At 43.3% G+C, this 72,089-nt stretch overlaps 2 protein-coding genes across 2 annotated transcripts; one reads left to right on the top strand and one right to left on the bottom strand.

Annotated features, from left to right (window-relative positions):
* The first annotated feature begins 24,342 nt into the window (after positions 1 to 24,342).
* Positions 24,343 to 40,803, top strand: lzts2a (leucine zipper, putative tumor suppressor 2a). The gene is made up of 8 exons (XM_034203765.1): positions 24,343 to 24,620; positions 34,100 to 34,753; positions 35,391 to 36,041; positions 36,162 to 36,284; positions 36,545 to 36,691; positions 36,918 to 37,433; positions 37,541 to 37,645; positions 37,777 to 40,803. The coding sequence occupies exons 2-8, from the start codon at positions 34,133 to 34,135 to the stop codon at positions 37,957 to 37,959; spliced, it is 2,346 nt and encodes a 781-aa protein (XP_034059656.1). The 5' UTR covers positions 24,343 to 24,620; positions 34,100 to 34,132; the 3' UTR covers positions 37,960 to 40,803.
* pdzd7a (PDZ domain containing 7a) lies at positions 40,768 to 71,149 on the bottom strand. The gene is made up of 15 exons (XM_034203766.1): positions 70,957 to 71,149; positions 70,135 to 70,272; positions 69,788 to 69,962; positions 54,060 to 54,236; positions 53,125 to 53,272; positions 51,592 to 51,652; positions 50,519 to 51,046; positions 49,013 to 49,168; positions 48,418 to 48,590; positions 47,586 to 47,677; positions 47,418 to 47,509; positions 47,202 to 47,270; positions 45,321 to 45,977; positions 44,615 to 44,715; positions 40,768 to 42,008 (listed from the first exon to the last, which is right to left on the bottom strand). Exons 1-15 carry the CDS (start codon positions 71,147 to 71,149, stop codon positions 41,841 to 41,843), a joined length of 2,928 nt encoding a protein of 975 aa, XP_034059657.1. The 3' UTR covers positions 40,768 to 41,840.
* Between the last annotated feature and the right edge of the window lie 940 nt (positions 71,150 to 72,089).

Below are 72,089 nucleotides of genomic sequence, written 5' to 3'. Positions count from 1 at the left end.
AACCCCATTGAGATCAATGATCTCTTTTTCAAGGGAGACCTGCAAAAACGATATCAACTATACTACAGCTTTTAGAGTATATGAGCTGCATTTAGTTTTTTAATAATGTATTTTTTGTATGTATTTGAGAGCATTTGGAGTAGATGTTTCCTGTTTGTGTGTGAGTGTTGATTATAAATCCTGTTCTGAATTTGAATAGGGTGAAAGATTAATTCTACTCAACCTACGTCTTACGTCACAAAAATAAATTAAACCCTTAAAACCTAAAAGACTTATCATGCACTCAAATATGTATGTGGCAGTTCCTCTAGTTGCTATGACATTTACTCACAGTTTTTTCCCATATCAATAATGTAGGATTATAATTGCTCCCCTTTGAAGTGGCTGTTTAAATAATCCAGGGAGGATTGCTCTTGGCATCCCATTTTCGGCTCAGCGAGGGAAATGAGCCGCTGCAACAACAAAAAGAATCCTGAATCTGGAGATTGAGGTTGAGGCTGAGAAACGCTTTTGGTAGTTAGCTTTAATCTGCCGGCCCGGAAATCTGCTCTGCTGTGTTTGGTGCTTTCACTGTATTCACATCACAAGGAGGGACAGAATATGTGATGATTCTCAGTATAGTGGAATATGTTTTATTTCAACATTGATGTCAGTATAGAAGGACATTCTGTGTGTTTTCATTCTGACCCAAAGAACTGACAAGAATACATTCATGCTTTCAGACTGTCATATTTTTACTGCGATTAGACCACATTGTACTGTCGCTGCACTTTAAATGTCAACATTAGGTCACGTCATTTATGTTTGGCCAACCAGAAAAATACACCAACAAACCCACAAAACAAGAATGAAAGGCAGACTCCATCAGGGAGATTGCTCTTCTTTGGAAAAGAAAGATACCTTTGTCTAATGGTTTCAAGTTGAGTTTATAACGCCACTTTTTAAACGTTCTAAAAGACATGCTTGCATAATAGTTTGTAACAAAATCCAATAATTCATTTAGACAAAAAAGATTGCTTTTGTAATAAAATAGTTGTTGGTATGTAACTAAGCTAAGCTAAAATACAATACAAGAATGTGTTGTCTTTGCCCCAGTACATAAACGTGTTTTGTTTGAGGGCCACAGATGGATAAAAAGCCATCCATACATTCATGTATTGATGGATTAGCAGGTTACATAATCCTTTTTCTGATAAGTGAAGCAAACTCTATTTGACCCTGATGAGGAGAAAAAGTTAAATGTCCATGCTCACTCCTAAAGGATGTTACATTTTAAATGTGAAATATGACCTGTATGCAAGGGTTGTGGGTAGGTCAGAGTTCAGCTGCAGTACCAGCTTCGTAGGGTATGGAAGGTCATATGGGACAGTAATTAAAATGTATGAAAGTGCATCAGGATGTGCAATAAAAGGAAGATCAAAGCGGTGGCTGGCGACTCAATAAATTATCTATGTGGTTATTTTTGTTGTACAGACATACTCCTAATGAGCCTGTGCAGAACAGCGGTATTAAATAATCATCTTCAGTGCGTGGTGTGAGTGAGTTTGCGCTGCCTCAGCCTTGACTGCAGCAGCAGAGTATTTCATAGAATCAGACATAAACTGAGAAACCGAGCTGTCGGATAACGTTACAAGCATCAAACAGACAGCAGTATCAGAAACAGAGATGAGTTCCACACTGCTTCTGCTTATAGACAAATAATCCAACATTGGCTCAGCTCGCAGTCTCAAACCAGAGCTGGAATTTCAGAGAATAACGTGTTTCATGCTACACTGCACTCTCCTCATTTGACCATTATATAAATATGTAAATATTTCTGCAGCTCTGGAATTGGGAAGCTCTAATTGGGAACATGACAGAAATGTCAGAGTTCTTGATGCATTTTTAAAAGACCAAAACAAAGAACATTTTATTCAGAATCGCTCAGTGTTGCTTTGTTTGGCAGATTCATCCTGAATGGTCTTTGAGCTTTATTGTTTATTGAGCAATTATTATACTTGACAAACAAAGGCATCAACATTTCAAGTCATTGAACAAAAACTTGGAAGCGTTAAGGGGGCTTTATGTAAACAGAAGCGAACAATAATGCACTAGAGAGGAAGGTTGTCATTTCTTTTGAATAATTTTAGATGCCCAGCCAGAAGCACTTTGATATTGGTGAATCATGCTGAGGCTGAGGGTCGGGCGCTGGTCAGGTATCTGGCGGAGGATGAAGACCCTGAGGGGACAGGGCATGTGTGAGTCATATGATCTGGGCTTTGGGCCTTCACACAGACAGCCACAGACAGACCAAAGCGGATTGGAAACAAAGGCTTGCAGTGTATTATTTCTGCTGAGGCATGAGCGTGAGGAAGTCTCCATTAATCTGTTTCATCTTGTTTTTTGAAGCTGTTACACCAAACACGGGGTGAGATGTGTTCGTGGTGTTGTTTCTCAGAGTCCCCCCTCTAGGAGCCCCGTGCCTGTTCTCATGGTATCTGAGCTGCAGCGGAGGATTACGCCTGTGTCTGCTTGACTAACACAGCATGTGTATCTACAGAGGAGCATAATGTACTGTACATTACAGCAGGCGAGCAAGAGAAAAAGAACAACAGGATATAAACGCTTGACTCCACCAAATGCCCTTGGCCATATCAGTCATACATTATTTTGATTAATAAAGTTATTGTAATTATCTGGGGGAAATTAATTTGTGAAGCAAATTTCATGGCAATCCTTGTTATAGTATATTTCACCCAAAGCCACAAATATGACCAGCTAATCGTGCTGGAAGTAAAATTGGTCAGATCCCAAGTTATCAGGGTTCAACCTCTGAGGACCATGAGTATGTAAAATGGCATGTCTTGACACAGGACTGTATCTCATGCTTTGCATATGCAGCATCCTCCTCTCAGTGATTATGTAATAAACAGTCTTGTCTTGTGCAAACCTCCCACGATGCCGAGGGCAAGAACCTTTTTTAGAATACACACTTGAGCAGATCTACACACACACAGCTGCAATAACACACATACTTTACATATTGTGTAAGAAGACAACAAACAAACTGGGCTTTTGTGATGTTGGAAACATAAATGATTCTCTACCCTCAAACATGAAGCCCAGAAAGTGTTCAACTTTAATCTTCTGCAGCCTCGTCATGACTAATGAAGTAGACTCCAATGGGAGCCCACTGGGGAAAAGGAGAGGCTGTAGCACATTTGCACGTTTGATTTCAGCTGGAAATCATATTAGCGTTGTGTGCTGGCGAAGCCTGAAGTTGAAATGAACCATGGAGACGATTTAAACGAGAAAGGGAGTGGGAAAAAAGAAGGGTGGGGAATTGGGAGGGCGGAGGCTGAATGTGGCAGAAAGGGGAAGAGATGGAGGTCAAATGTAGTAAAGTGCAGGAAGGGTTGACCGAGTGAGATTAGAATAAGGAAAGGTTTAGAGGTGGTCGACAATCTGGAAGGAGAGATGAGCAGGAGGAGAAACGGGGGGACGAGGAGAGGTGGGGTACCGTACTTGGCATTGGTGCAAGATATAAATTGGTACGTTGTCCGAGGAGGAGGAGAGGTCAGCCATGGAGTTCAGAAGAGACAGGCCTCCTGAAAATCCTTCTCTTCAGGCTGGCCTCTCATAAAGGACACAAGGTGATGCTGCGGAGGCTACGAGATAATACATAAAAACTGCACTTTTGTCAATAAATGTTTCTACCTCCATGTTTGAGGGGTTTACAATATGATAGTCAAGAGGACTGACTAGATCACAAATCTGATACATTCGTAATGCTGCTGCAGAACCATCCACCTTAATGAGCTCTTCATTTTCATACAGAGTCAAAGAGTTTTTTCTTATAAGAAGCAAAGAATATTAAACCGAATCAAATGAAAGAAAAAATGACTTATACATTCAAAACGTGATGTACATTATTATCTGTTAAGGCTGCACACTTTCTGGTATCTCTTCCTGTTATTGGCCTCACTGATGAGTAATAAACACATTGCCAGAGAGATCAAATACATGAAACCGTTTTTGTTTTTTTTCATGACCACCCAGTCTATCACACTTGCTGAAAGTCTGGAGGCTCAGATAACTGGATTAACATTTATGCTGCAGCTGCTGATTTTGACTGACAGGGATTCTGCACCTTATTCTTGCACCTTAAGACCTTGAGGAAATCAAATCCATACTCCCCTCTAACAAATTAGGTCATTCAGGCATTCACACAGCTCCTTTTTCAGGGTTGAATCCGGCAGGTGGCCGTCTATTGTGGTTAAAAGAGAAGACCCCATATTGTGTTTCCAGTGGTTTTGAGTGGACAGAAGGCAGTGGGCGGGAATCTTTCAACCTGAGAGTTCAAAGCGGAGTAGAGCCAACAAGCAGCTCACCTGTAACCATCTGGCTCCCCTTTCCTGGGTGTTCAAAAGCAAATTAGCCTCATCAAAGAAAAATGGTGGATAATTTATTATTTATTTCAACATTATCACTTGAACTTTATATTTTAAAGTATTCAGATCAACAGATGTTCAGTTGTTTCAGTACTTTTCAGTATTGATTTCGATTTAGTCAGTCCACAAAGTTCACTGCAAAAAAATATAATATCTACTATGTAAGCATAGAAGACAGTGGGTCTGAACCCCACTAGAGCTCCCAAGATAAAACTGGGAATGGCAAAAGAATAAACTAGTATAAGAAAGAAAAATATGCTTTGATTTGATGTCAAATTAATTTGGTTCTTCTTTACGTCTCTCTTAAATGTTTCATGTGAAACCCCTTTGTAGTGAAAAGCACTCCTTATGTGCACAAGAAAGTTGCATTGAGACAAGAGGTCACAAGTAGATATTGATTTGTTTTGTTTGGTCACATGGAAAACAATTATGGAAACCTCACTTTTTTTTAATATACTTTATTGATCAAGAGTCACGCTAACCTTTAAGACATTTGTTTTCAGTCAATACCATTGAATGGTGCAAATACAGTATTGATAAAATAAAAAGTTGAAATCTTACAAACTGAGTGTTGCCAGTTTTGTATCAGATTTGTATTTATTTTTTCATGAAAGCCTTCTTCAAACAGTCCTCTTAAAATCTAAGCTATACACATGCCTACAAATTTTAAAAAAATATCTAGATTTACTGTAAAACAATACAATGTAGGCCTACTATCAAAAGGACCTATTCCTAAACGATATGCACATTAAAGGCTATTGGGCATATGCCTCAGCAGTTTACTGTATTTAAATCTAAACAAATGGTAAAACTGAAAACCAACTTTGTTTGCAAACGTTGTTCTTCTGATTGAAATATATAAACAGTGTAAAAACAGTACTGGCAGTGATTTACTCAAACATTTCTACAAAGCTTCAAATAGTAGCTATATGCTATGTTAAATAAATACATAATTCAGAATAAAAAATAACTTAATCGGCAAAAATGGCAGAAAGTAAAACCATCATTGAAGAATAAAGTATTAAACATACAAATCCGCTGGAAAAATGTCTTAATCGGTGGTCACAGCCCCCCCTTGCGGATCCCCCTGCCCTTCCTTCCCCAGTCCTAAACCTCTCTGTTGTGGATCAGCTGCAGTCGCTTCTAGAGCAGAGAGTCGTCCCGCCCCGCAGAGCAGCAGCCGGGCTCCTACGGTGACGGTACCAAACGCTCTCAGCCCGGACAGCAGAGGATCTACCGAGCTGCGGACCGGACGGGTTTGTGGGGAAAGGAGCACAGAAAGAACTACAGACATAGAGGAGTGGATTCATCTGGCTGCTGATTCAGAAAAGTTGTGCCCGCACAGAAAAGGTGACTTGATAAAACATTACTGTGGAGGAAATATTGCTGCGCTATGGAGAACATATTATTGTAAAGGTGAGTGCATACCGCAGCGTGTAATAGTGATTTAGTGGGACAGTCTGTGTTGTTTTCTTTAACAGGAGGGTTAAGTTGAGGTGTTGTTTGTGTTTTAAAGCTTAGTTCGTTTTAAACATTTAGTTATGAATGAGATTTAGTTTTTTTTCAACATGTTTTAATGGCGTTTGTTGATCCAAAAACAAGCGCTGTAAGTGGATCATTTATGTCAAAATGGAGGTTGATGGTATAGTACTAAGTTATTGGGTTGGCAGTGCTGCGTTAGAGTGAACATGGCTTAGTCTGAACATGGTTAATTGGTTATCGATAGTTGGACTTGAGTCCAAAAGTGCTTGAATATAATTTGTAGTAATTAATTAATTGCATTACATTTCCCTCCAGTTTCTTGCAGTGAATTCAGCTGTTATTCCTTATATTTTGTGTGTGTGTGTGCACGAGTGCGTGCGTGTGAGAGAGAGAGAGAGAGAGAGAGAGAGAGAGAGAATAAGCATTGCACTGTTATCCTCATCCAGCTGTTTCAGATTCTGCTGTTCCCTTGCAACTGATACACACACACACACACACACACACACACAGACACAACACACACACACACACACACACACACACACACACACACACACACACACACACACACACACACACACACACACACACACACACACACACACACACACACACACTGCTGCTCTGGCATATCACTCATCTTGTTTGTCAGTTCTCCTAATCTGCAGCTGGTTTTGTTTGTATGTTGCACAGAAAGAAGGGAGAGAGGATCAAGTGGATGTAATAAAATGCAAAGTTCACACCATACCTCTATATATAGTACAGAGAGGGAGACCTTAGCACCATTTGTTTTATGCTCTCTAGGCCCACTTTAATATATGGATTAGGTAGTAGTTGAACTGGAAACGCCCAGGGTTTTATTGGATCATAAATAATCCCACAGGAGCAGATACAAATGCTGAAGCATGCGTGAGTTGCTCTCCATCTTTTTCTCATCTGTGGTGAACCTCCTGCCCGCAGCTGATTGATGGCTTGATGACGTCAAGACTTTAAACTGAATGAGAATATTTTAAGACAATCAACACAAATATGCAAGCATGCTGCAAACATCCATGCCTGTGGTTCTGCATGCTCTTTCCTCTCATGCACGGATGCTAACTTAGTGTTCTGGCAATACACCACCTCACTGGGAGACCTTATCATCCTGCACTGTCACCACGGCACAGGCAGGACACATGCAGAGAGGGAGGGGGGGAGAGGGGGACACGGTGGGAGGTGATAACCAAGCTGTCTGGAGAGGCGGTCGGGGAGAAGGTGGAGGAGGAGGGATCATCATATCACATGGCTCCTTCACAGGACTCGATGCAGCCGAGCGAGTCATGACCAAAGTTATGGTCATGACGATGTGTTTTTGATAGCTTGTAGTACTGAAACAGTTTATTATTTCATGTCTTTTCTGCTTCTGTGGAATAAACCGACCTCCCATCATCTCAAGTCATGTCTACTATTGACTTGACAAATATGTGCGAGTTGAAACTAGAGCACAGCCGTATCATAGCTGATGCACATCTGCACAGGACTTGAAGACAGTGAAACATAACTGCTCAAAATACAACATGCAGCTATTAGCTTCATTTGCTCATTAGATAATCTCATCTGGAAATAGCAAGTAAATGTGCACGCAGGGGGAACATCTGTGCACCCGGGAGCACTCTTACATAACACGTAAAAGAAAATCCCACATTAAAGTAGTGTATGGAGAGAGCAATCCGATCCACACCTGTGAGGCTCAATTAGCAAAATGCGTCTCCAGCCAATGATGACTTCCATTTCATTCTGCTGCAGCAGTGATGATCCTGGTGTGTGGTGGATGTGATTAAAAGCATGCAGCATGTCAGCATTAATTCATACTCATCCATCACAACAGAGACTCGTCATACTGCTCCCATCAAACACCACTGTAGGTGCGTTTGAGATGAACCAGGAAGTATATTTCGCTTCCTAATGTAATACTGAGCTTTTATCTGAAAAGTCTTGTCTTGTAGAAGCACCACAGGAGCCAGACTCCACTGAGTGAATCGATCACTCAAAAGAGCTCAACAGATTTTGTCTTTTTACATACATTTCTTTGGCGTAAAGTTGTTTTTGAGACCCAGTTTTGCTTGTGATTCCCCTCAGCTGTGATGTGTCTAACAGCAGGAGCATCAGTGAGATTTCCGTCAGAGTTTCTCACTGTCAGCCCTTTAAAACAGGACAAGAGCGAGAGCACAGCAGGGGAGAGAATAGCTGTCAGTCAGCCAAACACACACACACACACACACATACACACACACACACACACACACACACACACACACACACACACACACACACACACACACACACACACACACACACACACACACACACACACACACACACACACAAAGACTCCCCTTGTACTGTATGTGAAAGTGTAATTAGTAGCTGCCCGGGTTTGCAGTGACCTTTATTTTCGTACTTAAAGGACAGTGTTGCAACACATCACTGATAACTTTGCTTTGATGTTTTTTTGTTAATGCAATTTTTTTTCAAAGTCATTGACTGAGTTATTATACAACAGATTAATTATCTGCGTCTTCTATAATATGAACAGCTTTGTGAAGCTGTTACTTTTTAATAGCAGAAATGAGAAGAAGGCTCTCCTCCTTCACTCTACATGTCCATGTTTCTTCGTTTATATCTGACCACAGTAACATCTCTGGAATGCTAGTCGAGGACATGTAACAAACGATCTACAAATCAAATATGTGTGCTTCATTTGAATTAACACTAATTTAACTGCCAACTTTAGGAGTTTGTTGTGCGTATTGTGCGATCACGCATGACAGTTTAATCTGCTGGTTTGTCTTAAAATGTAAAAAGTATTTTCAAGGATAAATCATCATTCAATGCTTTAAGAGTTTAGCTTTTAGAAGTTCTCCATTGTGTCAATGCTGTTCGAGCAAGCTATTACCACAAACATATTTACAATGTATTTAGGTTTGTTTGAGCTTTCTAGAGACGTTTTCATGTGTACATCCAACTAGCTTCGAAACAGCAGGAAGTCATAAAAGACTTTCCTTGTTCATGTGTGGCATGCTTGCCTTCACACACTCGTTTTGCATTCTGGTTTTATCCCCATTGGAGTTTATTGAAACTGAATGGAACTTGATTACTGTTCAGTTGATGTTTAATAACCAAACATCCTAGCTACTTAAAAACATCAAGATGAACAGATATCCAGAGAGAGTTTATGGAGTGCTCCAACGCAATGCATCTTTTTTGTGAACTAGTTAGATACGTGTTAGCATGCTGATGTTAACGTTTGGCTCAAAGCACTGCTGGGTCTCAGAGCAACTAGCGTGGCTTCGCTAACTATTCAAGAGGAATATGGAGCTACTCCACATCTGCCCTGCCTACTCATCAGCCCCAAGGTGTGGCTGTGCAGATGCTGGTGGACCACTCCTATCCTCATCAAGCTGTCCCCAATCTCAGCCTGTCATTACACCCTTTTACAGACCTAAAAACACCCAAACGCAGCATTTAGTTGCTTCATGACCTTGCACGTTGTCTATCTATCAACATGCTTGTGCACAGACCTTTTTAACATGGAACTCAAGGAGAGCTTTTTTGCGATCCCCCCTAGATTGCAGGTCAATTAAATTGTGTTGGAATCTGATAGCTGAGATGGCAGGCGGAGATGGGCTCTGAAAGCCTTTACAGTCCGTAAGAAGAGACAGAATCAATGCAGAGCAGAGTAATTCTGTGTATAATGGACATTAGTGGGCACAGCTCTGGCACACATCACATTAGAAGCCGGAGTACTGAAGTCTGCCAACTACCCCAAACATCCATTAGTCAATCAAGCTGTGTTTGCTCAACACTTGTGTATTTGTTCCTTTTTGCCCCAAAGACTGTATAGAAACTTCTAGTTCACGCTAAAATAACAGTTTTAGGTTCTCATTACGATACTTAAAGTAAAAAAAGAACAATGATTATGCAGTGTGCAAAGTATGAGTACCAGCACTGCACATAGAAACAGTTTTCATCCATTTGAGCACTGCCATGCCTTTCCCCCTCCTCTCTTTCTGAGGGGAAGGTAAAGTGGCCTCATATGTCACAAAGCGTCACTTCACTGCTGTCAGGAGGTTGATGTATGAGGGCCGAAATGGCCAGTGCTGAAACAGCAGACCACACACACTTACACACACAGATACACACTAACACAAGATTGATGGATGACACCAGTATTAGGTTCAGAATGGAGGCACTTTGCCCGGGAGCAGATGAACGGTCGGGAGACGACCTGCAGCTGCAACAATCTGATGTTTTTATTGTTGCAATCTTATCTCTTTGAGTGACGTTTTTCTTCTTCCAGCACAAATCCGAGAATAAATGATCTGTTAGAGTCGCAACCTACAATGTCCCGAGGGAGAAAGCCATTAATGAAGCTGTTTGTTGATTTGCTTCTATTGGAAACCTGATTTGTGCCAGCAAGGGAAGCAAAGCATGAATCATCGATTCCAGTTTAAAAGCTCATCGGGCCATGATGGTGCGCTGTAGCTGGAATCTTCCATACATGATTTTTATCTTTCACAACATTTTTGCATAAGCCCTGTCTAAAAACAACTACCTCAGAATAATTGAATCATTGAGCTTTTCACCCTGGCAGCTCTGAGCTAATAACATAAGCAAAGATCTGTTGACACCCAGTTGTTTGGACATGTGTCTGATTTATAGATTACATTTCCTCCACCCTCTTGGCCAGCCTCTTCCCCTGTGTGTGTGTTTTGCTCTGCGGAGTGAAGCCAGCTCCGAGGATGCGTCTGCCAGATGACCCCTCAGCAGAAAGTGTACCACACGACCCCCCCCCCTTCCTGCATCAGCTGACTGGCTTGGGAAAACGTTGGTCGGCTTGTCTCGGTGGAGCGTGGAGGAGAGGGAGGGGCTGGGAAGTTTTAACCATGAGAGAGTGTTTACATCATGACCCAGGCGCATCTCTGCACGCTGTACTCTCACTGGTGGAACTATGTGATTGATTTCTTCCATATAATTGCTGACAGATGTCTCCCCCCTCATCGTCCTTGAATCCATCTCTTCCTCTCTCATGCACACATGGCCCTGATGTACCCAGAATTCTTCCGGGAACTTCTGGGATCCCGTCCCAGACGTGGTAACAAAACTCCCCCCACCCTCTCATCCCAGCCAGCCCTCAGAGGTCCCGTCACAAGTGGATTTTCCAGGACTGAGCTGGCCTGGAAGATGTCCTGCGACTGTAAAACGTTTGGCAGATTTTAAACATAGTTGCAGTTTCTGAAGTGTTGCTGTCACTGGTTTCTGCTCAGTTTCAGTGGGACTTACACTGACAGAGCTGAATCATGGAGGTGTTGTCTGCCTTTGTGTCGCAGCGTCTTTGTGCTCTGCATTATCCTGCAGAGAATTGGTTATGGGGGATTGTGTCCATCTGCTGAGTGAGATTTCTTGGAAACAAGAGACACAGAACGGATAAAAAAGATGAAGGCCTGGGTTTTGTCTTGTGGCTGATCAGCAGAAAAGTGAAATCAAGTCCTCAGCATGATACATATAGTGTGTGTGTGTGTGTGTGTGTGTGTGTGTGTGTGTGTGTGTGTGTGTGTGTGTGTGTGTGTGTGTGTGTGTGTGTGTGTGTGTGTGTGTCTGTGTGTGTGTGTGTGTGTGTGTGTGTGCACCCAGCTGCATTTTAGATGTACTAAACAATGAGTCCAGTGTGATTCACATACACGCGTCCTCAAGCCTCCCTCAGCTTCCCTCTGCGATTTGACATTCTAAAGATGTATTGTCCAAAACTGCCTTTGATATTCATATTATTATTATAACCGGGGGGGATCAGCGTGAAGCTCGCTGTGTTTTGGATCTTGACGTTGCCCCCCCGACCCACCCCTCAGCCCAGACTAAGGGCAGACAGAAGTAGGTCAAAGTTTAGAGGAGCGTCCTGTCTGAGCAGGAGGATTTGAGAGGTGGAGGGGGGGTTAACAAACAATTTCATAAAGCCGGAGTAGCTTTGAGAGTTCGACCGTCTGCCTTCTAGGAAAATGTTATTGCTAGTCATCTTGACCACTTACCATTTATGAGTGTTTTAACGATAACTGGATTGATGGCAGTTTATAAAGTATACTCATTAAAACCAATTAGTAAAGATAATTGAACTTGGCTGGTGGCCAAGTGATTTTAAATAATCACAGCTATTTTGGAAGTATGTATCCAATGAATGAGAATAAACTGCAGCACTCAAAAACCAAATATATGGAGCATATTGAAAAAGTATAACGAATTTCAACCCTGCTTGTAAATACTAATGTATGCATCTTTCTGGTGTCTACGTTGTGTGTTTATGTTATAACTTAACACACCCTGAAGATTTTTGCTGACCTCCAGTGGTTGGACTTACTTTGCTGCAGTGTTGCAGAAGTATACTCCTGGGTGGGTGCCTGCACAGGAACATCACTGTTGCCCGTGGATACAGGTAAATAACTGCACCAATCAGGGAACAACTATTTGTAAGCATGTCATTCCCTTTAACACAAAGTACACAATAGGTCACTTTAAACTGAAACCATCCACTTGCTAAATGTTTCCTAGTGACATGTTTCAATAATAAGTTATGGGCAGCATTACCTGATTGGCAGCCCGGTGTTATGAGACCACCCTGCTGACCTTGTTGACCCTTATTGAGCGTACCTCTACAGATTAGGATGTCTGGGTGAGTGAGGGAGAGGTCAGACTGTCGGCTTAGAGTTACAAGAGAAAGACTGGAAGGGTGAGGGTCATGTGGTCAGAGCAATAGGCCTTCGTTTTTTGAGTTCCCAAAAGTATTGTATCATTGAGTGTGAAGCCATGTTGATGTTGTAACTCCACTTTTAGAAATCAAGCGTCTGCTGATAGAAAAGATCTGCAATATTTACAGTTATTTGTAGTTGTGAGCTGAGATTATTGAACATGTTCCTTTCTGACATGAGAGAGCTTTTAAAAGATGTATTATTTATTATTGTTGATTTGAGGATGATATAAAGAGTGAGCAGACCAGGATTTGTTGGTGTGTGTGGTTTAAAACGTCAAAGATCAAATGGAAGATTAAGTTGGAGACGGGGTTGTTCGGAGTAGCGGCGGAGAATTCAGATATGAACAGATGAAATGAGGCCAGTGTCATCCCGTCTCATTATGCAGGGTTGGGAGGGGATTAGCCCTGCTTACATAACTCAGTCTCCCCCCTTCTCTCCCCCTTCTCTCCCCCTTCTCTCCCCCTTAACTAGCCCATCTCCCCCTATTCCCCATCCCACACACTCCTCCGAGATCACAAGTATGGTGTTGGCCTATTTGTCATTCCAGTTTATCTGTCTTTTTTATCTATTCTTCGAGAATAAAAGTCCTGAGCGACAAAAGACAGAAGGAGAACGAAAATGGTGGTTTTTGGGAGATGATTGAGTAAGGCAAAAAAAATTAAAAGGAAAGGGCAAGTGTATGCAGGGAAGTGAGTAAAGGAAATAGAAAGCAAAGCGAATGAGATAAAAGGTCTGCAGATGCAGCAAAAGAGGAAACAGGAGTAAAAAAGAGGGATGTGGGGGAGTGTTGGGGGGAATGAGATAGTCTATTTATAGTTTAGCCCTGCTGTTGGGTGAGACCGCCTGGCCCAGCGCAGTTCAGCTCAGCATCCTTGTCAGTCCTCGTGTCAGTGTCCATTAGCTCCATATACACACACACAAACACACACATATACCCTGAGGCGCTCACACAAACGTGTGTGCGCCGACCTTTGCCACTGAGCAAAATAAAATCACACACTGTCAGATTTGACCGGAGCGTGAAAAGCGGAGATCAGAGCGTGAAAAGGTGGTCTTTTGAAGCAAATGGCCGCCTTTAGAGTAAAATTCAGAGGAGTAAACAAACCAAAAATTGCATCTTCTCCATGGTTTTAATTCGCAGCAGAAAATTCGAAATATCAAGGACATGTATGTTGCAAATCTTATTGTCTTGTCTGCTAAATACCATAGAAACCCAACCTTAACGTCTTCATGTCCTATATAAAATTGCTGTACACTAAGTCAGACTTCATGGCATGACCTTCATTTTCTATATTCTTGGGAATTAATTAACTGTGCTCCCTCTCTGTTCTTAGATCACATTTGCATATCGTTTTATTTCTGCCCTCTTATTTACATAAATCTCACAACACAACACGTGCACTGCACATGCAGGTGAATGCATGGGTTTTAGGGAGACGAATTGTTCCCTCATCTAAACTGAACTGTGAGCTTCCCTTCTGGCTGACTTCTATGACATCAGTGCGCTCGATTATTGTGCCCGCTGCAGGCAAATGTACACATTCACCACATGATATACTTACAGGCAGAAAATAAAGCTCCTGTTTTAAACTAAACTAAGGACTTGTTAAGTGTATATTCAAGTGTGTTGTTTTTTTTTGCAGCAGTGCTGGCTCAGGGTCATTTAAGTTTCAGTTTCATCCTTGATCGTTCCCAGATGTTGCTCTACTAAAGACAAATGCTCTAATGTCCTAACGTTAAGTCAATAACACAAAGTCTTATCACTATACATTTAGGTTTATTTGTGTTTTTTAGAAGGAATAAAACCAAATGGATTTTTATCTTTTATCAGTGTACTTTAGGAAATGTTTCATGGGAAGTTATTAACGGTGAGCTGAGGATGGCGAGGACTGGCCAGCTACTGTACAAGTTCCTGCATGATTCATGACAGTCTGGAGGTTGCACAGGACCTCGTTTGTTTCTGCTGTTTCCACCCCCATCTCACCCTGCTCCAATAACACACTGACTGTGGCCGGTACAGAACACACATATAGACACACATTCACGAGTACACACAGACGCAAGCATTCACAATGCAGATGGACGGTGAATATATATATATATATATACATTTTTACCCCCACTATGTAGTGTAGTACACAGTGGAGTAGAGGCAGAACTTGAAATTATCTCAAGGCTTTTTATGAATTTATTCTCTGTATCAAACTTATCTTGTGCTCTTTTTCTTAACTCTGTGGTGGGTTATTGATTGTGGTCTTGTAAATTAGAGTTTCTCTCTCTTATCCACTAAATGTACATTATATAACTCTTTAAACTTCTTCTCCAATACATTAAAGAAGAAAGCATTATTGTACTATTACAGCACTATATCTGGCAGCTATACTTAGTAGTTAATGTTAGGTTGTTGACCTTTGATATAAAACACATGATGGTCACATAAAATACGTTGGCTTGTTTTTGTCTCTTTACACCTTGCAAAAAATGGATCAATTTCTACTGAAAAGTCCCACCACGGAGACATTGCCCCTCTAAAATAAACTTGTTCTAGGCCTTGAGAGGAAAAAATATCTAATGTATCACAAAATATGAAAAAAGCACAGAATAATCACCGAAAAATGAATGCACTATTGTGTGGCCAAATGTCATAAATAATGAATGCAACACTAATAAGGATACAATATTATAGTTTACAACAGTAAGACGCTTCATAGAGCTGCACGATGTGGAAAAAATAACTCATACATTACTTTTCAATTTTTAAGTCTTTGAACTCTCCTGTATTTCTATGCAAGTCAGATTTTGAATGCAGAGCTTTTTCTTGTAATGTAGTGTTTGTACATTGACATATTAGTAGTTTTTCTTAAGTTAAGAGCACTTTTCCACTGGTATATGAATCACACATGCATCAGAATGGTTTCCATGTATTCTTCTTGTGATGGCACAAACCACCCTGCGGTAGTCATGGATGATGAAGCATAAATGAAAATGTTTCACAACCGGTGGGAAGCGTCTGATTTCAACTCTCTGCCTTTAGGTGCCACGCACAGTGAAAGTGCAGCCATATGCTGACAGTTGCTTCAATATGTCTCCATAAAATATGTGCAGATCTCTCATCTGGCAGCCCTCCCGCCCCGTGACAACTTCTCCACGCACGCAACGTTCCTCCTCCTTTGAGCTGAGAAAAAGGGAATCTGGGCATAGAAATGTATTTGTCACAATAGAATAAAAGCTTAAGAAATGGAGATGTAGAATTATACGAGAGGATTCATAGTGTGTGTAAGTGAAAGGAGATGATTCAAATCCTCCAGACAGACACATTGTTACAACTGCAGGCTGACAGAGCTGGAAACACACAGAAGCCAAGACCACTTTTGGCTTTTGACAGAAGTTGAGCGCTGAAAAGGAAAATGAAAACTTTCCTACAGTCTTCTTCTCCCCCTGCATTTGTTAATTTCTTATTTATTTCCTCTGTGCAGTCAGCTTTTGCTCCTCCTGCCCACCACTCACCATTTCCCCACAGAAGACCCTCATTAGTCATCGACCGTCTCTAAACATGCAACATCATCCTTTTTCTAGTAAGATTTACTGGGGGAGATGTTTGCAGCTGTGGCCGAGCATCAGCTGCTGCTCTTATGATCGGTTACAGAGATAGATTTGACCCTCTGCTGCCGTCTCATGTCATCTCATCTAATCCACAGAGGAGGCCGAATTCAGATCTGAACTCTCAGAGGAACATTACAGTGTGGAGAGAAGGGTCGGAAAGGGGAGTAAGAGGAGAAGTGTATCGATTAGCCGTTTCACTTCACTTACTGTACATTAGGTCATTCTCCTCTGCAGAGGTGGAAAGCAACATATACTCAAAAAATGCTGCACTGGTTGAGTATTTCCATTCTATGCTTGTAGTTCAAAAGCAGCAAATATGTTGCTTTTTCTCTCATACTGCAGATTTTGATTTTACATAATGACACAATAGGTTTATAAAATAAACACTTGTCTTTTTGGATTGTTACCCTTTATAAATAATCTGCGTCTCTTGTCACATTTCAGATAGTAAGAGTGATTTATCTTCTTATCTTTTTTGTTTGCGTACTGTTTGAGGCTGAAAGGGTTTAAATGATCCATTATTCTATAACAAAAGCAACAATTAAAGAAAAATACAACAAATGGATACACATTTGTGCAGTAGAGCTTTGTTTTTCATAAATCATCTCCGAATTAGACCAACTAGCTCCGCCTTGACCAGCTACAGAATGCTGCTTGATGCATATGTATAAACAATCTTATACAATAATCTTGTAAAGCGTTTTGCAAATCAAATACTGTTACTAATAACACTTCTGTACTTTGAAATTGCTAACTTAAAATAACAATATGTTGTTTAAGGACTGAATCAAAAACAAAGCTGGAGGGCACATGGGATGTGAAGAAAAAAAAGATCTCTATTAATTGTTTTAACAACAGTATTTCCCTGAGGTCTGAATATCAAATCAGGTTTGAATTGAAAGCCAGACTCAGACAGACTGCCCTCTAGTGATCAGTCATGGATGTGCAGACAGTCTGACCTGAGCTCCGTGATCAGAAGTGAAGTGCATACTAACAGGACTGGAGTTTAATTTATACAGCAGATAGATCCATCAAAGCAGCACGGGCAAATGCAGTTGTCATTGTTTTTCTTTTTTCGTAACCTAGAAGATGAATGGCCCTCATTAATCACGGCCATTTGTCTTCAGTTGTAAGAGTAGAGGTCAGTGATTAAACCTTGTTCTCTGTATCACAGCCAACCCTCTGTCTCTCTCTCTCTCTCTCTCCTCGCTCACAGGTTCACAGGCAGGGTTGCATTTTGCTGCTGCTCTGCTTTTCATGGCTCTGATGTTGTCTGCCATCAAATCCCAGCTGAATAAAAGTCAGAAATTGAAGCAGCAAATCATGTTTTATGTATGTGTGCTTACACAATGAAAGCAGGCTGGAATGTGGGCCAAGCATCACACAGGGCATATTATGGGAACAAAGCAGCTTTCCACTTTCTTGGAAGTGACGGGGTACAATATGAGTGTTTGGTTAGTGACAGCAGAAATGGAAAGAGAGATACATAGAAATTGCATTACCTGACAGCTCTATTCCTGGGAAGTGTTTTACTATTCCCATTGATTCTATTCTAGTTTAGAAACTGTGATGTTGACTTGTAAGCTCAATTATTTAATAGTCTGGGGATGAGCAATATGCGGTTATACTGTACCTGGGAAACTGGGATTTGACAGGTAGCTAACACCTAAATATATCTGGTTGTATCAAGGGCTGCCCCTTAAATTGGGTTCATTATCAACTCATGCTGTGATTATTTTCTTGATAATTAATGAATTATTTGGTTTTCAAACTGAAAGACAATGGTGTAAAATGTAAATCACAAGTCTGCTTGACTTTTTAAGATTGCCTATTTTGTCTGACCAATGGTCCAAAACACTAAAACATAAATTTGACATGATAATCGTGAAAACTAAATTCATTTTTTGGGGCGCAGGCAGTTCATTTTGTGAGGATTCACTGCCTTTCCCTGTTGTTGCCCGTTATTTCTCTGGGTTTTAGATCTAGATTTTTGACAAATAAAGACATCTGAGATGTTACTTTGCACTCATTCTTTTCAGACATTGTATAAATAAAACATTTAAAGTAGATGCATCAGCAGATTAATCAAAAAATTATGCAAAAGTTAGTTACACCTAAATGTGCTACACAGTACAATATAATAGTACGTCAATATATTTTATATCAAGATATACAGATTGTGTTGTCTCTATAGCCCTCCCAGGTAAATCAGTGTGTTTTGTGTTTCTCATTCTTTAAGGCCTGAACACTTTCATTCTGCGAGAGTCACCTTGGCACAGACTTCGCCACGCCTTCTGTGTGAAAGCAGCTACTTTCTCCTTCACCCTCCTTTACTCCTCCCTCATCAGTAGAATTGAGACGCAGTGGAGACCTGGCGTAACTCAATAACCAAAACGCTGGAAGCATTGTGATTAACGGAGTGTACCAAAGGCACACAGGATGCATAACCTCAACGACACCCTGAGGTTTATACTGCAGCGCCCTGAATCATAGTGTCATTGTACTCGCATTAAGTGTGGTCCCCGCAGTGGGGACATATGCTGCTATAGCGATGTAATCTATCTCCCAGTAATCTAAAGGATTCATAATCTCTATCTAATCTGCACCAATGGGTTCACATCAGCCCATCTCAAAGGGTGAGATGTCATCTTCTGATTACATATAGTGCACGGAAAGGAGGTTTGTTGTGTGTGTGTGTGTGTGTGTGTGTGTGTGTGTGTGTGTGTGTGTGTGTGTGTGTGTGTGTGTGTGTGTGTGTGTGTGTGTGTGTGTGTGTGTGTGTGTGTGTGTGTGTGTGTGTGTGTGTGTGTGTGTGTGTGTGTGTGTGTGTGTGTGTGTGTGAATAAAATATAAGCACTGCAGAGATCATTACAGCGTCACAGGTTGTGTCCTTTGCCCTTGAAGTGACTTATGAAAATGAAAAGATGTAAAGCTGATCACAGGCCTGACCGGGTCAGATGTATGCAATCATGTACGCATGAAGTAGAGCATTCGTGGCTGTAAATCACTGTATATTCCAGTTTTTTTTATTAACACTAATGTTGCTCTATCAGTACTTTGGTAGTAGATTGTTTTCAATTCATTGTATATACATTTTTATTTTCTGAACACTATTATTTCAACATTCGTGATTTGCGAAAAGCACAGAGTAAATGAAATGTCAAACATTCATGTTGCCTTTAGAATGGGTAACAATAACTTTGCACATTATCACATATACCTTTCAATTAAAAAAAATGTACCGCTGTGATAACTCATTCATCTAGGATTGAATGTCATGTCTCACCGGTACCACACTTACTTTCAATGCAGATTTGTTTCTGGTCTGAATCCATGTTAAGCCCTACATTTAAGATAAAATGTTACTAATCTCCTTTGGGAAATGCAGGAAAGAAAGCTCTCATTCCTCAAAAGGTCTGTGTGCATTACCAAGAAAAGTAATCAACTTATAGCGGGACATCTGAATAAACCCCCACCCTGTTATCCCAACAATTACACCCCAACCCCTTCCCTGTGTCCCTCAGGGAAGACCCTAACCATCTGTGTTGCTGAGGCCTCCCTGTTAGGACAGACCGATGTCTCTGCATGCTCAGCTTCAGATGATTGAGTGTGGTGTTCACATTATCAACTACAAGCATACAGCATACATCAAATCAGGCCTCCAATGGCTGGAACACAATAATCATCTAATGGCAGGAATCCCAGATTCTGATTGCCACTTTAATCAGTTGTTCATTGGCTTAAAGCCGAACTGACTTCCGGATTTCAAGGAAGTCCATTCATAAATGTTTGAGATTTTCTGTTGACAAACTAACACAGAGTTGCATTTCGTGTTAGCTTCTTATTGATTCTATTTGAGCTTCTTAAAAACTTCAGCCAGCTGCACCAGAGCTGTAAGGTTAATCAATGTATGTGATCAAATGTTCTGAATGTAATGGATTGTATTGATTTAGTTCAAAAGGTTGTGCATTATGTCCCGCTTTCAATTTTGTAGCATCTCTATAGCCAGTGGTTTGGATAAAAGCCTGAGCTTCTATTCTTTTTTGCTTTTCTCTGTACGGTTGTTTCCGTTAAAAACTATGCACTCTTCTGCACGTTTTTAATAATAATGATAATAATGCCATTATGTTATTCGTGTGAAAGCCATATTATGTTATCGTCAATTGTTGATCAAAGTTTGAGCCGAACTGTTGATTTTCTGTGCAGCCAAATCACAACATCAAGCTCCATTTGATACAATTTGCCTTGCCAATACTTTTGTGTGACTGTCCATATTTCTATAGTCCGTCTGTTCATGAAAAAAAGCTGTGAAATAGAGCAGTCAGCATCTGTTCATGGTTCCTGAAAGCAGCTGTGAGGCTCAGACTGACCTCTGCACCGGGACGCTGGGGCCAAAATCAATAATGGCATCGTATCACTTATCAGACTGTAACAAGCTGACTGATTACCTCATCGACTGTTTCTGTAGAGAGCAGAGAGAAAGGAGAGGGGGATCAGACGATAAAAAAGAATAAAGGGAAAATAGTTCATTGGCTTTTTGGGAAAAGGAGATAAAACCCTCTAGTGTACAAATTGAAAACAATACATTATGTTTTCTGTTATTGAACACCAGAGGGAGGCAACACTGATGAAATCTAACTTTAAAACGTGTTCTTCTTCACAAAATACCTTGGCACTTCACAAAGATATTCTGAGGATAAAAACATGAGTAATGTGGACGCAATGAGAAATTACACAGAGAGGAATTCACTGCTCATCTGAAGGCAGATAAGCTCAGAGACTTGTTTTAATCAACTCTCATGCAGCTCATAAAACCAGCACTAAATCAGGATATTACATAACAACTACAATCAATATATCACCAAGCTTTACTGCCTTGTTACCTCCTTTCATTTGATCATTTCCTCTGATTGTATCCTCTCCCCTTCCCCTTAAGTTAACATTTGTACCAAAAAAGTCAGTGATTTCACTGTTGTTTAGCTGTCCAGCCCACAACTTTGTAAATAAAGTAAAGTTGGCTATAAGCACTTAAAAGGGGATGAAATGTCAGTGTTGTATTTACAACATGTTCCCGCTTTCCTACCAGTAGCAGGTTTAATCTAATGTAAATGCTGCAAACACTGGTGTAATTTTCAATCAACAGGTTCACAGCTTTGCTTTGTGTTTCTTCTATAGGCCACAGTGAAGAAGAAGAGGCTCAAAGAGGAGCAAGGTCTTGGGATGTTTGCACTCTGCCATTTCCCTGTCTCCCCCGGACATTCAGGCATTGGACGCTGGGCGACACTCTGAGGTAAAGATCCACATAAAAAAAGTAAAACCCCCTCTGCAGACAAAGCCCTCCTCTGACGACGTTGACCTTCAGTATTCGCTGACTCATCCGTCCCCCACTTGTCCTACGCCTTTTGTTCTTTCTCACTTTCTCTCCCTCCCTGTCGTTGTTGTTCTTTTTTCTCCTGTCTTTCGGAGGCACTGGGGACATTGATCAATGGTCTGACTTCTTCTTGGTGTGGGCTCAGTTTGGAGTGACCCGCTGTGGTCACTTTGTCACACAGATATTTATGGAAATGGAGGGGTCATGGCCTCTGACTTTGAAGTGTTCGGTTAGGGACATGGTTTTGAGATGGATGGCATTTAGAGTGTGTGACACGGTGGGAGAGGGTTTAGAGGAGATGGCGGGTCAAGGGGGAGATGAGGGGTCATGGGGGTCAGGAATTTGAGGCTCAGACTGTGTTGTTCCATACGGCAGCCGGATGACAGCAAAGTATCGAAGAAATCAGGGAAGTCTGTTTACTGCTGCCACAAAAATACTTTTCTCTACACTTCCTCTTCCTCAAAAAGACGTTTTTAAACTCATGTGTTAATCTGCTTTGGATAGCTACAACAATGTTTTTGTGTTTTGTTTTGGGCCACGAGCAGACACCAAACTCTAGCTCCTTATCATTTCTATCCTCTTAAGGCCTCGCAGTAAAGGGCAGTGTTTGTAAGATATGTGGGGTGATAATAATGTGTGGTCCATAGTGCAGCAGCTGTCTTCCTCTCCTCTTTCCAGCGTCTCCATTACAGATCTGCCGTCTCCTCTGCTCTCTGTCTTCCTCCAGTCCAGCTCAGCCTGTCCCAGCCCAGCTGTCCCCTTCCCTCATTAGCTGTCCCACAACAATACCACCGCCTGCTTGGGCAAATTCACTTTCAAAGGATAAAAGACTGAGAAAAAGTCTAAATGTTTACTTTATTTTTGGTTGATTCACGTTTCTTACAAGGAAATCTGCACAAATCCCAACTTTGATGGTAACACTGGATACAAATACTGTATGTGATGTGAAGGATAGAGTTTTTAACCTCTGTGTTATGATTTAAAGGACTGCAGATGTATGGTTTTGGTTCAGTCCAACCAGCAACCTCTGAGTGTGAGAAGTTTCAAATTGCATTAGACCTGCATTCCTCTTTATGGCCAGAAGGGGGCAAATCCACTGGTAGCAGGAAGTAGTCTCAATGTTTGAGAAAATGAACATACTTCTCAGTGTCTCACTGCTGTCATCACATTGTTTACAGCAGCAGAAGTTCTCATAAACTCTCATCTGCTGTTTGCTAACTTCTTGGCACAAAACGCAAACTAGAGAATGAGCATATTGACCAGGACTTTTAAAACATGAGAGTAACATGTCAGGCTGGACAGATGGTATAATAAGTTAATATTATCTTTTCGAAGGCTGAGATAAAGAGTCTTGCTGAGTCACACACTCAAACACACATACACACACTTGGAAAACACTAAAAAGCTCTCTGGTGTTTTATTTTCGGTGAGGTGGGCTGTGTTAATGGCAGTAAAGTGCCAAGTCAGTGAACAGAAGTGAACTCTCTTCTCACTTGTTAGCGTGGGACCCAGAGGGAGGTACGGGGTAGTTTCTCCAGGAAAAGTGAGAGAGAAATACACACACACACACACACACACACAAAACCCCTCTCCTCCAGCATTACTCAGTCCTCTTACTGGTTTTCCATGGAAGCGCACAAGAGTAGTTAGTGTTGTGCACTACTTAGCATGCAGTGTTTAAACAATGCAAATGCTAATAAGCTAATTTATATGACATTTGTTCTCCATGTTAACTACCTTAGTTTTGTTTGTTAGCATGCTCACATTGGCTATTCAGCACTAAAAACACTAATGGCGGCTAGAGGAAATGTTAGAAAATCACCTAATAAGGATTCGGCCTCCGAGCATCATGGAAATATTTATAAAGATAAAGAAAGAGTTTTTCAATAAAAGTAATGGACTGACCAAAAGTCAACATTGCCATAAGCATGGTGTACAAAATCATGAAAAAACAATTGTCACGCTTCTTAAGTGCTTACTCTGAAGGTGTCACAAGACATAAAGATGTATCAATATAATGTCTATTTGCTGCTTTAATATAGCAACAGCATGCCTATTGCACTGCACACACACTTGTTCCACCTTCACCCTCTCAACTTGACCTCTAAGCTTCAACGAATCACTCAAAATACCTTTTAATTCCCTTTCCACTCATTCAGTCCCCGCAGTCTGTTGATGGCCGATTAATGCACTGCACAACATAGCATGTGGAGTGTGCAGGAACAAAGATGAGCAGAAGCATGTTATGTAAGTTGGAGTGTATTGACCCCCCCTCTCTGTAGCGACTGCAGCCCTTGATGTAGTCGATGTGTTTGATAACTGCACTGTAATTTAGCTAAAGGCTTGGATGCTTTACTAGGGATGAGAGGAGGTGTTTCCCTAAATGCCTGTGAGCCATTTAGCTTCCACACAAAGTGGATCATATTTTCTCGAAAGTGTTCAATCTGACACAGGATTGTGTTGATGCAAAGTGTGTGAAAGAGAAGGGGATGGATGAAGCTCAGTCTAAAAAGAGAAGGGGGAGGAGAGCGAGGCAGAGGAGAGTTGTGTGTGTGTTCAAAGAGGGGAACTAGAGGCAGGGGGGCTGGCAGACAAAAGTGAGAGAGGGGAGGGAGGAATGAGGAGGAGGAGGAGGAGGAGGAAGGGGAGGCGGTGCTAAGGCAGACAGCAGGGAAGGAAAGCTGAGAAGAGGAACAGTGGAGTGAAGTGAGTAGAGAGAGGAGGAGAGGACCGGAAAATAAGGGGGCTTCCATTTGAAAGTCCTCGTGTAGGGATATGAAGTCTTGGTGCGCTGCAGATGCAACGGCAAGAAGCTGGAGTTTTGTAGAAAAGAGGTAGACGACGGGAGAAAAGAAGGAGAAACAGGGAGAATCTGAGCCAGCAGAGAACTGGAGTGGTTTTTCTTCCAAGAGAGACGAAGACAAGTGAAGGCAACGATGCAGGGCTCTCACTGGGGTGAGTGTGGAGCAAGCAAGAGAGTGTGTGTTGGTCTGTGTGTCTGCATAAGTGTGTGTTTTAAATTCTCCAAAATCAGGCTCTCTTTACCTTACCCTTTATCCCAGTTTGGCTTTGTCAAAATGAGGGGAAAATGTGCCTAAGGGAACTTTGTATTCATGAGCAAGTCAGTGTGAAGCCACTTAAGAGGGTGTCAGTTGCCAAAAGGCTAATAATGGAAGGTGTGTAACGGAAAGAGTTGGAGACAAAAGTTGCTTAGCAGGCCCAGTCATGCACACGTCCCTATTTTAACAGGATTTGAGATTAGTTTAGGAATGTCAGAGATATTTTCTTAAATACTGATAAACTGTTCATTTAACTGTTCACATAATGATCCCTGGAAAACCTGGTTTCCTGTCATTTTGCCAGAGAATGAAGACAGCTGGATGATTCAGTCAGCTGACATGAAGTTAGTTTCTAAAGTTGTTACGACTGTAGCTGACCCTGCAGCCTTTTGGTGCTGCTCCAGCTGGGACAAACAGATTTACTGGGATTTGTTGAGGTGGGATGATGAGTTTTTGGGGGTGTTTGTGAGCCCAGGTTTTTCTAATCCAAACCCTGGGTAATCTGCTCATTTCAGGCCGTTGGAGTATTGATTTGAAACTTTAGCCTTTGGAAAAGCTGTCTCACCCTCTGGACAGTTGGCCTGGAAGAGCTAAGAAGAAAGAGGAGGGTGGTGTTTTTCAATCTGTCTGCGCACACTCACATTCAAGATAAGAAGGAGCATGAGGCAGCAGATACATTTCTTCCAGAGCAGACAATTAGGCTGCATCTCAGAAGTGTGACCCATACGAAACATGTTTTTATCCAGAAGGCTCAAAGGGAATCTTTTTGATGACGAAGCACTTTTGGAGACACAGGCTGCAGTTGTTTTTCTTCTGTTTTGCCTTTGCGTGTAATTACAAGACTCCTTGTGTGCCCTGGGCCACATATTGTAGTTTCTCATCAAGTTTGTTAAGGACCCAAGAGTGACGTGTCAGCAGATATGTTTATAGTCAAGGCGGTTTCTATTCACTCAACTTTTCAGAGTAGCTGTTTGACCGTGTCATGTTGAGGTTTAATTTAAGACAAGACTGTAATTACGTAGTCTGGATTTTGGCAGGGTCATACAGAGTGACGTTCCACTCCATAAACAAAATGGCTTTAAATGGGCAGGTGTCAAGAAAAAACGCTGACATTACGTTTAATTCGAGGGGAGTGAGAGTGGCGGACAGATAGCCGAGAAGATGGGTGACCTCATCTGCTCTGAACAAAACAAATGAGGTAAATGTGTGTCACGTGTTGCCGGTTACATACGTAACCCTTTCCAGCCATGTTGACTCAGACTTCCTGTGTGTGTGCAGATGTGTATATGAACATCATTAAAGTAGCTCCATATAGTATAGAGTGAGATATCTTTTACCTCAGTTTTTCCTTACTTTTCATCCTTTTTCTCTAGGGTCCCATAGCCTGGATTAGGTTGGTCAAATAAATGTGTTAGGTTTGGCAAACACATACTTATTGCATTCACCCTTACCTCCCTCAAAGAAGTTATATTTTCCTTTTGGTTTGTTTGTTGGTATATTTTGAGCAGGATAACTGAATAACTACTGACCTGATTGTGATACAAATTAAAGGAAGGATGTAGCATGGGCCAAGTAAGAATCCCCTTCAACTTTCGTAGTGGTTCTGAATCACAGGGCAGAAACACAAATGATTTTTCCTTTCGTTTACATCACAAGATATGGCATTTTGCCTTAGATCGTCTTATTTGCTTCATTAGCACCAATCGGACACGTTAAAGGATTCAATACTGGATTCGGATTCAATTTGACTTCCAACCCTGGATATATTATTTTCCATTGATCTTGTTTGGCATACATTCCATGCCAGGTATTTATGTAAATCCTGGATTGAGGAGCATAGTGGAGCGCTGCGGGACGTCTGAAAGAGAGACACAGAGAGATTAGACATCAGCCTGCCTTCTATTCAGTATGCTGAATGAGAGTTTTCCACACCAGTGTGCCCCCCCCCCCCCCCTCCCCCCATATTCTTCCAGTTTACAGCGGCACGGACAGTGGGTCTGAATACGTCTGCACATGTGCTTCTCTGCCATGTCAGATATTTTCTCAGATGAGTGGAAGTGAATTATACGTCGAAGCTGGCACAGTTAAAGTGAGGCGTTGCTGCTTATGTAATAGCTTCTGTGGAACTCATTTGCCTGACTGTATTTAGTATCACTGTCAGTGTGTTTGTATCATTGTGTGTGTATTCTATTCTGTGATTCCACACTAAGCTTTGACACATTTGCTAAACAGATATTGTGGCCTACTTCTCCTCAACAAAGCCTAGGAGTAAAGCGCTCTCCTGAAAATCAAGACTCACTGCCCCCCTCCTCCTTATCCTCCCTCACATTTGTGTGGGTCACATTGTCAGTCAAAGTGTTGTTGCCTTCAGTGTGAGATAACAGGCTCCTTCTCACTGCTCTCTGCCCTGAGTTTAACTGAAACAATGGATCTCACTGCTCATGCAGCCAAAGCAGCAGGGGGGGAGGAAGGGAAGTTTAGGAGGGAACACTTAACTCTTCTCTCTACATTTGGGACAATGAGAAGCCAGAACAGTCTTAGGACCCTGATTTTCTTAAATAAACTCCAGTGAACATCACGCAGAAAACAAAATGACCTGCAGTAGCAAGAGCTCAGAGCTGTACCTGAGTATTTTATTAACAAATCAAAGAGTAAAAGCTGAAGTGGTCATTGATCCTGACAAACAGTAGTCCTCTGGCCAGACTAATCTCTGAGTCTCTACCACCGGCATTCTTGGTATTTTCAATGTCTGCGGGTCTGACCACTGACCGCTGGATAACTGTCTGTGGCTGGAAAAACCTCTTGGAAAATCCAACATTTGGAGCTGACCAGGAATGTCAGCCATATTTCCCTTTTTCACTTACTGTTACCTCAATTTCCTCCAATGCCAGCTGACTGTAAACCAGCACTCTCCAGCTCTAGTGCTGTGTCGGGCGGGGGATGGAAGCTCTTCTCTGATATGGGTTGATAGCATACAGAATAAAAAATACTATCAAATATTAAGAACAAGCATCAAATGGTCAGATTCACTAACTTATTTACTTATTATTTGCTTTAGATTGTCAACTAGCGCTGACTCCAGGAAGTCTCTGCTCTCAATCTAGAAATAATTCAGGTTAATATAGCCCCATTAAATCACAACTTGTCATTTTTCCATTTGGTTCTTTAACAAGGTCAAGCAAATAAGATAAAACATATTCATTCATTATATTTACAGGATCTTGTAGATTGAATGTTGTAACATTTGGAAAAAGCCAGGAAAGTCTTCATGCTCAGAGGTGTCAATCTTATTTTCTAATTTATTGGCAGGAAAGCAAACAACAAATTAAAATAGGTGTTCTTTGGAAAAACACGTTGATATCAAATGTCCCAAAACAAAGTATCGACGCTTCTCTGAAAGTCTGGTATGTATGAAGCGTTATCAAATTGTAAGGATTTTATCTTGTCTGAATATTGATGAAACCTCGCTATATGTAGTCTGTGTCGAAATGAACAGAACAATTTTACTTCAAATTGAACCCATAAACAAGCGTGTGATTGGCGTTTGAGTCCCTGAACTACCATAGTGTTTTCACAAGGCTCTGTCGCCACTTTCATCATGTCATTGACGTCTACTGCATCCCATTTCAATAGATTGCTGGCTGCTCTCCCTGTCAACCCCCACAGGGACTTTGTGAGTTTTTTCTGCAGTTGTATGCTTGTGTGATAGAGGAAAAGAATCAAGGCTTCGTTCACCCCACTCTCCAGCAGCCTCTCAAGTCCGAATTGAGGCCAGATGCTTTGAGATGCTAAAGAGCCAAAACGGTCTGCTGTCAGACTGTCACACACGCACAAAACTAACTTACTCATTCATCTATTCAGTCACTCTTTCTCTTTCTTCCTTGCTTTTCCTGTCTCCCTATCTCATTTCGCCCTGTGCATGAAGAATGTGGGCCTCCGCTGCCATCGCAACGCTTCCAAACAGAGCGAGAAGCTAACGGCAACAAGTTGGTTGTTAAAGAAGAAAAGGGGGAAAAAACTGGACTGTGGGAGGACCTGTTGCCAATTACTCCTGCACACTTTTTCACTTTTTAGAAAGCTTTTTTCTTCGTTTGCATCACCAGTGAAAACCTGAACTCACAACTTTTGTTCAACTATGTTACTTTGCCAAAGAGGACAATAGTTTTTGGTTTGAGCGAAATACTCTTGGCAGTGAGGCAATGGGTTAATGAGGACTGAGTAGGTTTGCACGTATTCAGCAATCTCCAACACACACACACACACACACATACACACACACACACACACACACACACAGACACACACACAAGCCAAGCCATGTGGGGGTAGGTGACAGTGAGCGACCTCTCAGACAGACAGTCATTGTGTTGGAATGGAGGCATATTATAACCTCAGGTCTTCTGGCAAAACATTAAAAGACTTCAACTCAATTTACAGTGGAGTCGGCTGACTTCATTGCAATACCATTTTCTTTCCTGTTTGAAGTTTTATTGTGGACTTTCAGTGAGTGGATGCGTGACAATTATATGGGGGGGTAGATTAGGTGTGGAGTGATTGCCTCTCTGAGGTATGGTGTGTGTCAGTGCGTTGCAGCCTTGCCTTTACTTGTGGATTTTCTTTTGTTTCATAGCCATGGAGGATTATTGTGACTCACTAGCCAGTTGATTTCTCTCTACCTCAGTTTCTATGTCTGACTTTCTCACCCTCTTCAACCACTGGGATCACTGGTTTTAGGATTAATCAAGGCCACCCAGGCTCTGTTTATCTAAATGGAATATTTCTACTGGTTTGAACAAGCTCTCAACTTCACACGGCTCGCTCAAAATATCCTGCTTTATTTTAACTGTTTGGGTACCACTGAATATGCTCTTGGGATCAGTGAAACTCCACTCGGTAGTGACCACCCATTATAGAAACGCTACACAAAGACATATTTATGAATGGTTCGAATTATGGCTCGCATACTGATACTTTTGCCCCCGTCCATATAGTTCCTGCTCTGATCTGACAATCTTATACTTTCCACCTGTTGCTTTGGTCTTCACACTGGCTTTACCTTCGGTTAGTCACGCTGTGGTGTTGCTGTTAAAGCAGGGGCCGATGGAAATCTAGCTGCACACACCAGTGAGCAGGAGGTTCGTAGGAGAGGGGGGATGGAAAAGGAAAGAGTGACTGGAGAGCAGTGGAGCAATAATCGAGCACAGGAGGTAAGGAAGAGAGGAAAGGGATATGGGTGAAAATAGTCAGGAACAGGAAAGAAGGATGAAAGATGAGGAAGGAGGGGAAGAACTGAAAAAACATGGCAGTTCATCTGCAGGATGTCAGCTTTACCAATAGTTAAAGCTGCACCAATCAATATTTTCATATTACTAATGGCCAAATGGCTTAAGGTAAAAGCATTAGAACAATGGTTAGCACCAGACTTTGCTAGTATGTACATTATCCAAGTTTTAACACAACTATATACAACAAGTCTGCTGCCTCTGCTCTGCTGTAGATCTCTGGTTTTCAAGGACTGAAGATGCTTACGCTTTACTTGTTTTCACCGTGATAGTTCACCAAGTGTAGATTTCATGTCTTTGCTGTTGTTGCTCTTTGTCTCTTTTTGTTAAAATCCTTAAAAGAGAGGCAGACATGTGGAAAGAAGTGAATACAAGATAAAGAGATGGTTTGGCTAGGGAATGATGTCTGCCATGTCTTTTGATTTTCTCTTCAGGAGATCTTAAGGTGCTTAGACCTGTGTCTGGCCAAATAATATCCAAACAGGATTATAAATGGTGTTCCCAAGAGCTCAGGCCTCTTTGGAGCCTCTCTTTGACTACCTGGTATTGGAATTCCCCTTAAACCCCCGACCATCACCCCCACCCAGCCTGCCTTTGTATTCTTACTTCTAAAGCCACTTATTTTTCTTCTGCCTTATTCCCGCTATTCTAACTTTTCTAACTGAGCCCAGCAGAGTCTCCGGAACAGCTCGGAGGTTGCGTGGAATTGTGAGGGGCGATCTGCTGCTGCAAAATAATGGGTTTCCTCTCCTGGTTAATACTGGCGTTATGAACAGACTTATCATAACGGGATTATTTCCCAGTCACAGACCCCTCTGCTGGATCTTGTTAGAGAGCTACCTGGGAACCGCTCTCGTCTGTCAGTCTTGCTTTTACTCATCCTGGGCCAGTTGGAGGATGAACTCTCACAACCATTTGGTTTATTTCCAGTTCGCAAGCAGTGACGATGCGTTTAGGCTATTCGGCATCCTTCAATAGAGAAATGGTTTGAAGTGTGAAATGGCCCTGGGCTGACCCTGCAATAGCTAGCTGCTTCACTATTGGAGTTTATTTTTGAATGTCGAATCATATGCCTCGCTGACAGAAACACCTCATGAAAGACTATCGGAATAATTTCAGGCACTTGAGATGTTTTCTATTTTTAGTGACTATGTCTGTTTTCTCTCTGCTTGTCTTGCGCTGCTGACAGCAGAAGAGGATGTGGGTAATGAGGAAGGTGGAGGAAGCGGTGAGGGCGAATGGAGGGATGGTGAGAGTATTTTCACTTTGTTCGAGGAATGCAGCCAAGAAGGGGAGGATTAGAGCTTCAATAACCTTAAGAAACAACCAGTGAGCAACATCAGACGAGGAAATTAGCTTTTGGGATTTGTTGCCAGAGTAGCCAGAACAAAAACAGGCCCTTGGAGGTTACAGGGGTGGGAGGGCAGAATCAGGCCAGCTCCCCTTCACCCATCAGGGGGTCACAGGGTTAGCTGAGGGGGGCCACGGTTGACGGTCTCAGAGGGTTGTTAATTCTATTATCCCTGCCTGAGAGCTCCTTGTCAGGCCTGGGAGTGAAGAAGAGGTGGGCACGGCTAGATAAAAGGTGAACGGAGGTTGTGAGGCATGATTATTTTTGGCATGGGAAGAGATCACATACCACACATATCTTAATCTCCTTGAGCCATGGGTACTTATGAAGTCTGTCTCCTCTCTTTCACCCCCCCACCCCTCACTCCCTGTCACACACTCACAGGCCTGCTCACTGTTTAGTCAATAATCAACTGGCAGGAATTGAACCTCCCTGCTGACTGATCATTAACGAATAATTAAACCAGCCCTATGTTTTCTTCTCTCAATTCCCATGTGGTGCAATATTAAACACTTTTTAAAATTCCCAATATGTTTTTGTTTGGCGAACACTAAGGTCCCAAGATAGCTATAATACAAGCAGTTTGTTTTGAAATGTGAAAGAGTCTGTATTTGCAACACACGTAACTCATAGGACTCAACAAATCACAATCTAATCATTTGATTAAATTGTGTAAAAAAACTACTCTCAATGTTTCCCAAAACTTGATATCATGAGAATATTTTCTACTTAGGACTCGCATGAAAGATATGCTCTGTTAATGAATTTGTATTGTGAGTGTGGCTGTTCCTGATGTGCGTGTGTGTGTGTGTGTGTGTGTGTGTGTGTGTGTGCGTGTGTGTGTGTGTGTGTGTGTGTGTGTGTGTGTGTGTGTGTGTGTGTGTGTGTGTGTGTGTGTGTGTGTGTGTGTGGTCTAGCATTACTATACTTGTGGGGACCTAAATCTGTTTACATAGTCACGTGTGGGGACTGGCTTCCCTTATGGGGACAAATTGGAGGTCCCCATGAGGGGAATCATTCATTTTAGGGTGAATACTTGGTTAGGTTTAGGGTTAGGGTAAGGTTAAGGGTAAGGGTTAGGCATGTGTTGGTTGTGGTTAAGGTTAGGATAAGTCTCCAGGAAATGCATGTAAGTCAATGTAATGTCCCCTGAAGTGATGTATACATGGTGTGTGTGTGTGTGTGTGTGTGTGTGTGTGTGTGTGTGTGTGTGTGTGTGTGTGTGTGTGTGTGTGTGTGTGTGTGTGTGTGTGTGTGTGTGTGTGTGTGTGTGGTGTGTGTGTGTGTGTGTGTGTGTGTGTGTGTGTGTGTGTGTGTGTGTGTGTGTGTGTGTGTGTGTGTGTGTGTGTGTGTGTGTGTGTGTGTGTGACTGTCAGTCTTTATGATTGTGTTAGTCCTGGCAGACTGTGCGCAGACATAGCTGGCATGGATTATTCCACTTGGCCAGACTGATTTGGGCTTGGCACGACACACTGAGTATATGTGTCCCATCTCTGTCCCTCCGGGAAACTAACACTGATAATACTATCTGCAAATGGAAGACTTAATCTGCAGCCACTTATCGTGTTCGTAATATGTATCCATGTTTCTCTTCCTAAAAATAGTGCAGTGACCAAGTGAGGCAATTACTTCAAAGATTGTGTTTGATATGTGTATGAGCACTGTGATCATGAAACTGTGAAGCGACTAGTTTTCAAACCGCTTTAAATGTAATACACAGATGATTGCTCACCGGATTCGGACAGGGTCAGGAAAATCAGCGAGCAGCTGCAGATGGAGATGAGCGTGACTGTCTGTCATCCCCAGTCTCTGCTAAATCCATCCCCTTTTTCCTCTTCCTGCCCCGCTAATGACATTGAGCATTATCAGTGGCGTCGCCAGAGACAAAGAGTGTATTTAATGAGGGGATGAGCCTTTAATGTGGGGGGGGGTCTGTGGATGTGCTCCCCCAGGAGAAATGTGTTAAACAAACAGCGGTTAAGTGGCTGTAGATAATGAGTTTTGCGAGTGGCAACAAGACTAAAGTACACAAATAATTTGGCTTCATTGTTGCAGCAAGATTGTTGTTAATTATTATACATTTATATGTAAAGTACATGTATTGCATTTGAAAATTGAAAATACTGAAAATGATTTATTTAATCATTTTAGTTTGAGGAATTGAAGAATAATGATAAGATGATGAGCCCTATACCACTTACCACATGAGTCTCATTTACATATTCTTAACACATGGATGTGATTCTTAGCATCTGCGAAGACTGTGGTATTGTTCCTTTTTTAGTTCAAGCATATTATATCTACAGTATGGCTAGTTTCCATTCGGCTGTTTCAGTTTTAGGGTGCTGGTATTGTACATGACTTACTGGGACACAGTAAATTGAACAGAGATATTTTTAATCTATTTAAAAAACCTTGAAAACATTTTGTGCTTTGACGAGACAAAATGTCTGCTGTTCGTTTTATTTTCTGCAAAACTACAAAATAATCTGTATTGAATTCACACAAGACAGAGAAATATGTTAAGTAATAGCCATAGTATTTTTTTAACAGTAAAATCACTAACGCTTACTTTTTCAGCATTTAGCACTTAGGTGGCGCTTTGAGCTAAATGCTGATGTATAACCATAACCATGTTCACCACGCTGGTATAGTGTTTTAGCATACTACATTTGTTTTTAAATACATAATCTGTGACAGTCATTAATGTAAAAAAATGTCCCTCTCTCTCCCTCTCATCAGTGTGTGTGGTGTGTCTGACGCCGTCGGGGTGCCATGGCTCTGGTACAGGCACTACCTGTGACCGTGACTGACTACCCCAATCCAGGTCTCGACATCCAGCAGTACCGGCCGCTATCATCCCACTCCCCCTCAGGCCCCTGCCCGGGCCCCTGTGGGCCCTGCAGCCCTGGGACAGCCATGGGTTCTGTCAGCAGCCTCATATCAGGCCGGACATATCAGGAGAAACACTGCCGGGCCGCCAGCGAGTTCTCCACCAAGTCACGCCGATCCACCCCGGCCACCAGCTGCTTCCGGCTCCAGGACAACACGCTCCGCAGCGGGAGCTCCCTGGAGCATCTGCTGGTTATCAGCAACCAAACGCTTCCCCAGGCCCAGGTCCTGCCTCCACCATTGCCCACCAAGAAGCAGCCCCGGCCTGGTAACTGTACTGGGACTGGGGGAGGAACGGGTGCTGGAGCAGTAGGTGGTGGCCTTAATGGGAACTCTGGGTATGTGAGCGATGAGGTGTTGGTTGGAGACTGGAACGACAACCTGGTGGTGGCAGCTGTTAGTCCCTGTAGTGACTCAGAGGACCAAAAGGACAACAGGGCTCTGAACGGCAACATTGGAGGGCCTCCTCCCAAACTCATCCCAGTGTCCGGACGGTTGGAGAAGGTGAGAGCTGCAGACTGAATAGCTAGAGCGATAAATCACCCAGGCAGATTTATTTTTGCTTATTGCAGGTATATAGATTACACACTGTCCTCATGAAACACTTACTCAGATGTGAGCATTCCTGCAGCATGTGCTGGCTATTTATTTTCATCGATCCAGAGGGAAGCTTAATCAGTGGCCTGCAAGGCTCGGATGGATCATTTGACAGCTACTCACCTTGCAGACACATCATGATCAATGTCAGAGATCGCTTACACTCACTGACATATTTAGTGAACCTTGAGGAAGATCATTAAGAAGTAAAATGCTTACTGAACATGTGCAGAGCTCTCACCAGCCTCAACCTCCACTCTTCACCCTCCTCTTTATTTATCTGCCCTTTAATCTTGTTTTCTCTGTCCTCTACCCTTCTTGCCTGTCTCTCTATATCTAAGATTTTAGGAAAATCATTAAGAAAATTGCTTAATGAAGCCCATGAATATCAATTTACCCAAATTAAACTAATCAGAGCCTAGAGGGGTGATCTACCAACATATCACTGCCCCCCTCTGTAATGAGATTTATTCAGCCGTTGCTAATTAGCACAGCTTAGCTTTATCAATCACTAATTTTGTTTGTCATAATAATGTACTTTCAGAACATGGAGAAAGTGCTGATCCGTCCTACAGCGTTCAAACCTGTCATTCCCAAGAACCGTCACTCTGTGCATTACCTGTCACCACGGCCAGCGCCCAGCAGTCTGTCGGAGAGCCAGGCCAGCCTCAACCTCCTACTGCCCCTCGGGGGGACCAACGGCGCCGGCGGCACAAGCGGCCTCGTAGTGAGCAGCACTTCCAGCACTGAAGGGAAACGCAACTCCTACAGCGGGGGTCGAAATGCTCGGAGCAGCCAGTCCTGTTCCATGTCAGATTCAGGAAGGAACTCCCTCTCCAGCCTCCCGACTCACAGCAGCACAGGCTACAGTCTGGCTCCCAGCGAGGGCTCCAGCTCGGGGGGCCAGCTGGAGCCTGTGACGGGCCTCGGCCGAACCACCTCAGGTGGAAATGGAAGCCACGGCCACACTAACTCAGACAGTGGACGCTCCTCATCCAGCAAGAGCACAGGCTCGGGGTCTCTAAGTGGGCGCGGGCAGCCCCTGTCGGACAGCGGGTCATGTGGCCACTCGCCGCCCCCTGTGGAGGGCTATGAGGGGGTGGTGAGGGAGCTGGAGGACAAGCTGAGGGAACGAGACCTGGAGCTGCAGCAGCTCCGGGAAAACCTGGATGAGAATGAAGCTGCCATTTGCCAGGTAAGACACTCACCACCGACCAAACCTTTCTTTAACACACAATCAAAAAAACATGATTAGATGTTAGTAAAAGTTCAATATTGACCTCTGAACTCTTACCCATGTCTTTTGATCTGAAAGGTGTATGAGGAGAAGCAGCGTCACTGTGAAAGAGAGATGGAGGAGCTGAGACAGAGCTGCGCCACGAAGATGAAGCAAGCCTCGCAGAAGGCCCAGAGGGCACAGCAGGTGCTACAGTTACAGGTACTGTAATGGAAGTGCAGCATTAAAGTGAGCCGGGCCTAATAAGGCCTAACCAAACCGAGCGAGGCCTGCAGTGGAAACGCGTCATAAGTTTCTAAAAACCTTTTAAAACATTTACCCAGACAGAGATGTTCAAATTGTTACATTGCAAGTCTCTTGCTTCAGATGTGAGTCTGCAGATTCTTTCTTTGAGGGTGCATGTATTTTTGTAGATCGACTTGTTATTCAGTTTTAAAATATGTATCTTTGTGTGCCGTCAGGTATTTCAACTACAGCAAGAGAAAAAGAAGCTGCAGGAGGACTTCTCCTCTCTGCTGCAGGACAGAGAGACGCTGGAACGGAGGTGTGCCTCCATCCAGAGGGAGCAGACCCAGCTGGGGCCACGTCTGGAAGAGACAAAGTGGGAGGTGAGTGGAGGGGTCAGGTCAGGGTGATTAAAGCCATTCAAGGTGCCCTGTGAACTGCCTTTGTTCCAATCTGGCAGGGGGTCTCTTTGACATACTAATGAAAGCATAAAACAGCCCTAAAAGTAAGGTTAAAGAGTTATTATTGATACATGGCTTTTAAGCAATTTGTTATGTATTTTCAGCGATCTCAGCTCTGTCTCTAACTTGCCTTCTCTTGACCCTTCAGGTGTGTCAGAAGTCCGGAGAGATCTCCCTCCTGAAGCAGCAGCTGAAGGAGATCCAGTCTGAGCTCAGCCAGAAGGCCGGAGACATCGTGATGCTGAAGGCTCAGCTGAGAGAAGCCCGTTCTGAACTGCAGGCCAGCCAGGCTCGGTCCCGCGAGGCTGGGATGGCCCTGAGGACGAGATCTCTGGAGCTAGAAGTCTGTGAGAATGAACTCCAGAGGCGCAAGAGCGAAGCTGAGCTGCTGCGGGAGAAAGCAGGCCGATTGGAAGAGGAGTCAGCTCGCCTCCGGGACACTCTTTCCCTTCACAGCGGACACTCTCTTCCTGCAAATCTAAGCATGAAGGGGCATTGCATGAGCCTCTCCCTCCAGCAGGGAAGAGGAGTGACAGGGAGGGGGGGTCCCAGTCCGTCTTTGTACCGGGATGCAGAGGACACTCATGTAGTCTGGGGAGGGGAGAGTGATGAGGCGAAGGCACAGAGGCAGAATGCAGAAGCAGTGCTGGGATTCAGACAACAGGTACAAGATACTAATACTCAAATGAATGGGTAAACTGCGACTATTGTGACGTCCTCCACCATCTTTTTACTGCAGTTTCTTACCTTCTTTTATTTATTTTCTCCCAGGTGGAGAGGCTAAAGGCTGAACTCATGTACGAGAGGAGGACTAACGAGGAGCAGCTGTCACGGTTTGAGGATGAGAGGAGGGTGTGGCAGGAGGAGAAGGAAAAGGTAAAAAGGAGGATCTTTTCCTAATTTCTTGGGGATTTACTTTCTGTCATTTTCGTGCAGTCACATGCCAAAATAGCTTATTCTGATCCAGCGTACTGTTTTACTTACTTACTGTCCTTCCCTCCGCCCAGGTAATCCGTTACCAGAAACAGCTGCAGCAGAACTACATCCAGATGTACCGTAGGAACCGGGATCTGGAGCGAGTGATGAGGGAGCTGAGTCTGGAGCTGGAGAACAGGGACATGGAGGACTATGAGGTGCACAGTGGCAGCAACGACATCCACTTTGAGGAAATCACCGCCACAGAGATCTAAAAACACACTTATACTAATATGTGCACAGGACCATGGAAACACAACTCACAAAAAAATCAGAGGAGGTAAAACAAACATTGAACTCCAGGCCAAATACTGCACTATCTTCAAAATGGCTTCACCTGGACGACTGACCACTCGTCCCTGTCAAAATGGACGTTTCCCAAAGGTGCATTCTTACTTTCTACCAACAGAGAAGTACTCCAATAAATCCTTATAAAGTGTCCCCTCTGGCGCTTTTAACAGGTTTATTCCACTACAAAGCCAGCACAAAGACTTATTGCCCCTCTGTGGGAGCAAAAGCAGTGAAGACAGCGTTTCTTCCTCAGACCACATTCAAATCAGGGTATTAAAAATCGTCGGGCACTTGAAGCAAAAAATGTCATACAGGCACAGCAGTCAAAGTGCAGTCGCGCCTTTCTCTGTAGCACATACAGCTAAACACCCGGCCACCAGCATGCATGTTATGATGCATCATGACACTCCTATCAACACCCCCGCTGCAAGATATTAATGATGATTACATTGATTACCCTTCCACATAACAACAACAGCTGAACTGGTCCTCCACGAGGCTCAGCCGTGCAATTCATCTTTACAATTATTACAAGAAGAATCCTATTTTTGTTCTTGTGCTCTAATTCCTCAGCAGGTTGGTATTTTATAAAAGAATGTATGTGACTGTTATCAATCCAGAGTAATGCAGTATAAATGGTCATCATCAAAGAATCTGCTCACATGGTGTTATTTTTATTTGTTGTCCTGAACTGTTGTTTTTGTTGAACAAGACATCAGACTTCAACAAACAAGTTGGGACATTCATATAAGGACATCCTAATTTCCCAAAGCACCAAGGACACAGGAAACAAACGCTCAAAGGACGCTGCTTATGTTTCTAGACCACCAACAGTGATGCTGTTGCAAGAGTGCAAGCTCTGACATAAACATTTACATTTTACAATGATGTAGCATTAGGAGGTGTAGCATTGGAGATATTCTACTGATTCTCCTCCTTCTTTCTATTTCTGCCTTTGTCTCTATGTGCGCGCTCTCTCTCTCCATCTTTGCTTATTACTCTATTTTGTAACAGCTGGCAGTTGGTATCAGGAAACAAAAATTGGAGCATATTCTTCTTTGGTCGTGACGTCATTGAGAGATTTAAGGCATGCTTAGTCAGAGTTTCCGTTTATTCTCCCTCGTTCCCATTAGTGCTCTTTATTTAGCTTTTGGCAGCCCAAAGCCAAATAACACTTTAAAAGTCTTCCTAGTCTCCCTTAGACTATAATGTCACTGACTGCTATATAGGTAGCAAGACTGGCATGTCTGCATGTCGTTGTTTGTTGTATCAGATTTCAGAGGAAGCCGGTTCAGGTAGCGGTGAGATGTGAGTTTGCAGATGCAGTAGCTCCAGAGCTGACTGTCCTCAAGGCAGGTCGGCTTTAAAAGCCCTAAATATAAACCGGTGGGGAGTTTGTTCACATTTCAAGCTGTTTTCTCACAGTTCATGCAGGGCTGTGGGGAACACTGCTCATGGCGGGTCTCTACTGAAAAAAAGAAGAGGGCTGAGAACTTTTATTTTACAAAGAGTCTATATCAAGGAATAATCATTAAATGGAAATCTATATAATGGAGGAGATGTTGTATATTTTTTTATATATAGCACCTGAAGATATTTTGTTGTAGTACTGATTTAAGTGTGGGTTTAATAAACAAAACAACAACAACAAGACTTCTATATATATATATATATATATATATATATATATATATATATATATCTATCACATACAAAGACATCAAATGATGGATCAGTTATAAGTGGAGGCGGCAACATAGGAGTGCACCTAATACTGTAATGCATGAGAATGTTTACATTATATAATCTGTGTGACATTAGCATACACTCTAAAGACCAAACTTTGCATCTGATCGAAACAGTTGGGAGCTTATTAAAGGTTCAGTTTTGACTTGTTGTCCCTCCATTTTGATTGATCTTTCATTTGATCCTCAGTATCAAGCAGCGTTGGGTTTTGTGCACGTCAGTAGTTTAAAAAAGCATGAGATGGGTCATTTTTAAATGACTTGTTCATTAGGTTAGGGCCGCAGCAGATGCAAACCAGGATATTGTTAATTTTCATATACCTGGAAATGATATCATACCCCTTTCAGAAAGTGTAATCAGTATGATTGTCAGACTATATTTTGCATGACCTCACCACATTCACTGTGGTTTGAGAGAATGTTTAGATTATTAGTTCTGTATACATCAACATAAAGCCATGGGAAGTGACCATGAATGGAACAAGTTGGGTTTGTCCAACCCATATTCAATTTGTCAACCAGACCTAGACTGTTACACACTCACCATAAAGGCAGCAAAGATACAGATTAACAACCGACCTGACAAGTACTGTGTGCACCGTAGACTTAAATTCTTTCCTCACATCTCAGTTTCTCTTCATCGTTGCATAACCATTTTCCCCTTGTAAATATGTAAAACACTAAATAGTATAACAGAGTGACATTGTCTTTTATTTAGACAAAATATCTATTTCAAATGTAGCCACTGTGACTAGACCAAAGCAACGTAACACATTTTCTTTTTTTGTGGCATTTTTTTGTGGCATTCTTTTTTTTCATCCTGTTGTGTGCATTTGTTTTAATGTTTACTTACATTGTGTCTTCAGTAATTCACAAAGTATCTAGTTGTCCATGTATATTTTTATGTGTACATTTCTTGTACAAATGACTGGTTTTTAATTAAAGAACAAGTTGTCACACTTAAAAGTTACTGTTGAACTTTTTTTACCTGAAACATGAAATTAAAGCAGTATTTTGAATGAGCTTTTATTGTTTGTTAACTCAATAGATATGTTCAATTTCATCTTTGAATTGAATTGCATGTCTGAATCAAAAGGTTTTAACTTTCGCTTTTTTAGCACATTTGTATGTATTTCTCCCCATTAGCCATCTGCATAAGTAAGGCACTACGCACACTGTATTACCTTGCTGCCCATATCACCTCTACCCGACTTTAATTTAAACCATACCACTGGCCTTCATGTCCTGCATTTCTCATTGACATGTTTTTCCAACTCCTCCACATGTCTGCATAAGCTCAGTCCACAGCGGGGTGTAATTAAGCCTCTAAAGTGGCGGATTGCTCCAGAGCACCAGCACTTTTGCCAGAAAAACGGCACAAAAATACTGAGCAGCAATTCGTAATAATCCCCCCTGACATCCACTAAACCCAAACTATCAGTTTTGACATAATACAGGGTTTTAATCTGTGTATAAATCTATAAATCTCATAACGCAGGCTGGGGTAATCTCTCTCTGGCAGGCCTGTGGGACGGAGATGCTCCAGCTGAAAAACACAGACCACTATCAGACTTAGAGGTCACGGCAGGGTTGCCAAGAGTCAAACAATGCCGCAATTTCAACCAAGGAGGAGTTCATGAATTCAATTATCACAAAACTGTATTACTTAATGTTTGTCTAGTTGATGTGCAATGTATGTATTAAGTCAAATGTTTGCTAAAAACACTAAGAATGTTAAAAAACGTACATTACATTTGCAGTGCACTTAATTACATTGTAGCAAACTGGATCTTATCGGTGTCCTGATAAATAAACTACTGTAGCAGTGGTACAAACCTTCTCTCTAATGTCCACCTTTTATTTGACATATTTACTGTCATAACTCTGCCTTTCATAGGACACATGCTTCTGTGTATCCGTTCCCCTCCACAGTGACCGGAGATCTAGATGTCCCATATTTCTTCTTCTGGAGTGAATCCTGGATTCATTCACTAGCGCCGGAGTTGCAGGTTTTGTGTCCTCATGCCTGAACATCAGTTTGACTGTAAGGCACACAGAGGTTAGTCCGCAGGTCTCCTGGGGCTGCTGGGGACCTTTGGGACCTTGACCATAAAAACCATCGGGTCTTTGGCCTTGTTACTGAACGCTCTGCGAATAACGTCCACCGCGTGCTGATGAGTCACCCCCTGAAGACTCTCGCCGTCCACGGACAACAGCTCATATCCTGCCTGCAAATGCAAACACAAGGTCAAATGTTTAACATGCAATACTGTCAACAAAGGGTAAAAATTATTATTATTTAAATTGCATGATGACATAAAGTATATCTTTGTATTTTATCCTTTCCCCTTGTTTCTCTTTTTCCTTGGCGATCTGTCCCTCATGGACAGTTTCCATAAATCTGCAGTGATTGTGTCCCTTAGCGGGAACCTGATTTATTTTTGAGAGAATTGGGGCCCTCCTGTTAGTTTAATATATTCACACTGAAGGCCGTCACTAGTGCACATACTGTATAAAGTTTCCCCTTCACCACAAGGTTGTTGAAAAAAAAGAACATGCACTTACACAACCACACACACAAACACACACACATTTGTGACAGTTTTCTCAATGCTTCCTGCAGGATGCGAGAAGAGAGTGATATAACTTTGGAGGCCTGAGGCGAGGAACTTCCCCCGATGTCATCTGGATTTGACGAGGATGCACCTGCCTCGTGTGCTCAACCTCAGTGAAGGTTAGAAACACATAACACAGAAACACGCAAGGCCAATGGCCATTGTTGTATTTTCACCGATCACGTCTTTCTTCCCTTTCCCTTTTCCTTTCCAGTGATTAGACACAAAGAGGCTTGTTTTTCTTTCATTCTGCACCTGCCCGTTAGATCTATTATGGGTCAAACACATTTGTTTAGGAGGAGGCTGGACATGTGTTTGTTCAGACAGGTTTCTTCACAACTCATCAGACAGCCGTGTGTTACCTTAGAGCCTTCCGTGAGGACAGCATCAAAAGATTTAGATTAATTTAACCAAAGAGGAGATTAAAAGTGCTTTTTCCCATTTTTGAAAAGTAATTTATTTGAATTAAATAGATCTCAACCTAATCTGCCCTATCCTCTTTACGGCCATTTATGGAGCCCATTTATGAGGTTTCCTCTTAGCCAATGGACGTCACGGTCCAAAAATAACACGGCCTGTAAAAACTACTACAGTTGCTTGGAGAGATCAGTGAATCGTTCATAATGTGGTTTTCCAGGCCATTTTAAATAAATTCAACTTGATTATTCAGTTTAGGAGAGGTGAAGTTCTGGCTTTTTGTATTATTTATTATAAGTAAAATCTCTATAGATGAGTAAACATATCCCTAAACTAACAGTTGTGGGGCATCTCATTGTAAATGCTGAAATTATAAGTAAATCTACCGAAATCCATATTCTCTCACTTAGCTCAAATGGTATCAAGCCAGACTTTTGCTCAGGTTTTAAGATATTTGTCCCTAAACACTTGCTAAATGCGACTAAAATACTGTTTTTGTTTACCATTCAGCCTGACACATGTTGTGTGTTAACCGCACACTCTTACAGTACACAGTTCAATAAAGGCACGTGAGACACTCATGTCCAGATTTCCAGCTGACAAAAGCAGCTGGCACTGTCAAACAAACAGGAAATGATGTGTGCACATAACCACACATTTAGACACTCTTACACACTCACTCATTCTTCAATGATTGTATGTTATCATGCAGGTATAAGGAGAAAGGATGCATGTTACGCCCCTCGTCTCTCTGGAGAGAAGGGGGATTTTGAACTGAGCCAGCGAGCTGATTGGTGAGCTGACATGCCTCATTGTGAGGTGTGAGCTGGAGACAACAGAAAACAGTAGCAACAACGTCTCTGGTTATGATAGCAGCAATATGTGGGTCATTACCAACTTTGATCCTCACTGAAATATATCCACAGCTATTGAGAAATAACACAAGATTTAGTAAAGCTATTTGTGGTTCCCAGCAGATGAATCCACTTATTATCCACTTTCTATAGTGTCACCAGCAGGTCACGCTTATCCTTCACTTATTCCCTTTAATAACTAAACTATAATTAGTCATGATATCTACGTTACTTTCTGTTAGTCTTGTCAGAGATTAAGTGCACAGCATGTGTCTGTGTATTAGGTGAGTGCAGTCAGGGACAGTACAAAGGAAGTTATTAGAATATGAAAGGATGGACAGATACTGAATCCCCCTTATGTTTCTCAATCTAATCAGGCATTAGACCAGAGTAGTGATAGCATCTTAATGCAAGTGTTGTTTGGCTCTAGTCAAAAATTAGCCTGTGGTTAGCTGTAGTGAATGAGTGTGTGTATCAGGTGTGTTTAACTGGCCAAGATCATGGACGACTGTTAAGTTACTGTGCAGGCAATATATTACCAATACATTAGCAGACCAGCACCTGTGTACCTCATTAATAATGGAGAGGGTAGGATACTTGAGACGGCTCTCCTTTATCTTCTTCTCCACTCCTCATTGCACACCCTAAACCTCTCCCTCATAGACATCCTTACTTATAGGAACAACAACAATAACTCATAACCACAGGACAGAGGTGTGGCCGGTACTTACACAGGACTACAACCAGGACGGACATCTAATGTACTGCAAAACAAGGGTAGTATGAACAGAGTACATTTTCAATACTTATGGTGTAAAGATGTCCTTTTTCTCTGGGCTTGAGTCATAAACATATTCTGATTTTGTGAACACCATTCAATTGACACCCATTTATGTGACATGTTGAGGTGTTGTTTCCTGTCTTCCTGTCTCTGCCATTACTGCTCACCTTAAGAGACTCATTTGTAGACGCAGCTCCTCCTGGGAATATTTTCTCAATCTTTATCATGGGCTGCACTCTTGACTCCATCCCTCCAGAGATACTAATGCCTGTAAACACACAGCAAAATAATATATTTAAAGACTGAGGGATTGCATAAAAGTGCAATTGGCAAGTACACAAGTAAGTGATACCCTGACCTCTACTGGTGATGTAATAGATATGTGAGGATGAAAACATCAAAATGTACTATTTCAAACAAGTCATTTGGCAGTTTGTATTCTATTCTCTGCTGCCGCCCCTAAACTGTGGAACGACCTGCCCTTGTTAATCAGACAGGATCCCACATGCACATGCACCTGTCTTAAAACCCACCTCTTCTCCTTAGCATTCGTAAACAAGTAGATTGTTGCTTTTATTTGCTTTCAGTGGTCTATTGTTTTTATTATATGGCTGTTTTTTATTTTTTTATTATTACGTTTATTCTGGTTTGTTTTGTGTTTGTATCTTGTATTTTAAATGTATTTATTTTATGTTTTGTGAGCTTATCTCTCTGTACAGCACTTTGGTCTGAAGGTTTTAAAGTGCTATATAAATAAAGTTGGATTGGATTGGATTGGATATTGAACAACTAGTTCATAGAATAAGAATTACACTTAAAACAATCAAATAAACTCAAATAAGTGTGAAATACATGTATTTCTGTATAACTCACCCAGTGACTGCTTGGCCTTGGTGATGGTCAAAGCGTTGATTGCATACTCTTCAGGTGCTCTTCTTTTCACACCGTGACCGTTATGTGAATGTCCATTGAGCTGCTGACTGCTCTCTCTGCCTGTAGATGGACTCTTGTCTCTCTGGGGCTCGAACACATCAGACAGAGGGGTTCTCCCTTTCCGCTGTGAAGGAACACGAACGCTGACCTCTGTGAAGCCCTCCTGCCTGCGCTGTCTGCCCTCCATGCTGTCAGGACTCACCTCCCTCCTTGCCCTCCCATGGCCATTCCTCACAGGTGACCTCCCTCGATCAAGGTCTCCTCGGTCAGACGCTGACAACAAGGAGATGTCATCATACCGCGAGGCCCCGTTTTCTCTTCTGTTGGGAGAGCGATGGGGTTGGCGCCCACGCTGGGTGCTGTGAGGGGATTCTGTGAGGAGTAAGCTGTGGGTGGGCGAGGGACTCAGGGAGCGGGTGCGCCCGGTGGAGGAGGTGTAGCTGTCCACAGGTACATCCAGCAGAGGGGTGAAGGCACGGGATGGAGGCAGATGGCCTGACTGCTGGCCAGAAAAATGCAACCTCTCGAAATCCTCAATCAACTGACGCTCCGGCTGGGTGTCCTGGACCGGCTGGAGGTGGAACCCACCCCTGTAGTCTGGGTGACGTAAAAACAGTAAGTTGAACTTTAACCATGCAGTGGTAGACGTTACATCAGAGAACATCTGAAAAACTTCTGAACATAAACACAGTGATGTGTCGAAACAGCCAGTCAGCACTAGGTAAAAGATGAGTCCACTGATTGAGCATTTCACTCACAATAGGCAGTTTGAAATGATCAAAATTGATGCAGCATAACCAAAGATATTACCATACTTCTTTATGCTTTTCAAAATCTAGGGTTCTCATTCTAGGATTGCCATTGTATTGCAATAGTAATCGCTCATTGTAGAATACAATTGTACTTCCTGAACTGGGCATTTTAATATAAAAAGTAAACAACATTGTAACCTATAACCTACACACTTGTAATACCGATACCACAAAAAGATTAACACAAGCTTCTTCATGCAAGATCCTAAAGTGTTTCCATCAAGTGTTAAACAGAGGGTGATGAGTTAACACTAACACGCCTGTCTGAATGGCAAAATATGGATTGGATTTTATGTGTTTTGACATAGAACTATTGGAATAAATAATACATCATAATAAGCCTTTCTAAGAGATAACAGCAGCATAAAACAACATAAAACAACAACACTATAGCATTTTACAGTAACATAGGAATAAAATGTTGAAGAAAAAAGTAATATAAGCATGTCAAATTCACAGAGCACCAAACTGAAATGATAGTGTTGACCCTGTGACCCCTATCCTGTGATTTGAGAAAGTGAGAAGGCTGCAGTCAGTCTAAGATAAGATGGTATTGATTGTGTCTCAATGACTCCTGAATGAGATGAAGGATAAAAGCATCTCTGTATTGTTAGAGTGTCACGGTGGCTCGTCTCATCCCCTTTCTGTTGGCCACAGAGATGTAACACAAGCCTCTGCTTCAGCACAGGCACAGGAAACCTGAGATATTCAGTGTGTGTTTGTGTGTAAGTGTGTTTTATGTGAGGCTGGGAGGTGTGTGTGGAATGCCATGGATGGGATATGGTCTGTGCCTGCAGGTGTTTCAGTTTGACACAGCAGATAGGAGATGAGGCAGGAGAGAAAGTGTGGGAGGAAGAGTAAGAGTGGGAGGTGAGAGGCTTAAGCCCCTTGTGTATCTTGTGTTGCTTTGGGATTAGAGAAAGGACACAACCGGACAGAGAGGGAGTCAGAAGAGAGATTTTGAAAGAGAAAGGGTAAGAGGAGGAAAGAAATGTAGCATATTATGTACCTGGGACAGGCGTGATGAGGTGACGACGAGGGGTTCCACTGCGAGGGGAGCGCAGAGCTGGAGAACGAACTAAGAAAAGGAAAACAATTAAAACTATAACGCTCCATAAATTACTTTGTTATGTGTAATTTGTTCTAACTGTTTCTAACTTTTTATGTTGAGTTGTATCAATAAGAATAATCAGAAAAGTGATGTTCAGTGCATTCCTCTGCTTACCAGAGCGACTCTTCAGAATATCGTACGCCTCCAGCTCAAAGGGCATGACCATGCTGTCAAACCGACCCAGCTCTGATGTAGGAATCAGCATCCTGCAGAGGAGGTGGACAGCATCATGTAGACCTACTCACTTCAACACATACTGTGCATTTTCTTTATGAATCTCACCTTATTTCTCTGAGAAGCAGAAGTTTCTCTGGCCTGTCCAAGATTGCCAAAAGAGGACGCACCAAATCCTCAGTCACATTCTCGGATAAAAACTGAGGGGAAAGGTTAGATTGGTGCACAAATTAGAAGAGAAAATAAGAATAAGAGAAAGAAACTATTGTGGTTGTGAATAAAGAAAATGTTCTATCAGGCTATCTTATGATTATTAAAGGGGCACCTATTTTACACATCAAGTTAATGGTCATTATTTTTGAGGTATGATCCCATATATTATATTTCCAATACAGGTTATTAAACTGATGTGCTGCACAAAGTCTAATGAGAGGACGGTTATCATGGTGCATTATGGGAAATGTAACAACTATACTATACTCAGGGGATCTCAGGCTCTGCTGCATAAACCTTTAGTATTCTTCACATAGGTGCAATACTAAATTGCTGAAGCAGCCGTTTACCTTGAGGTGTTTTTAGACTCTACTGTATTACCTAGTGGGTCATAATGTGCTCTGTGTAAACTTGATATCGTCTGCAGTGGTGGTAAAGGACAGACAAACTAGCTAATCTCTAAAATTGTCCGATGAGTGTGAGATGGGACAAAAGGAACAAGGGGATCAACTGACTCCTGACATTTGATCCTAATCATAAATGACAGGCCAAATCCGTCTTTGGTCAAAGCTGCTGCCAGACACAACTACCGCTAAAGGACACTCAGCGACACTGGGAACAATAATACACACTTAAGCCTCAAGGTAGCCAGCAGGTTTCCATTCAAAAACACACACAGGAGAGTGAGTGTGGTGTTGGAGAGGGTCATTTCAGATCAGGAACTCACCCGCCTGCAGTGTCTCATCACAGCAGCCACCTCATCCTGACTGAGCAGTCTCTTGGCCATGTCCTCCACATGCTTCAGGGTCTCTGGTCGGGGCAGGGGGCTGTTGTCTTTAACCCCAGCACGGGATTCCCTCGGAGAGGTCAAGAGCTGGAAAGAACGACCCCGCTCCTTATCTGAGAAAATAAAGTAATAAAGACTGAAATAAACCACATGCATACAAAAACATGTGCAGGCGGCATGAGATATTTTCACAAAATCAAGATTTCACCTTACAAGTACGATATACAGTATTTTACGTGAGTGTGTTAATTGCTATCCAGTGTTACCTCGGATAGCCATAACTGATGTGAACTTATGAACTCACAGATAAGAACAACTATGTAATGGACTGGAATCCCCAAAATGCCATAAATGTAATATGAAACAGGACACTGTAGTTTGCTGCACATATCTCTGATTTGTTCAGCGATTTAAATATAGTAACTGAAGTGGAACAAAATGGCAATTCAGGCAAAACCTTAGGCTATAGTTTACTGTTTGGGGTGCAGAATTTGAGCCTGAGAAGAAAAGAGATGTCCTGTGACCGTGCACCCACCTTTGTCTGCTTGGTGGGACGGTGACTTGGAGCGGCTCTTCCCTTTACGGTCTTTCTTAAAGAAGAGGTTGACAAAGGTTTTGGATCGCTGCAGGCTGGTTTTACCCTCTCTCGTGCTCTTTTCCTTCTGCTGTTTCTTTTTCTTTTGTTTTTCCTCTATGGACGGAAAAAAAGAAGACAAAATAGCAGTCAAGTCCCTCTGAATAAGCAAATGTAAATATATTTCCGAAACCAAATGCTGTGAAACATAACTAATTTGAACACCTGCTAAATTAAGATATCGACAACAAGTAATTGAACTAAACATCTTGATTAAATCACAGAAAGTGTTCCTTAAGTGGTATTAGATAATAGAAAGGTACCACATTTAACCTCTGTGTGTTGAAAACATAATTCATTAGGCTTTGTATTGCTCCATGCTAAGCTGATAGCCAGTAACAGTTGGTGATACACACTCTCCGTTATGAGTACAGACTGTTCATTTCTCTTCCTGTCAGCCCCTCTGTTCACTGCAGTAAATCTGCCACCGTGGAAAGTAACACAGTAATACTGATGAATTGCAGCTACACCACCCTGAACATAGCCCTATCTATTGAAGGCACTACAGCGAAGTGCTCCAGCTTACATAACAAATGTCTAATCAGCCCTGAGCTTCACCCTGTGCACCCTCTATGTCCTGCAGGTATGAATGAGCTGGATAAATTGAAAAGGAACGAATAATAACTCAACAGCCAAGCCAAGGCTCAGATGAGATATTCCTCCATATGCTTGTTCCTATTCATTCCTCACAGAGGTACAACAAGTGAGAGCAAAGGCTGGTGATTAATCATGAGCCTGCGTTGAACTTTGGGCTCTTGGACAAATTTAGTGTGGAGCTTAAATCAACCATGTGGAGTCTGGTTGTTGTTGTTGTTTACTTCCTGGAGTGATACGAAGAAGTTGGGTCATTAAAGTGACAGATGACCTGCTGGAAGATTGCTAGAGGATTTGAGAGTGGATCCCATTACAAAGCGAATGCAGGTACTGTCACAAAAATCTGCTGAAAAAACTCAACTGGATTGTAGCTGCAATTCTCACCGTGAAGGGACTCTGGAGAGGATTATGTCTCCACTGAGATGGATGAAACTGCCACCGCAATCAACAACCAAAATACAGTAGAATACACCCTGATACTAAACGTGCCAACATAACAACAATACTGATATAAATTGTATGCAATAGGCTTATATCACCTGGGATATCGACCCAGCCAACTTATCAGTCTTAAACTGTCAATCTTTTAATTAAAGCTGTAGTAGGCAGTTTTGGAGAACCCATCAAGAGTCAGCTAGATTTATGAAGTGATTGAACAAACTAATTTCCAGCCTGGAAGAACATTTGTACGAATGTACGAATTATTCCAACAAAAAAACTTTTAAAATAACCTAACACTTTCTTTAATATAACATTTAAGTCTATAAAGGGACAAAACAATCCTTAGGATCCCAGTGAGCCTGAAGGTCTCACCTGATGCAGTGATGTGGCTCTGGGAACGTCTGATTGGTTTACGCGGTCTGCTCAGGGCCATCAGCGCCGCCGTCTTAGGTGATTCTTTCACTTCTTCCTGTTTCCCAGATGACAGCGTCCTTGTACGTCTCCGCCCTCCTTCTCCAGCTCCTCCCATCTCCTTCGGCCCTTCACCTATCCCTCGAATCACTGTGTCCTTCAGAAGCACCGTGGCCCCTACAGTCCTGCTGGTTTCTGTGGTGACTGGCATTTCAGGGAACGACCCATTAGTTAAGGGGTGGTCCTGGTAGTTTGGAGGATGGGGGTCGGTCTGCATGGCGGTGTCAGCAGTTCTCTCTGCGCTGCTTGGCCGTCGGGAGCGGTCCTCTGTGGAGATGGCGATGTCTACCATGTCTGGGCCAAAAACCTGAGGGAAAAGGACCTGGGAGAGACCACTTAGGGAGCTGAGAGGGGTGCTGGAGGACCACGAGGAGGCAGAAGAGTTTGAGTCTGATCCTTGGGAGGATGGAGCATGGCCCCCATTGGCCTCTGTAGAAAACAACCCATAATTAGAATGAAGTATGGGGATTGGTGTTTTTTTATTATTTTGCAAGTGGAATAACCAATGAAACTGTCCAATGATTACATGAGCATAGCACACAGACATACAGCTGTGAGGTTAAAAGATAAATAAGATTTGCACAGGAAGCTTCATTTCCTTATTCTACACTGTCTGCTTTGTTTGGGATAAAGTCTGTCTGGCTTTGAGTGAGCCAGATGTCAGGCCCTGCTCTGTTCCAGACATGTAAGTTTGCTGAATTAATCCCTGCCTACGTTCATAAGTACTCTTATAAAACTAAAGAACAAGGCATTTGAGTCCTGTGAAGAAATTGAATGACAGGGATTTAGTGTAAGCATGCTACATGTGTCCCCTGTTCCACTCTCGTTTATAAGATTTCCGAGTAAAATCCTGCACATTTTTTTTCTAGAAAAAGTATTTGAATGCAAGTTACTCTTTTCATGCTACTACTTAAGTCATCGTCTCTGTTAAAAGCTCATCTTAAACATTATCTCTGATGTAGTAGTCAACATACGTTGGTCGAGCCAGCCGTATTCTGCCACCATCTCCTTGTAAGCAGGATATCTCCCGGCTTCCTGAAGTGCAAAAACATAATAAAATGAATACTCAGCGAAAACATAGTGGGCAATGAAGTCATAAAAGCCGTAGAAAAGAAAGAAGCAAACTTAGTAAGACCTAGAAGTTGCACTTACTTAAATATCTTTGGTTGGCACATATATAACATAGCCTCTATTATCTGATTTAATATGTATGACTTCATATGCTGTATATCATATTTGTAACATCAATGTTATTAGCCTGGTTAGTTTGTCAAAATGTGTGTATCCGTGTGTATCCTTATACCTCTCCCTAAAAAGTTATAACGACATTTTAGTTGAAAAGGGCTAATGCACAAAAGGCAAAATAATTACGATGACGGAGTGCCATAGTTAACAATGGTTTCAAGGAAAGAGCCATTTTCTATATGAATTAGTACCCGATAGCCAAGAGTCTATTTTAAGGGATTGTCTCACCAACATGGTTTAAGGTCAAAGAAATAACACAATGTTCCACAAAAACCATAAATGCCTCAGTGTGACAGAGATTGTTAACTACAATGAACCGTGGCCGTATGTGTGATACACAATTGGGTTTAATAGGGGACACAAGGAAGATATAATATTCTGTTTTGTTGATTGTAACCTGATCCCTGACTGCCTTTGAATAATGAACGTCCTCCCTGTCTGTTTTTCACACGCGGAACCTGAGATCAGAGGAGTAAAATGAGCACGTAGCCGTGTCAGTGAGCTAAGAGAGCGCTCAAACACACTGCACCACACACATGTGCCCATTCAATACACACAGACACACAACTCCTTTATCTAAGAATGTCACAGGTTAAGTAACGTACACTTGCACACATGCATGCATACACAGACACATAAAGAACTAAAGGGCTGTGAGCCAGCTGTTCACTCTGCTGTGCAGAATCACTCTGTGTCCTCTGAGAAGAGCTGGTGTTGTTTAACATGCTGTAACATTTATTATTGTCACAGCACCTAATCAATTGTGATGTTTAAACCTGAGCAGATGATTAATATTGTCATACAACATACTTTTAGATGTTTAAAAGGAACAAGCTGTGAACACACCATTGATATATTATCACGTTCTCAAGTTGAAATTAACATATTTGTTGTCTATCTACACAACCAGCTGACATGGAACAACATCAGAATTCATTTGATGAATGTAAACCAAGTATTAACTCTACTTTTAGCTCTGTTTTGTTCTCCTCCAACTCCTATTTCACTTCTCAGCTGCTAAATGCCCCATTGTAATCACTAACTTGTTGTTGCTGTTAGTGCTGATGAGGAAGTGTACAGTGGTTTTGATAGAGCTCTTTTTGAGAAAGTGAAGTGCAGGGTAAACTAATACAATAAGCTTAAAGAGGCTAAAACGTGCCATACAGTAGAGGTGATATGATGCAGAGTTGCTTAATATAAAACCATTGATAAATGCAGCATTTAAATGTGACCTTAAGTGTATCTATGAAATGGTCTCTCACCCTGATGGTCAACATGACATGGGTGTGGCTCTTCAGGACCTCGACTGCGTTGCTATGGGTGATGTCATCAAAACCGATCCCGTTTGCTGCAAGGATTTGATCGCCCATTTTTATGCCATGTTGTTCTGCAAGCCCACCCGGGTCCAACCTGAAGAGCAACACACACAAACAGATAAAGATGTATGTCAAATCTGAACAGTAGGTAAGACGTGGGAACTTAAAGGTGGGGTAGTTAAGTTTGAGAAACCGGCTCGAGATACACTTGTTGTTATATTCCATGGAATGCTGTTAACATCCCGATAGCAATGAATATCTGAAGTGCTTTGACAAAAAATCCATTAAAAAAATGTCATCTGTGGAAGCCGTGGTACTGTAAAAAGCACGACCAATCATCTGAGCCGGCCCGGCTAAAATAACTGGATGGCCTACCTGCCTGTCAGCCTTCCATCTGTGCACTAACTTATCTCGTGCCCTCATTGGTCATGTGCGCGTTCGTGTGTGTTGGAGGAGGGGCTCTGGAAGGAAGTGGCAGATTTTTTCCGGCTGTGTATTTTCAAATTCTAGCGCACTCGAGCTGGTTTCTCCAAAATTACCTACCCCACCTTTAAAGTAAAAGCCGAAGCTAACTGCCTGTATAACTCTTTAATCTAATGTTCTACTATTCTATACAAAAAAAGTGATGTAAGTATGTTTGTGTCTTAATCAAGCTTATCATAGCAGTTTAATGGGCTCCAACTGGTGTATGTTATGCTTTGATTTAATGAAAAATATGTTGTCAGTCGTGCTCCTTTTTGCTCTAGAAAACGTTTGGCGGGGTTACAGCTACTCCTCCTCACACACGCACGGCACCACCCTCAATAATTGTGTTTGTCTGATGCCGATAGACTCTTCAGGTGCAAAACAAGAATGTGTTTTAAACCACACATGGTTCATACTTAGAAACATAAATTCCCAGTCCAAACTCTTTGCCTCCTCTGATGTTGAAGCCCAGACAGTAGTCATCTGATGTGGTGAAGAGATGCACGATCCTGCGGAGAGCACTGTCTGAACTCGTCTCTGACGGTGTGCGACCGCTCTCCTCCACCACCATCCGCCGGTGAATCAGATCCACCCTGCACACACACATGTAAGAGATGACAAATATTCATGCATGAAAAAATTCAAATACACCATTGTTCTCATTCACAACACTCCGTTCGATGTCTCACCATGGGATGCGCCTCATCGCGGAGCAAACAGAAGCATCAATCTCATTACGCCAATCCTGATTGGCTGGTGATCTTGACGTCAGCGTCAGGGAATTCACCCCCTATAAGTAGCTTGCGCCACGACGCATGCGTCATTCAAACACCTCTTCTCGCTTCAGAGCACATCTCTATAGTAGCCGGACAAGCCTAACGGTCCACAGACTGAACCCAAATATAACCATTTCGGTCGACGGGCGCTCGCCGGCTACTCCTTCTGCTTCGCAAGAAGTATTAAAATCGACCTCGCCATTTCTTTCCCCGGAAAGTAAGGTAAAGTTTTGATTTTTTCTCAAGCTAGCTACGCACCTGTTGCTAGCTAGCTTCCCCTTACTACCGACACCACGGTAGCGAGGACGCTTTTCTTTTTCTCTCTCACGGAGGAGAAAAGGATTAGAAGTATATTGACACACCAGTCAATATTCTTTGAGAACAAAGGACCCACACCGTCCCTTTTTCTCCGGATTAAGGACGGGTTGGTAACACTTTTTCTCTCAACGACGTACCTGTTACGAGCGGGTCCTCTCCACGCCACGAGGCGAACAAGATGGACGCCTCTCCCCCTCACACCAGAGGAGTCAGGGACTCGGAGGCTCGGTGATGCGGCTGCGGGTTGAAGATAGCAGGCACAGACTCACACCAGGTTTGCTCGTCCTGCCTCGGGCTGGAACACGCCCAGGAGGCTATCGACAACCCCGGCTCGTGCGGGCATTGTGCCCGCTTCACCCGAAAGAGCCTCCACCGACGGCTAGCACACCAAGCTAGCTTGTTGGAACAGGACTCCCTCATGTCCACTGATTCGCCGTTTGGCAATCAAGACACGGGGGCGTCCGCCGCAGAGACTGAGCCCCTCACTGTGTCGGTCTGGGGCTCACTAACAGCGGCAGCTGCGGAACCGGGATCCCACGCCGTGTAAGGCCGGGACCCGGTGGCGGCAAGAGACGCGGGAACGGAGCCCCACGCCTCACCAGGCGGGAGCTCCCGGCGAGACCTCACCATGGTCTCGCCCGCAGAGGCTCGGCCTGCTCCGCATACCGCCGATGGAACTGCTGGTGGCAGCCCACCTCCTACCGAGGATGGCCCGTCAAGCGCACTGAGATTTGTCACAAATTGTAAAGCACTTACTCATCACTGTACCCTGTATGCCAAGGCAGGTCTGCCATCACTTACTGTAAAGAGGCTCAGTCATTTGCAGGGTTTCCCACACATAGACTATACTTGGGCGGGCCGCCCAGGTATATTAACGGCCGCCCAAGTATATTTCGCGACCCTTTTTTTTTTTTTTTTTTTTAATAAGTTTTTTTTGTATTTTTTTTTTTTTATTCGTCCGTGACCACGACGCCATCTGCGATCGATTAACTTGTGGACAATGATCCCTCGCTCCCTTGCTCTGATCTCGCCTCGTTAAGTGGCCTGCCTCACACAGGGTGACTGGCTGTCTACATCAGGGTTGCCCACACTTTTTGGGCTGGTGAGCTACTTTTGAAATGACCAGCTCACCGAGGTCTACCAACCAAAAATAAAATCCCAAATTGCAAGGGTTGCTGAATAACACGTTTTATTTATACATGGGATAATAGGGCTGCAACAAACGACTAATTTGATAATCGATTAATCTATCGATTAATGAAACGACTAATCGACTATTACTGTATGCCTTGCACAATTTCTCAAACCCTCTTGTTTAGCCATCAACTTTTAGATTTAGCTTGAGGTTGTTTTAGGCATGTGGAAACTAACAATGAAGACAATAAAGATGAATACTTGATTCAAAAATACATATATTATTAAATTAACAAATTGTGAACAAAACTAACATTGCTTTTTATTTAAATTAAATAAATAATATTTCACATCAAAAGAAACAACAATGTTTTAACAAATCGTATTAAATAATCTGATGACAGAACTGTGAACAGAATAGCTGAAACTTTAACAAAATAAAGAGTAACTCAGTTACCTCTAATCATTAACCCATGTTTGAATCATTGAGTTAACTGCGTGTGTTGCTGCTAGCATACATAACACCTGACATGGAAACGTTACTCGTGGACGGGGCTGCAGAGCTGCTAGAAAGACAGTGGAACCCGGTGCATTCCTCCGTCTGGATGTGGAGCACTTTTGCTAAATGTTTGACACATTGCTCGTGTTACCGCCCTCACATGCTGAACTCTCTTGGCAAGGAGCATTGTCCACCTCAAGACGGGTAACATTTAACCACACCTTGGAGCGCTTCTCTCCGCCATCTCCTCCGTGTGTTGCTGCTTGCAGCAGCCGCGTGTGTGTAAACTGCCCCGCCCCCTCGCGCACAGACGGGGGAGAGAGATCTCGTCTCGATTGGAAAGATCGAAAATACACCGACATTTGTTTGTCTTTGTGCATGTTAGAAACGAGTTGGCGACACTAAGATTGCGAGATAATATTTGTGTAGCAATAATACATGACCTTTCTCTTTCTCAACTCGCTACTCGGAGGGAAGTCGCTGTCATATGCCTTGTGAACACTCCGATAATGCCTCTCCACGTTACCTTTCTTTGGCAGAGCGACGCTTGCTTTACAAATAAGGCAAATAACCTTTGAATGTGAATCACAGCAAAATATTCCTCCTCCCATTCTGGGTGGAAGTGGTTTGTCTTTAGCTTCTTGCTCGGTCCCGCACTCATTTTGTTGTTTGTCTCTTGTTTGTCTCTTTAACTTAATTTGAGTTTTCCCGGCACTTGACTGATTTTGTATCGCTTTGCATTCTGGGTTAACAGACTGGAAAGCGATAGGTCGCTTTTTCTGTCAATCAAGTAAACTCCTGAATTAAGTGGCAGGGAGGCCAAGGGAGGAGGGATCAAAACCTGTTTTGTCTATTTTAACGGAACAGGATTTTTTTTTTTATGAATGACTCGCGATCTACCAGCATTGCCCCCGCGGTCTGACGTACTGGGCACCTCTGGTCTACATGATGTGGCCTGCCAACATGGCCACTGTCATAGAGATCATAAATCAAAGCCCTTGATTGGTCTCTGTGTGTCATTCAAGCTCGGGATAACCTCAGCTCAGGTGAGGTAAAGGACTCTCTGAGTGTTTAGATAGTTAACTTAGTTTAAGTTCTCAGTGGGTCTCAAACGGTGTGGTCACCATTTATGTAAACACATATTTCCATTTGAGAGGGTAGTGATTGATCTATCATCAAGATCGGAAGGCTGTGAGTTCAAATCCCGCCAGGAACACCACCACTAGTGTGCCCTTGAGTGCCATCTTTACGCAAAATGATTATACAAAATGAAAACTTTTTTTTTTTTTGCGCACCCCCCCCCCCCCCCCCGCCGCCCGCTGCCACCACCCGCCCAAGTATATTTCAGATCTGTGGGAAACACTGATTGGTACACGTTTATTTATAAAGCTTTGTTGGGTAAACTCCCATATTATATCTGCTCTCTGATAACACAGAGAGTTGCAAGCAGCTATTGTCTGAGATCGCATGATGTAGTATTGTTAGATGTGCCAAGAGCAAGGACTGTCTCAGGTAAGACAGCTTTTATGTGCGCAGCGCCACTTGCTTGGAACAATCTTCAGCAAGAATTGAAACTGAGCAATCTCATTCCTCTGCATGTTTTTAAAGCTAGGCTAAATGAAATGCTCGTTGATACTATGGCCACTTGTAAATGTCTATAACTATGTAAATGTATCCTGTAAATATAATGTATAATGTCCTTTATTGTTTTATGTTTGATGTGGAACCTATATGCTGCAGGTCTCCCTTGAAAAAGAGATCTATGATCTCAATGGGACCAATCTGGTTAAATAAAGGTTTGAAATGAAATGAAATGAGGAACCCCACGCTGCCAGCGAAGGTGGACCGTTTCCAGTCGACCATGACTGAACGGTCCTACAGAGCCGCAGCGTTGTCCGCCAGGGCTCTGAACGTTTCCTCACTGCTAACCGCATACCAAGCGGAGCTCTGTGAGGATATGTTGAGTAATCCTGGACCGGCCGTTCTGGATGAGTTGGCCGCGGTCACAGACATTTGTCTCCGTGTCCAACGCTGCGCCGTCCAGGCCACGGGCAAAAACAATGGGGATCATGGTGGTGCAGGAAAGAGCTAGATGGCTCAACCACACCAACCTCCCAGACCGGGAAAAGGAGGATGTGCTTGACATGCCCATCGTTCCCGAGGGGATTTTCGGCTCCGCTCTTGCCTCCATGCAGAGGAGATGCGAGTCGAAAAAGAAGGAGGACGAGGCCCTCCACCTCTGCCTCCCTCGAAGGGCCCAGCCGCTGCCTTCGCAGCGGCAGCCCTTCGTCCAAGCTGCTCCGACCCCTGCTCGGTTCAAAATACCGAAAACGCAGAGGTCGCAGTCCTTCCCGAGTCCCCAGCCCAGGCAGGGACGAGGGCGAGCTGGCCTAGAAAATCTCCGGTTCCGGCTGCAGCCCAGGCACAGCCAACCCAGAATTTCGGCCAGCAGTCGAGGAAGAAGAAGCGAGCGGCGTGACAGCCACTCCTTCTCCCCTCTGTGACAGAGCTGGAAGTCTACGGTTCCCCAGCTCTAAATGTGTTCCCGCCGCCTCGAGAGATGCCTCAACACCATCCTCAAGTCCGCATAAACACATGTCACACACTTATTGATTTTTCTGTCATAAAACATTTTCCGCTGACGCATCCAGGCTTCGAGCCAAGGGCGCAGCTCGAAAAAATGAAAAGAAAAACAATAAAAACAATAAACAGTCCGTCAACTGTTCCCCTTCTGAGAGCAGCTCTCAAAGGGCGGACAATTGACGGGTCTGTGAAGGCACCACCGTCACGCGCATGCGCAGTGCCGGCTGGGGCTGTAAAGGCACCACCGTCACGCACATGCGCAGTGCCGGCTGGAGCTGTAAAGGCACCACCGTCACGCGCATGCACAGTGCCGGCTGGGGTCGTGAAGGCACCACCGTCACGCACATGCGCAGTGCCGGCTGGAGCTGTAAAGGCACCACCGTCACGCGCATGCGCAGTGCCGGCTGGGGTCGTGAAGGCATCACCGTCACGCACATGCGCAGTGCCGGCTGGGGTTGTGAAGGCACCACCGCCACGCGCATGCGCAGTGCCGGCTGGAGCTGTAAAGGCACCACCGTCACGCGCATGCGCAGTGCCGGCTGGGGTCGTGAAGGCACCACCGTCACGCACATGCGCAGTGCCGGCTGGGGTTGTGAAGGCACCACCGTCACGCGCATGCGCAGTGCCGGCTGGAGCCGTAAGGGCACCACCGCCACGCGCATGCGCAGTGCCGGCTGGAGCTGTAAAGGCACCACCGTCACGCGCATGCACAGTGCCGGCTGGGGTCGTGAAGGCACCACCGTCACGCACATGCGCAGTGCCGGCTGGAGCTGTAAAGGCACCACCGTCACGCGCATGCGCAGTGCCGGCTGGGGTCGTGAAGGCATCACCGTCACGCACATGCGCAGTGCCGGCTGGGGTTGTGAAGGCACCACCGTCACGCGCATGCGCAGTGCCGGCTGGAGCCGTAAGGGCACCACCGCCACGCGCATGCGCAGTGCCGGCTGGAGCCGTAAGGGCACCACCGCCACGCGCATGCGCAGTGCCGGCTGGAGCCGTAAGGGCACCACCGCCACGCGCATGCGCTGTGTCGGTGGGGATTGTCGAAATGGGGCACCACAGTGCTCAGACATTGGAGGGCCCCATAACACAACAAATAGAGACTCAGAGGGGAAGAGACGTGACATCTCATCTGGCTCTAAGGAGCATACAGCGGGAGATGCTCACGACATCTGCTTGGGTTTCTCAAGACAGTTACACGGAGCTACAGACTCCAAGTCACCGTCACCCCCCCTCGCTTCTCGGGCATTCTGCATTCGCAGGCCCGAGGAGAGTCAGCCCATATTCTGGAGAGAGAGATTCTCTCACTCCTAGAAAAGAGAGCTATATCTATTGTACCCACCGAGCAGAGTCAGGGCGGCTTCTATTCCAAGTACTTCCTCGTTCCCAAACGGGGAGGGAACGGAATTCGGCCAATACTTGATTTGAGGGCTCTGAACAAATATCTAAAAAGATATAAGTTCAGAATGCTCACTCACACATCTCTGCTGCGGCTCGTGCGACAAGACGACTGGTTTACATCAGTCGACTTGAAAGATGCGTATTTTCACATCCCAGTATATTACCCACACAGGAAATATCTGAGATTCGCATTTCAGGGGATCTGTTATGAATACAGAGTACTCCCCTTCGGTCTGTCTCTCAGTCCAAGGGTGTTTGTACGACGTACGGAAGCCGCGATAGCCCTGTTAAGACAACAGGGTATTCGCCTGGCGACCTACCTGGACGACTGGCTGCTTCTCGCACAGTCGGAGCAGGAGGCTGTTACGCAGACAAATGTCCTCGTAAAGCACCTGCTCAACCTGGGTTTCATAATAAACACAGAGAAGAGCATGTTGTGCCCCGCGCAGACTATACTCTTCCTGGGTTTACGCCTGAACTCGGTGCCCTTTTCAGCTCGCTTGTCAGCGGAAAGAGTGAAAGCTTTCAGAGCTTGTCTCGCTCTTTTCCAGCTGCGCAAACATGTTCTCTTCAGATCATGCCTGCGATTGCTGGGGCTCATGGCATCAGCCATCCTGGTCATACGACTGGGACGCTTACACATGAGGGAGTTTCAGTGCTGGGTGGCCGCCCTAAAACTAAACCATGGCGCACGGAGAGTGATGGTTACTGTGAAATGCGTAATGGCACTGCGCCACTGGCTGCTGTAGAGTTATATTTGTATTTATTCATGTTAGCAAACTATGGATAAGCTTAAAATGAGAATAATTTGGGTAAAACTGTGAGCTGCATTTGGGGCCTGTTGACATGTGTTTTTGAGGACAAAGGAAGATGGGGGAAGGTGAGAGCATGTCCTGATTTGCATTCAACTTAGAACGAGCTACAGTGGTTGTGATGTTAAGAGAGGTCCCTTGGGTTTCTCTGGTGGTTATCAATAGTAGCAGTTAAGTGAATACTGTTCAAACAATACCTGTGTTTGTGTTTTATATTGATTTCTCTGTTTTATCCTTTCATAAATGTAAGGACTACAAATGGCTATAAACATTCTGGGCTGGTTGGAGTAAACAGGGTTTTATTGCTCTGTGGGGGAGGTGTAGGTATGCAGGCCTTGAGACCTTTTGTTGTAAAGTGAGCCTGTTTGGTTTCCTGCTGGCCAGCGTTGCGTCTCCCAATGAGATGACCTGAAAAGATGACCAGCTGACCTAACACCAAACCCCTCCTTCTTACTCTGGTATATATCCGGTGGATCCCTGGCGTTCGGCCTCTTCTTCACATGCTGCCCTCGGGTGAAAGTAGCTCTGCAGTATGCGGACCAGGGCAGGAGTAAGCCGGCATTACTCCTTAAGCATTACAATATAACTGTAATATATCATGTTGTATTGTAATGATTGTATTGCATTGTCATATTGCCATTAAAGTAGATTATTGTTAACGGTTACTTTGTAGATATGGATTCCTTCCTGTATTATAACCAGCTTCATAGGAACGCGCGGAGATTTGAAAAGCGGATCAGATATCCCTTTAAATCTCCAACAAAATGGTGACCCGACGTCTATAACGAAGCTGAGGAAGAATTCAGACGCTTTCAAACATCTCAGACAATCAGCAGGACTCTGCAACTTTGCAAATAAGGTAAGCAGACGATGAAAGTTGCCTGTCTGTAATTGGATACGCTAAAACTTTAGGATTGTCTGTAGGCGTTTCACAGTGTTTTTATAGTTTAAATGGAATATACAATGCATATTTTACTATGTTAGGAAAGTTATATACAAAACGTAAACGTTGATCGACAGGTAGACGAAAGTCCTGCGTGACGTAAAATAGAGCAGTTTGGCGCGGATCTGCAGGTAGTTTATTCCTGAGTGGCGTAGAGATGGTGCAGTTTGTGTGAATGCGAGGTTTGAATCCTGCACGGCAAAACCTGGAAACTCGATAAATCAGATCGAGTCGCCGTTTAAAACTGGGGTTTAAATAACAGACCAATGCTAAAAGCTTAAAGCCAGAGGTCTGTTATATATTAAACCAAGGTAGAGCGTTTCCCTTTGTCTGGAAACTTCTGCTGCTGCCATCTAGTGGCTGAAAGGGGGTATCACACCCTTGAAACTTCTGCTGCTGCCATCTAGTGGCTGAAAGGGGGTATCACACCCTTGAAACTTATGCGAGCTTAGAGTTTAATCATTACATTGCTGGCCGGTATTGAAGACGGGAAGCACGTTCCCAGTATATTAATTATAACTGATTTTGGTAAACTGGTACAAAACAATAAGGGATTGAACATTTTTTACAACGACAGCACCAGGAGATGAGTAAACTCAAGAATCTGTAGAGTGTAAATACATTGTGCAAAACACATTTTACACTCGAACTGTTTGCAAATGTAGACAATATAAATAAATGTTCAGAAAGAAGACATAGGCCTACACTTGATTCAAATTTCATTACTGTGATCCGATTGGTGTGCTCTGCAGGTTTACTATTGTTCGAAGTAACAGTGGGATTTAAAATGAGAGAAGATATGGAGATGTTCTTTCATAGTGTGTGGAATATGTGATGCTGGAAACATGTAAGTATTTCAGAGTTGTGTTGGGTAAATATGTAACAATGGATGAAACAATTTTTGGAGTGAGTTTTTGTAATATCATAAGTAGACATTAATTATGTTGTTTAGATGGCATTTAACAACTAAGACAGATAGTATGATTAGAAAGAGACAGAGTGGAAAGGGTTGGATTTATTTAACATCAGTGGGCTAGACTTCTTATAGGTAATGTGTACCGGGACCTGGACTCCCCCTCTGAGTTAGAAAGGCTTTGATCCCGACCCTCCAAGCAGACAACGAGACCTAACCCAACAGGAGACTCCTCCTTCTCCATCGTACAGACAGAGAACCAGAGCTGAACCAACAACGACCTGAGGCATCCAGAACCAAACCAGTATGCTGACAAAGAGGCAAACTCTCATCGGTCCCTCAAACAGGACATGAAGTTCCAAACTGCGCTGCGAGATTTGGCACAATAGACATGAGAGCAGAATCCGCCCTCCATAAAAACAGCAGAGAGACTGTAAAGGAGGAGTGCAACAACAGTGGCATGATGGGGCTGCAGATGTGACTGGGCCAATGGCTGCCTAAAAAAGTTACAGCGGATGGATTCAACAGCTGATGGACTGAAGAGAAGACAGAATCAGAGGAGTTGGCATGGTCGATTAGAAGTGAGGAGGCCGGGGTAACGGCTTGAGAAAACCAGGGGAGGAGGAAAGGAGAACGGGAATGAGTGAGTTACACATAAACACACTTATTCACGAAACGCACATTTAAATAACTTGAATTAACTTCATAAATACGTAAAGACAGAAAGATTTATTAATCATTTGGTAAATTAAAAATAGCAGTAAAGAGGAAAATATTAAAGTAAGATGATAATCATCCTAAAACACACTGACAGAGTAGAACCATATTCTTCAATATTTTCATCATGTTAACAATTCATTCTTTAAGACATTTTTATTCACGTGTGAATAAAGTAGTGATCTCATTGGTTACAATATTGATCACCATTAAAAGGATAGTTTTAGGAACCACTCTATAGGACAAATCTTTGTTTGTATTAATGGCTAGTGCCAAGCCACATATTAAATTCCAATCTAAAGTGTTGATTTCACCATTGTGGCATAGTTATTACCAGACTTCGGTTTTAAATCCTTGATAAAGGAGGGAGTAATTGTTGCATGTTCGGACACCCAAGGTTCCACACACTGCTAAAGAGTTTAACATTGTTTTTTAAGTAGACCAGAATTATAATGAGCTATGAAATGCAGAGCGACACAGATCCTAGTAATGTTTTGACTCAAGATAATAGTTATTGTACAAAAGTTTCTGAAATAGATCATTAGACATTTTAATTAGTAGTGGTACTCGAAGGAAGTGAGTTTTGTACCAAGTTTCAGGAAAAGTGGGAGGCGGAAGTCCCAATGACAAGTGAAAATCATCTTGAAAATTATAGTTGAAATCGTGACATATTTTTGTAGACAAAGGATACTGGCCTATGCTGAAATGTCAAAGTCTCTGCAGAGCACGACACATGGCCAAAAAAGACGGAGACCAACTGACCTTTGACCCTGACCGACAGTGTAACTTGACAAGGCACTGTGGATGACTGACTCTGGGGTGAACCTGACCAAACTTGACATGACAACCAGACAGTGTGAGTGTGAATGTATGCCGGCATGTGATCAGTGTAACTGCATGATTCTAAAACAATAACTAACCAAGCATGTTTTTGGACTAACATATTATTTTGGAGCTCCAAGGGAAACGAGAGGTTTCCTAAAAATTCCACAAAAAGGGGAAACCGCACATGTGATATTTTCCTCTCACATGAGTTGGCGGTTTGCAAATGTAAAACTAAAATCTGAAGATTCTGTTTCTTTTAGGCCTGAAGGACGGAGAGGAACACTTCTTTTCACTGAAGTGTTCACTGTGGAAATAATGATAATAATGTTCGTTATGTCCCTAACCAATTACCTGACAGTTTTTGTTCCCCTCCCATTACAGGCTTTTGTTACACATGATTTCATGTGTAAAAGGGGGGAGTGAGTATAATGTATAAATGTTAACATGGCTGTAAAATTCACAATTTAAATTTTTCTTTTAAGGATTGACAGAAACCTTCCGCCCCAACCCAGATGTTCAAACTGAGCATTGAATGTAATTAACCTGCTCCATATCTGGGGATAAGATACTGTTTGATGAATGTTGAGATGTTTCTAAATATTGATTTGAATTATAACAGGTAACACAGAAGCAGTGGCCAAGGGGCTACTGTGAAACCGAAGAAGTTGACCTGTGATAATGAAACAATTTTGTAATATTTTAACAGACATTAGAGTAACTGAGGTTTGAAATGTAGAAAGAACATATTACAGTTAAAGCTAAAACATAGTAATGTAATGAGACAGAATTTAATTTAGACAACATCATGTAACTAGCCTGGTAAAGAAGTAAAAGCCATAGACTTTATTGTTTAGGTCATTATGGGGATATACATTTCATCTAAATTCATAATAGAAAGACATTTGATGACAGTATGTTGGAATTCTGTATTCATTTTTTCAGCGTGATAATATCTAAGCACTGACAGGTAGAAGCAGTATCACCAGGAAATCATTCACTTTGTTAGCATCGTGATTTTGGTTGTTTTTGAATCCATAACATTAGTGTGTTTCTTTACCAGAAACATTAGCAGTTCATATTAGATTTGGATTTTAAATAGGATTTCATTTAAAAATAAACACGGATGTTTGTCAGAAATTCAGAGCTATTGAAATATGTTATTTAGTTTACCTAAAGATGTTGGGGTTCTTATTTAGTTGGCACAGTCCAAGTATTAAGATTCTGAAGCTGCACTGGCAGATAGGAGGTCTACAATTAATTTAGAAAACCTGTTCACAGACGGCTGTTGTTTCAAGACACCCCACCAACAGGCTCCAAGTGGGTCAAAACAGCTGAGCGTAGGCTTGAGGGAGTTGTATCAGATTTCTCCACACAGGTCGCTGGCGCCAAAAGGGGGACCCGAGAAGCACGAGGCCGACAGCAGAGTTCGTCTGGCTGAAAGTCAGTCGTCAGGACAAAGTGGCTCAACCCCAGGCTCTCCGACCCCGACCGAGTGACCCAGCGGACCTCTTATGCCGTCTGCCTGGGAGAAAAGGGGGACAGCTCGTACCACGGGAGCCAGTGTGCGGCGGGAAAACCACCTGCTAGGACCAGGGGACGACATCAGGACGGACGTGGCCCTGGCAGACGTGGACTACTCGGAAGCAGCAGACTGGAGGAGCAGGACCCTGGAGACATCCTTACAGCAGACGACCCGGGAGGCATCATCAGCGGGCCGGAGAAGGAGGACCCTGGAGACATCTCTACAGCATCGACCCGGAAGCCGCCATCAGCGGGCCGGAGGACGAGGAGGAGGAAGACATCTCTCTAGCAGGCAGCCCAGAAGCTGCCGTCAGCGGATTGGGGGACAAAGACACGGCAAGCCATTACGGCACAGGGGACTTTTCGAGGCAGCAGAGGAGTCTACTTCGCTCTGATCAGTTCTACCCGTGAAGGGAAAGCTGCATCTCCCCCTCCCTATTAGCTGTCCTTGTGGGCTATTCCTCCGAGGGGGGGGGGGCTGATGATTCTAGCACTCAGCTACCCCCTCATGGTTCCTTCACTGCCATGGAAAGTGGTGTTCTGTCTCCATGAAGGTTTCAAGTACTCTAAATACCAGCTTCGGATGGATTTATGGACACAGTAGAAAATAATGACAGTGGGTATATTTCAAAATGCCTTGTCTAAGTTTATCTCTGGAGAAGGAGATAAAAAGGGGGATTTGTAGAGTTATATTTGTATTTATTCATGTTAGCAAACTATGGATAAGCTTAAAATGAGAATAATTTGGGTAAAACTGTGAGCTGCATTTGGGGCCTGTTGACATGTGTTTTTGAGGACAAAGGAAGATGGGGGAAGGTGAGAGCATGTCCTGATTTGCATTCAACTTAGAACGAGCTACAGTGGTTGTGATGTTAAGAGAGGTCCCTTGGGTTTCTCTGGTGGTTATCAATAGTAGCAGTTAAGTGAATACTGTTCAAACAATACCTGTGTTTGTGTTTTATATTGATTTCTCTGTTTTATCCTTTCATAAATGTAAGGACTACAAATGGCTATAAACATTCTGGGCTGGTTGGAGTAAACAGGGTTTTATTGCTCTGTGGGGGAGGTGTAGGTATGCAGGCCTTGAGACATTTTGTTGTAAAGTGAGCCTGTTTGGTTTCCTGCTGGCCAGCGTTGCGTCTCCCAATGAGATGACCTGAAAAGATGACCAGCTGACCTAACACCAAACCCCTCCTTCTTACTCTGGTATATATCCGGTGGATCCCTGGCGTTCGGCCTCTTCTTCACATGCTGCCCTCGGGTGAAAGTAGCTCTGCAGTATGCGGACCAGGGCAGGAGTAAGCCGGCATTACTCCTTAAGCATTACAATATAACTGTAATATATCATGTTGTATTGTAATGATTGTATTGCATTGTCATATTGCCATTAAAGTAGATTATTGTTAACGGTTACTTTGTAGATATGGATTCCTTCCTGTATTATAACCAGCTTCATAGGAACGCGCGGAGATTTGAAAAGCGGATCAGATATCCCTTTAAATCTCCAACACTGCACCCGACTTTTCTAGTACGAGGTGTGCCTATGGGTGCTGTCCTTTCACGGAAAGTGGTCACCACGGACGCATGTCTGACAGGTTGGGGAGGTATTTATGAAGGTCGCCCGGTGAGGGGTCTCTGGAACAGAGACCTGCAGCGGGCGCACATAAATTACCTGGAGCTTTTAGCGGTGTTTCTCACCCTAAAACGCTTTCTGTCTTTCCTCAGGGGACATCACGTCCTCGTGAGGACAGACAATACGACCACAATATCGTATATTAACCGCCAAGGGGGTTTGCGTTCTCTCCAGTTACACACACTGGCGCGCAAACTGATCCTATGGAGCGGTAGACGTCTCCTCTCTCTGAGAGCGACGCACGTACCGGGAGTGATGAACCTCGGGGCAGATCTACTGTCCAGAGGTATACCACTTTATGCAGACTGGACTCTACATCCAAGGATTGTGAGCCAGATGTGGGTGCGTTACGTGGATCTGTTCGCATCGAAAGACAACGCTCAGTGTCAGCTGTTCTTTTCGATGCGCGATCTAAATGCACCGTTAGGCGTGGATGCACTCGCGCACGATTGGCCCCCGGGCCTTCTGTACGCGTTCCCACCCCTGGCTCTGATACCCCCAACTCTGGCCAGAGTGAGAGAGCAACGCCACACACTTATCCTGATAGCTCCGCACTGGCCAGCTATGTACTGGCTAGCGGAGATATATCAGCTGCTGTGCGGGCAGCCATGGCAGCTCCCACTACGCAGGGACATACTGTCCCAAGCGGGGGGGGCAATCTTTCACCCACACCCAGAGCGCTTGGCTCTATGGGCCTGGCCCGTGAGTGGTACAATCTGAATACAGTGTGACATGAAGCTGACCCTGGCAGCTGCCAAGCGAGCCAGTGGCACTCATGCACTATCTGTACAGTCGTCATGCACTCAGTTCGCCCCAGGGCAAACAGAGTGTGGTTGAAGCCCAACCCTGCCTTTATCTTAAGGCGGTTGGTTCAGGTACCACATTTGACATTGAGGTATCCTCCCTGCCACTGTATTCCTCCGGAGAACAGCGGCCGGATTTGCCGTGTCCAGCCCGTGCTTTACGCACGTACAGGGACAGATCAAGGGTGCTTCGTCATAATGACCAACCCCTTGTGTCCTGGGCTAACCCTTATAAGGGCAAGCCTGTTACTAAGCAACGGCTCTCCCACTGGTTTGTGGAAGCAATTGCTTTGGGGCTCATACGAGTCAGAGTTCGCAGGCACCCTCGGGTCCGCGAGCTCTTTCGACTCAGGGTCTGGCTGCATCCTGGGCTCTGTCCAGGATGTCTCCCATCCAAGACATTGGTGCAGCGGCGAGCTGGTCCTCGCCGCTCACTTTTGTCCGCCTCTTAACAGGCTGGACGTTCTGTTCCCAGTGTGACTCAAGCAGTGCTGGGCACCTGGTTGAGTCAGAGCTCTACCTGTTTTCGAGATAAGCTCGTCTGACAATACGGGAGCTACAATTTCCCATAGTGAGACATCGAACGGAGTGTTATGAATGAGAACTATAGGTTACTTACGTAACCCCAGTTCTCAGAGTAACATGAAGTGAGATGTCTCACCAGACGGCCCTCCTTGCTATGGTGAAGCGAGAAGAGGTGCTTATTTTGAATGACGCATGTGTCGTGGCGCAAGCTACTTATAGAGGGTGAATTCCCTGACGCTGACGTCAAGATCACCAGCCAATCAGGATTGGCGTAATGAGATTGATGCTTTTGTTTGCTCCGCGATGAGGCGCATCCCATAGTGAGACATCTCACTTCATGTTACTCTGAGAACTGGGGTTACGTAAGTAACCTATAGTTTCTTTCTCTCCTGCACTCAGGCCCGCCAGTATCTGTTAATCAAATAGCCATAAAGGTCACAGGGAAATCCATCCAGCGCTGCCACATGAAACCAAGATACAGTATCCCAAAAGAAAGATAACCAGTGTGAGCTGCAGTCAAGTGACAAGACTTCACAAAACACGGGCCATGCTAAGCTCAGTGGTGGTTACAACAAGGTAGTCTGTACTTTACGTAACAGAGCAAAGCACAGTCATAATATTTACCTATACTGTTTATTGAAGTTTGAAATGTGATGTACATATGTCATTGTAGATTAGATGTGAGATATAATTCATGGCAGCCTCCTTCACATTGACACAACCTGCACTGAACAGACTCACCATGTGGTCTTCTCCTTGGAGTAGCGGATGCCGGGGATCTTGCCCACTCGTCTCACCACCATCCGCAGCCTGTTGTTGCCCGTCAGGACCTTCACAGCGCTGCTCATGGTGATGCTCTCCAGGCTGACCCCGTTCACCTCCACCAACTTATCGCCCACCATCAGCCCAGCCTGCTCTGCAGACACAGGTGGCCCTCAGCACGATGCACCACAGTAAATGTCACAAGGAAACAGAAGACCACATGCATAGAGGGAAGCACTGTACACTTAAAAATAAGCTTGCAGTCAGCGTGATACACACAGACACTCACACACACACACAGACACACACACACACTTTCTACTAACCTGCAGTGCTGTCATCCTCCACCTTGCTGACAAATATGCCGAGACCATGTTCAGACCCCCCACGGACACTGAACCCCAACCGCCCATCTGGACTCTTATCTACTGTCACTGTGTGAATGTCTTCACTGTCCTCGCCTCCTGCAACACCAAAGAAAAAGAAAGTCAGGTTTAATATTTCAAAACTATTTTCAATGACATCAATATTTGGTGAATACAAATTTGACCACCTTAAAGCCAAATCCTCAAAAATAGAAATAATAATTGATTGTTCCTCCAAATAGTGTGACTTTTTTCAACCATGATTCACTGAGGTATATTCATGTATGTCTACTAGGGCTGCAACTGACAGTTATTTTCATTAGCAGTTAATTTGCCATTTATTTTACCAATTAAGTAATTAATTGTTTTGTCAATAACATATTTGTTAAATAACTTCCCAAATTTGGATCAATAAAAGTAAATCTTAACTTATCCTATTAACATTTCAGAAAATAATAAAGAAATGTCATCTCGTCATTTCATTTCAAGTTTTCATATTCAAAACTAAAGTCTGTATATTTTTGCATATTTAAGTAATCGAATATGGTTCAACCAAACAATGAATCAAGTAAACATTCTAGCTAAAATATATTGCATTATTGTTGATACACTTGCTTTCTCTGACACATGTGGCGGAACACATTTCTAAACTTGAATGACTGACTGAACGACAATTGTGTGCCTCTCAAGCCAGTGGCATTTTTTTTGTGTCACCATGGTAACAATTCGTTTTGTTGCCTAAACTAAAAGAGATATCTGGAACATAGCACACTGTGAACTCACCATCAACAGGTGAGTTGATGAGAATGACCCGGCCCATCGGGGAGGAGGACCTGCGTCTGTGGCGGTGGTGTTTCTTCTGCATGTAGCGCGGTGTGCTGTGGGAACCCCCGGTCTGGCCACCATGGTTGTAATGGGGGTGCCCTCCTCCATTTGTCATCTCCCTCCAGCCAGAGGGGTGAGGGGAGCGAGCCATGCTATGTGTCTGGCAATCCTTCCCTTAGTCATCCAGACAGGAGGATATCTGGAGCCTGCTGTCAGGATGGAAGAGATGCAGCCTGGGATGAGGGTATGGATAAGGAGGACAAGTGTGGTGGGGAACTGGAGTTTTCTTGCACTTGCTGGTCCAAAGTGGAAGACAAAATACTTGAGGTGGTCCAAACTAGAGCAGGCAACTTACAAGGCTCCAGGCAACATCTCTGATCTTTATTAAAAAAACACTTTCTGACCAAACACAAGGCCTAATAAAATAATCCAAGGTCCAAAAGAGAAAATGCAACATGAAAAAACTGAAAGCTGAGCTCTAGCTGAAGAAAACCAATGGCGAATTAGTTCCTTGATCCATGATTGAACTGTTGACTTTACTTTGTAGGTTAAAGAAGTTGTTATATTCCACTTGTTTCCTTTGCAGCATCTGAATCTCTCTCCATAGAGCTCACAGTGCCTGTGTCCCGGCCTTCAGCTGCTGCCGGCCTGTCTGCAGAGAAGTCAGCGGTGCATGTTGATTCCCCTCGAGTCATGTTTAATTGAATGGATATCTGTTGTGAGGACAATATACTGTGAAGAGTAATGTGGGCTCAGAAGAACCTCATGGGATAAACTCATTTTGGTTAAGTAATTACCTTTAACCTGGGACCTTGAATAGAATAACATTTAATAAAAATAAAATAAAAACGTTTTAAACAGAGTCTCTCATTTAACTTAACTTGTTTATCGATCAGCACTATGGACAGCGTCTAAAAGACACTGAAATGACACTTTGACAGGTCATTATAATCTATTCCTAACAAACTAAACTTTTGAACTAGCCTACTTGTTGTTTTTTGCGAAGTTTCGGTAAACTTTAATCAAACTGTTAATACCTCAAAACGTGTAACGCTACAAAGCTGTAACATCGTGACATATCGTTAAAATAA

Source organism: Gymnodraco acuticeps, unplaced genomic scaffold, assembly GCF_902827175.1.
Source record: "Gymnodraco acuticeps unplaced genomic scaffold, fGymAcu1.1, whole genome shotgun sequence".
Taxonomy (NCBI): domain Eukaryota; kingdom Metazoa; phylum Chordata; class Actinopteri; order Perciformes; family Bathydraconidae; genus Gymnodraco; species Gymnodraco acuticeps.
The sequence above is the reverse complement of the archived record's forward strand: the minus strand, read 5'-3'. Positions and strand labels throughout refer to the sequence as shown.

Coding starts and splice junctions, on each gene's coding strand:
- lzts2a (XM_034203765.1), top strand. CDS start 34,133: ATGGCTCTGGTACAGGCACTACCTGTGACCGTGACTGACTACCCCAAT. Junction 36,042..36,161: donor ATGAAGCTGCCATTTGCCAG/GTAAGACACTCA, acceptor TTGATCTGAAAG/GTGTATGAGGAGAAGCAGCG. Junction 37,646..37,776: donor GGCAGGAGGAGAAGGAAAAG/GTAAAAAGGAGG, acceptor CCCTCCGCCCAG/GTAATCCGTTACCAGAAACA.
- pdzd7a (XM_034203766.1), bottom strand. CDS start 71,149: ATGGCTCGCTCCCCTCACCCCTCTGGCTGGAGGGAGATGACAAATGGA. Junction 45,978..47,201: donor CCTCATCACGCCTGTCCCAG/GTACATAATATG, acceptor TACGTCACCCAG/ACTACAGGGGTGGGTTCCAC. Junction 44,716..45,320: donor CAAGGCCAAGCAGTCACTGG/GTGAGTTATACA, acceptor GTGTGTTTACAG/GCATTAGTATCTCTGGAGGG.